We start from the raw sequence: 60,948 nt of genomic DNA, 5'->3' as shown, positions 1-60,948 counted from the left end.
TGAAGGGTGCGGCCACGATATTGATTGGATGACCGGATCAACCACGCCCTGCACGACTTGGCCCATTACCGAAGCCAAACTCGATTCGTATCGAACTTTATCAGCTAGTGAACAAAAACAATGAGAGCCTCTCTCATACATACACACATATACATATACATATACATATATAATGAATAATTCCACTTTGTGTGGGAGTGGGGGGTTGAAATGTTAAAAAGTGGTGATTATTTGCCGTGTAGTTAGTAAATGCCACCGATCTCGTGTAGCCAGTGTATCTTGTGCAGTGTCCAAGAAAAACAATGCGATTATCGTATTTGTGGGTAGCCATCAGTCACGGTTGTACGAGTTAGAGCAGACAACTGGTAGTAAATAGCTGCCGGGGTCAACTAAGCAACTATGCCCGACGACGTAAACTGCACCCAGTTTGTGTGCTGCGAGCTTTTTTCAATGATGGATTGATGATAACTTGCAGACGAGTGCGGAAAAACCCACCCGTAGAAAGTGATCGAAAGTATGCAGCAATATTATATTGTTATGGTCCACAATAATTATTGCTTATCTGAGTATAATCTTTAATGCTGAGTTATTCTAAGTATAATCTTTAATGCTGCTCGTCAGACCTATATATTCGTGACTCCAAGTCGATCGTTTCCTATCAGAGTTTGCCAATTTATCTGATTTCATTATTGAAGCGGTTTCTACATAAAATTGGAAAAACCATCCTACCTACTATGTCACCACTATTTTAATATGATTTCAAAAAATGTATTACACAGATGTCTCGCTAATTTTCTCGCTAAGTATTTGTATTATGCTTATATGTCTGGTCACAGTGTTACGCGTTAGAGTGTTCTGTAATGTCACTGTGGCTATTATGTAAATAAATAATTAAACCATATGAATTGATTTTGATTTAAGGATTTCAAAAAACTACTGCAATATTGGCATCTTAAAATATATTATACATGGCCACATAGATACATACACACATACAGAGATATTGAAGAATTGTTACACTATACCAAATGTGACCAAATCAATTTAGTAATAACACAAGCATTGTGATAAGAATTACCGTAATACTAATCCTAACATAATGTTTTTTCTTATTTATATTTACCATGGTGCTATTATGACCAAATTTGTACATACATATGTATGTAGTTTATATAAATTTATAGGATAGGAAGCGGTCGACCAGGAGACACATATCCAAGGTCTGGCTAGCAGCACCAATCCAGAAATTGGACCCGTGACCTCTCAGTTGATATAGCACTATACGCTAACCACTAAGCTACATATGTTGCTGGCTTGAGACATGGTCCCCATTTGTTCATTACGAAGTAAGCATGATTTTTTACAGTGATTTTTAGGCTGTATTTTAGAGTGAATATTAGGCTGTAAAACTATTTTCTTTTTATTCTTATAATATTTTAGCCATGTGCATACGAAATTGTCATTTTATATTGTGATTTTTTAAATAGAGCAGAACTATTCTTCGACGAAAGGTTCTTTCAGACTATGAAGGAGGTGGCCTCAAGCTGAGGGTTTTTTAGACTAACTTCATTGAACTTTAAAACGGTTTAATATACCGCAAGCACCCCCTTCCTCTCTCAAAAAAACTGATATAGCAGCATAAACTAGTGGTTAGCGTATACTACTTTGAACAAAGTGGTCACGAGTTCAAATCCCACTGGTTTCTGCTGGCCAGACCTTGGATTTGTGACTCCAGGTCGATCGTTTTCTATCAGAGTTATCTAAGCCAATTTATCTAATCTTAATTCAAACGGTTCCAACAAATTGACAACCTTACCCATTTTCGCTAATCTTGAGTTTTCAGCAATCTCGAATTTCGCTGAATTGCATAAAATGCTGCAAATTTATAAATCTAACTATAAACGTCTCTGTGGATGTTAATTGTTATATATTTACTTTGTATAATACTAATGATACGTGTTTCAAATGTACAATGTTTCTGGCCAGAAAAGCGCATTGAGTTTACCCGTTAGGCTTTCCTGGTAAAATAAAATAAAATAAATACATATGTGTAAAATAAAATAAAATAAATACATATATGTATGTATATAAGGTCTGGCCAGCAACACTGAATCTGGGCTCGAACCCAGGACCCCATAGTTTTTTTGCACTATACCGCTGAGCATTTTATGTTTCTGGTAATAAAGATTCGATACAATTTATTTTATAAGAAAATATAATTTTTCAAGTCCAAAACAAATTGAAAAAATGTAGATGCCAAATTGATTTCAAATATATTTTTATGATACACAAATGCCTATTTGTTTGACTTACATTTTGATCATGAAACTATAAATTTTTCTTTCTAATTTATATACCGATGAATGTACGTATCAATTTATATCTAAAAGTCAATTTAAAACTGAAGAATTTAGGTTTTCTTCGGGCCGTGTAAGTGATAAAAAAACCATTCCAAATTGAGGCTCGCTAAACAGAATTAGAATAAAGAAGTTATAAAAAAGAAAACATACAGCTCGAAAGTGTTAAGTTGACCAGTTGTGTGTGCGAAACATGCGATCGTAACCGTACTGGGTGCACTTTACGATGACGCATCGTGACCAATCCGTATCTGATCCTGCTTCGGTCCGCAAAGAGTTTGATACGATCTTCGCTTTGCGAGCGCGTTCTATCCGTTTCCTTTACGGTATCATCACCCCATTTTGCCCAAAAATGGCAATAATTGACCTCTGCACGCCGGTAGATACGTGGCGCGAGTAGAAGCCGTTACCGGTCGAAATTCCCTCTTATCTCCTCGAAAAATAAATGAACCGTTTCTTGAATGCGAGCCAAACGTGTACATGTAGACTTTTTGAAATTGTTTTTCCTTCCGTTATACTATGTAGGTACCTGCTTTCGAAATTTTCACCCATTGAGTTGAGCGATTGAGAGGAACGTCAAAGGAGGTCCGAATCGAATTTCAGACGCGCTTTCGACTAAATTAAGGCAAACACTATTTGTTTTGAGGGGGGTCTTTTAAGCATTGTGCAGTGTTTTACTTCTGGGAAAAATCGCGTGTCTCTCGCAGGTTCGAAGCTCGCGATGTGCGCAGATAAACGCGGTTAGCATGTCGTATTTTCGCCAAAGCAACAAACAATCTGCACAGCACAAGACCGAAAACGGTAATTGCCGTGTGCCAAATACATAATTGCAAGTTTCTGGGCTCGAAATTAAGTGGAGGCCATTAGGAATGTCTCGGCCGTTGCACAGAAACCCCCCCACGTCAAAAAGCTTGCAACCCATAAATTTTTAACCTTTGCACAATTTATATCTAAGTATTTATACTAACCGCGCCACAGAGTCGCTTAATAAAGGCTAAAGTATCCACAAGATGCGAAAATCCGAGATTCGTTTCGATTGTGTTGAAAAAGTGTTATGATGTTGTTTTGTATCCATTCCTATATGTATGTATGTACTGCCCATGGTTCCCATTATAATCGAGCAAATCGGTCGGACGATAAATTGGGTTCGATTGTAAAGTAATGCCACTTTGCGATTGTTATAAGTCTTCTAAAGGTCGCTCGATAACTCGATCTGCGAAATCGTTATTACAATAAATATAAAAGTTTTGCACAAAACGAGAGATTGTCTATTGTAAGTGAAAATAGCACCTGAACGGGGCGAGTAATAAACAAGTGAGGAATTGCGTCACAATGAAGGCACGTTTCACGGTTATTACCCGTTCGATTTCAAACAAAACGGAAATCGATCGACAAACTTCTCAAATATGTACGATCAAAGGGTACTTTAAAATTTACTTTCAATAGGAATCGATTTACGGGTCAAATAAAGAGTTAACTAGTATCTATCTGATCTGTCTTCGATAACTGAAACGTTGTACTATATACACGTGAACGGTTACTTCATTAAAAATATGATTAACACTTTTTAAGAAAAAGTTCTGATACTAGTCCGATCAATAATTTATTTAAAATAATTCCAATAAAATAATAAAAAAATCAATTCTCACTTTAGAAATTTTAGAAAAATGTAAACGTAATGTGCCACGAATTCAATCTAAATATACATATGTACATATATATATATATGCAATCAGATAAAAAATAGACTTCAAAACATAAAATACATAGTACAAAAAACAAGGTAGTACATGAAAATAATATAATATATTATGATTTTGACATTTCATCGAAAAATTACGGTTGCCTACTAGGAAATGTTATGTAAAAAATATTACGCTTATGAAAAGTATAAAAAAAATTGTTTTCGGGAAATTTCAGTCTGAGGAGTACTAGGAAATATTTTAAAATATAAAAATACCAATAAATATTTAAAATATTATATACGTGGCTTTAAATGATGATTATATAGTCATCATTCACAGCCATATATATTTTTCTGATTTCATTCTCCCATCTCCCTTGCGACCTTCCTTGCACGTTTTTACAATCTCTCGGGTACCGTTCGAGCACTTCTTTCGTCCATCTATCGTCCATTCTTCCAATCAGGTGACCCGCCCATTGTAATTTCAATCTCTTTACCCTCACTATTAATTACATCAACAGTATTTGTCATTTCAATTCCAACCCACGTATTCCGTTTTCTATCTCTCCTCATTATGCTAATAAGCATGCAGCGTTCTATATTTATTTGAGTGCACTGGACATATTTTATTTTCTAAAATTTGGTACATATTGGATATTCATATAAAATGATTTAAATTACAAAAGAGTCGAAAACAAAAAAGATCCGTTTTTTTTAATTATAAAACTGTTTTGCTTTTGTTTTTTTTTTATTTAAATATTGCGTAACATAAAATAAGGACAAGATATTGAATTTCCTTTGCATTTTTAATAAGAATGTCTAACTTATTAAAATATGAAATTGTGAGGAAAATTCCAATGAAAATAATATACCTACTTCAGAATGAAAAGATACTGGGAAAACTATTCAATTTGTACGTATGTACATAGATGATAGATACGACTGTCTCGCTCTGTCACATCTTCGGCGTTGTCGGTGGAAAATGTTAAGCCTCCGCTTGAGGAGGGTAAATGACGAGAGGCAGATGCGACCTTTCGCAGAGGCCCTGTAGCCCTCGGGGTAAGGGCCAGGTGAGCCTTAACAATGGGTCCTCAATCCCTCCCCCATAGACAGCTGCTCACACTACGCCCACCGGTAAATTAATCAAAAATCACAAATCATATGCGCTCATCCACCGAACGAAATGTTACGTGAAACGAATATCACAGATTGATTCGACAGCTTTAGTGTATGTATGTATGTACATATATCTACATACATATATTTTTCAAAAAGAAATGATTATTTTATACGTTTAAAAGTAAAAAAAGTATGCGGTACAATATCAGTGACGTTTCAATTTTAATAAGGCTTGATTTATAGATGCGCGCGTTCTTACGGAAAATTTTACAGGCACGTTCTAAATTTTTTCACCCGTGCAAAATGAACCTCGCAATATGATTATACGACGTACACCCAACAAATATGTTTAATTTTTTTCTTTAAACAATTCAGGGATATGGAAATATGGTTAAATTTTTAAACAATCGATTTTTAGCTCATTGAAACAATATGTTCTTAAGCGAAATTATTCTTGATTCCATTTGGAATCAAGAATAGTTTCGTTTCTTAGTGGAGATCATGATGTCAAAGCAAACGTACAAGGAACGGTGATAAGGATGTCATAAACGAATCCTTGTAAAATAGCAACTCTGGTATTTACGTTTCTAAAAAAAATCCAAAATCCTAAAGCACCAAACGAATCCACTGTATTACTGAAATATTTACCGCTGATATGAATACCATACGAATGTGAAATATCGATATTTTCTCTTTACATAATTCAATAATGCCGGAATGCCAAATGAACTTAATTTGTTTATTGAGTATACATAACATAAAGAACATTCATGAAAGGGTCGGTATTTATTTGGTCAGTAACTTCGTTTCATCATCAAGTTATATTATCGGTCACTGACTGCTTGACTATTTGTCAAAAAAAACTTAAAACAATAATCGATCTACTGACCCTTAATTTTTGATTAATTATCAATATTTTGGCAATATAACACTATTGTCACAAAATTTTCCGATCGTTTATATAAAAGAGCTAAACACTTAAATTGTTGCCTTCATAAAATTGCAACAAATTTTTTGGTCGGTTACTAAATGCTAAAACGGTCAGTAACTAAATCACAAATTGTTCAGTAAGTATTCATTAAATGTATTAAATGTTAAATAAAAATAACAAACGGCCAGTAAAATAATAAACGGTCACTAAAAAACAATATACGGTCAGTAAAAATCAATACTTTACCCTATGAAAAACCACATACATACATACATATGTACCTATACATATATATGCTGAATTGTCTGATTCTATAATACATGTATTATTATCTTGGAATCATCCAAAACACCACTGTTCTACTTGATCACGACTAATTTTGATTTTAATTTCCGTACATATTATTTTATTAAAACTATCAAATAATATTTTATTTAATACTGTCACAAATTATTATCATCTTCGTATTTCGCTTGAAGCCCTTTTCTAATAGTTCATATATTTTTTTACCGGAATTAAATTATCGACCATTCAATTTCAATATTAATACTAATACATATGTATGTAAATTACTTACACAGCATATAATCTATTAACTGACCACAAACATACTGATCAATGGATACAAACCATTTATAATACCAACTGACTATTTTCATGTATTACTGACAACTTAATTAATTTACTGACCGAAAAGGGAAATTCTTATAATACCTGACCATTAAAAAATACGAGTCATGAGATATTTTCATTGGGAAAAACCAAATGCATTAATGCAATATCGACATACATATACTAAATACACGAATTCAGCAAGCGAATTCACTTTGACTTACTTGGCTGATTCGGAAAAGCCGAGAAAATTTTCTAAGGAAAATTTTGAAAAGTCGTCGATTCTCCAACCAATTAAAGCTGATTAGCCGAAATGAGATGAAATCCACACACACGACCGAATACTGGCTCAAGCGTGTCCTCGTATCAAGTGTGTCAAGTGTGTCCTCCATTAGGGGTGCTCAAACGCGGTGTCGCGGATTGGGGGGGAGGGGGGGGGGGCACTCTAATCTGAGATTGGCCCGGTTGAGTACCCCTGTCCCGTAGTGGTAATTAGGTTGCGGCGGTGCAGCGTCAGCCTTCCGGTGAGTTATGGGTCGGCGTCAGGGGCCGTCAAGCGGCGCCCGCCCCCTCCTGCGAGCCTTAATTCGCCCCCGCGGCCCCCGCCTTCACAAGCCCTGATCGATATGTACCGGCCGGCTCGTTATCCTCTAATAGCGCCGGGACATCTCGTTACACGCTACCACGCCTCAACTCTGCAGCATTATATTGTTATTCACACAAAAAGCATAACCGCACTTTCCCACGGGATAACGCGCCGTGCGCTCCGGGAATCGTTTATGGAGCGAAGGGAAAAATAATTTCCCTACAAAATTTTAATGGGCTTCAGGTCCTTTAAAAATGTTTGGAAGTGTTGTCCTAACTGAATTATCTATCTATTATTATTTATTATATACGGCGCACCGACATCTCAACGCAAACCAACTTAGCGTCGACCTTTCGGCGCAGACAACTCAGCGGATGACAATTCAGCGCATGGACTATTCAGCGCAAAATCAATTTTTTCAATAACTTTCAAATGCGTTTTCAGAAATAATTACTGTATTGAAATTGTCGGTCATATCTACATGATAAATTCATAAATGCGAATAAATTTAAAGGGTTTCTAAACCGGGCACAAAGGGTATCAAATAAATTTATTCGCATTTATAAAATTATCATGAAGATATGACCGACAATTTCAATACTGTAATTATTTTTGAAAACACATTTGAAACTTATTGAAAAAATTGATTTTGCGCTGAATAGTCCATGCGCTGAATTGTCATCCGATGAGTTGTCGTTGCGCTGAGTTGTCTGCGCCGAAAGGTCGGCGCTAAGTTGGTTTGCGCTGATTTGTCGTGCCACCATTATATACATAAAAATGTGTACGTTCGTAATTACATATAACAATTACGTTTTTCCGTGCAAAAGAAAATATGTACCTATAATAATAATGAAAAGATGATCTACATACATACATATATAAATTTCCAGTAATTTAAATTTGCATTAAAATAATAAAATATTTTATGCAGTGCCATCTATGAAACGGCGATTAAACTAAAAATAAATTACTATAATAAATAACAGGGACCCGAACCGAAAACCGATTCAACCACTATTTGTACTGGAACGAAAACCGAAACCGTACCGATATTCTTTTCAGTTCGTTTTTTCGGTTCGGTAAAATTAATATATATACTTTGGGAATGATTAATGGACAAACATACAGTAATGTCAATTAAAAATGTGTTTTTGAAACTTTTAAAAAATATAATATCGATATCAAATAAATCTACTGTGTTACAAGTGTTACAATTACAACAGATAATGGAGCTGATATTATCAAATTTGTCAAATTGCTAATGTTTTAATACAAGAGAACTGCAAACCGAAAACCGAAACGAAAAAAATAACGCTTCGGGTCCCTGCTTTTTAATACCCAATTTATAATGTGTTCATTGATATCTATGATATATAATGACAACTCGCGAGCTCCACATATAGTCGTATTTAAATCGGAATCGTTAATAGAATCTTTGATTGCTAATTGTTAAGTATGTGCGACACATTTTATTCCGATAAAATGAGGGAAAGAACAGTTCTCAATGGAAGGTAGCCTATTTGCTTCATAATGTTTTTTAATAATTAATATTCCGGTTTTCTTCTTCTATTTTGGTTTATAACAAGTTGATAATTTGATCATATTACCTACATTATCTGTTGTAAAAAAGTAGATTTTTTCTTGATATCGATATTTTTTTATAATTTTAAACATATTTTTAATATACATTCCTGTATGTTTGTCCATTAATTATATAACTTCCAAAGTATATATATTAATTTTACCGAGCCGAAAAAAATATCGGTTTGATTTCGGTTTTCGTTTAGGCAAAAATAACGGTTATCTCGATTTTCAGTACGGTTCGGGTTCGGGTTTCTTGATAAATAATAAGTAAACAATTGAAAATATATATATTGAGTCATCTATAGAAAAATTTAAAAACTTATATGCTTATTTTTATGTAGAGACATCTGCATTCATAAAAGTTAATCATTTTTGTCAAATTTTGAAAATACTCTTCGTGTTATTTCAGTTGATTTCAAGTCACAAACCTTTGCTGGATGCTGAAAAAAAATAAAAGATTGTTATTTCATCGGTGAAATCATCATCGATAATCTATATTGATTTTTTTGCACTCACCTTTCTATGCAAAATCGATTGTCAATTTGCACGACTTAAATGTTCCGTCTCAGTGGCAGATCTTCTTTAGAAACTGTAGCACAAACACTCGAACCGATTTTGTACGAAAACACGATTGACGAGTAATGTATTGATACATGTTCAAAAACTAAAAATTTATTTTCCGAGTCGCCACTGTTACACAAGATAATGAAATAGTAAAATAATATAAGAAACTAGTGTTGGACCCGTTGATTTCAACGGGTGGTTTCGAAAAGGAATTGAAACTCGAATAAAAATAAAGTTAAAGATATTGAATCGACTGGTTTCGGAAAGAAATTGATGCACGAATTACGAAGTGATTACGAATTACGAACTACGTTTTGTGCATCGCCGACCTCCTGACGCCTTTGCCCCCGATGCCTCCGTCGCTCCGGGGCCTTCGGCCCCAGCGCCGCCGACGCCTCCGGCGCCCCCGACGCCTTCGGCACCCCGGGGGCTTCGCCCCCAGCGCCGCCGACGCCTCCGGCGCCCCCAGCACCCCCGATGCCTTCGGCACCCCGGGGGCTTCGCCCCCAGCGCCGCCGACGCCTCCGGCGCCCCCAGCCCCCCCGATGCCTTCGGCACCCCGGGGGCTTCGCCCCCAGCGTCCCCGATGCCTTCGGCATCCCGTCGCCCCCAGCCCCCCCGATGCCTTCGGCACCCCGGGGGCTTCGCCCCCAGCGTCCCCGATGCCTTCGGCATCCCGTGGGCTTCGCCCCCAGCGCCGCCGACGCCTCCGGCGCCCCCAGCGCCCCGATGCCTTTGGCACCCCGGGGGCTTCGCCCCCAGCGCCGCCAGCGCCCCCGGCAATGAAAAAACTGAAAAAATGAAAAAAATGAAAAAAATGAAAAACTGAAAAAATGAAAAAAATGAAAAAACTGAAAAAATGAAAAAAATGAAAAAAATGAAAAAAATGAAAAAACTGAAAAAATGAAAAAAATGAAAAAACTGAAAAAATGAAAAAAATGAAAAAACTGAAAAAATGAAAAAAATGAAAAAAATGAAAAAACTGAAAAAATGAAAAAAATGAAAAAAATGAAAAAACTGAAAAAATGAAAAAAATGAAAAAAATGAAAAAACTGAAAAAATGAAAAAAATGAAAAAACTGAAAAAATGAAAAAAATGAAAAAAATGAAAAAACTGAAAAAATGAAAAAAATGAAATAACTGAAAAAATGAAAAAAATGAAAAAAATGAAAAAACTGAAAAAATGAAAAAAATGAAAAAACTGAAAAAATGAAAAAAATTAAAAAACTGAAAAATATGAAAAAAAAAAAAATTTGTTCCCCATACTGGTTGATGGTTGATCGTCCGTCACATACAAATATACAAATATACAAATATACAAATATACAAATATACAAATATACAAATATACAAATATATTTAGCGACAGTCCGTTTTTATATATAGTATTTCGTATCCGAATCATTATTCATTTGTTAATTTATTATTTTGAAATTAAAATTGTAATATATGGACAACATTACAGCCGTTGGCCATATCAAAACAATTAGAGAGCAGGTACTTGAATTTTAAAATGAAAAAAAAAAGAATTATGACATTACTAAGTATGTATATAATGTCTTTCAAATATTTTCGGACTTATATGAAGTAGCCAGTAGCGGCTCGCGAGAATTCCCAGTGGGGGGGGGGGGGGGGATGATGATGAATCGGGCTGCAGTAGCTCATTGATCATACTGGTGATCAAATGCAAACAAAAATAGCATATATATGTACTAAACTAGTAGGCCCGCAGCCCACATACCATATTTATTTATTAGAATACATGGGGAAGGCGGCAAAGCCAATAATGAACGACAAAAATACCAGCCCATATAGACGAGCCGCCACTGGAAGTAACCATTCATACTGGTTTTGCCAGTTCAAAAATAATTGTTTTGGACAATGGTCTGGTAAAACAGCTTACATTGGCGTGCCGTGGAAATATCAATGTTTTTATCGCACAGGCTTATTTACATGTGCTCGAGCAGGATTCAAAGGGATTTGGTGTGATATCTCCTAGTTCCCTTGTATCCTACTTGCGCACATGTAAACACATTCAAATGAACGACACGGCACGTCTTCATGGCTTCCAGTCAAGAAAGAGCGTTCATTGTTAATTCATACGATCTTAAGTTCATTGTTAATTCGTACGATCTTATTATTTCTACAAGTTTTTCCTACATTTCTTTAAATATGGGATTAGCTGTTATTAATCACTGTCAAGCTTATTAATAGCAATACAAGGACAAAATATCACTGAAAACACTCGAGGGAGTGATTTTTGGGACTGCGTACCTCAGGAATGGCTAGGCATGCTTGGGTTTTTTTCAAGCATTTTTTTCATCTAATAAAAAGAAATACGTGCCACGTGCCTCTCTGTGTGATTTCGCTCCAAGGCTGTGCAATAAGAACAGAGAGATTTTCACAGCATGCTACCGAGTTTAAGATACATAAACCAGTCTTAAATCAATTTTATCGATATATTTTAGTTTGATTTTACCGTAACTTATCAAAAATAATTTTTTTCGCAAAATTAATTTGATAATATATGGTATAAATGAAAGAAATGCCTACATTTATTTTGTATTCTGTCGACACCATAGGTGCACGTGTAATTTTTTAGCACCGTATGGGAAAGGTTAAGAGAATAACGATTAGTATATTCCGCAATATTTTTGTTCTTACGAAAACGACTATTACTTACGTTGACTGGTCTGATTTAAATGTCTTGGTTTTAAATTTGAAAAAAATGGTCAACTTATATATATGTATATAACCATAGATGTATAATACATAGATACGCCCTCACGTTTTATGCCAGTCTCCCTGTTGGCGCATGCAACATACATGGCGCATGCACACTTTCTCTCAGTAACTAGTTAGCTTCTAAGTCGGAAGGTCGATATTGCATAGATATTGCGGAGATCTTGTTGTCACTAACTGAGGGGTGCGGGGGGTTTGACTAGCGGGGAAGTGGTGAAAAAACCGACGACCGCTGCGTTGTAGGAAAATAAACCTTTTTTTTTCCCAACTTCCCTGGTAGTTAAACCCCCCGCACCCCTCAGTTAGTGACGACAAGATCCCCGACCAAAAGCAGGCGTCAGGGCCAGTGCCGGCCTTACACCCAATGGCGCCCTCGGGCAATTTTTTCTAAGCACTCTTAGAAAACAATTTCGCCTTAAGCGCTCTAATCTAAAATTTTGTATGGCTTTTGGCGCTCTAATTTTAAATTTTAGAGCGCTTTTGGCGCATCGTGTGGCGCCCTAATTTATTTGGCGCCCTCGGGCACCACCCGACCCAGCCCCCCCCTAAAACCAGCACTGGTCAGGGCCCATCTATGTATTATATATCTATGTATATAACGCATACATTTCACACTCGAACAAATTTAATTTAGTTTTGAAGTTTTGTGGTTTTATCCATTTTTATTCTGACAAATTTTCAGTAAGAAACATTCAAATATGCATTTAGAGATGAGATTTTAAATGTACATTGTACATATAATGGCTATGAATTTGCGGTTTATGATCAAAATTGTCACAATTTACATGTCGGCAAGGCAGTCATCTATACTGTCAGTGATGTAAACATGCCGGTTCATTCGGCAAGTCATTTTTTTTGCGTTAAGCATTAATTACAGTGAAACCAACGTTGATTTATGAAAAAATGTGAGATAAATGGAAAGCAGTTACTTTAGTGTAACATGAGAACTAACAATAATTCATAACCTCTCCTAACACCATTCAATATTCGAATATAAATTTCGATATAAAATAATGGGCAAAGATTCGAAGCATCACAAAAGGAAGCGTAGCCGATCGCGAAGTGGCAATGATGACGATAAAAACCGACGAAAGCGTAAAAGTCCATCACCAAAGTCTCACCACAAGCATAAGAAAAGTCACAATAATCCGCCGAGTGGACAGCCATCAAGCTCCAGCAAAGAGCTTAAAAAGGATAAACCTAATGTTTCTTCAGAGCAGTTGGTCGACTTTAGTTTCACTGATTATAAAGGTGATTTCAATCGGCTTATATTTGCTGATAATGACGACGACAAGCTTGTTTTGGATGTGAATGATTTTTGGCAGTTCCTCAACAAGTACGAGTCGGTTTTGAAGAAGAATAAAAAACCCGTATTGCAACCTTCGGTTAAAGACGAGGATAAATTAAACGGTGCAGGTTTACCAATCGTGCACAATAAATTATACTGCGTCAACATTTCATTGAAATCAACTGTGGATGATTTGTATTCGAGAATTCCACCGTATGATGAAGATTATGATTACAAGAAAAGACGTCTCACTAGAGATATTATTAGTCAATTCGTTGATGTATTATTGCTGTATATGGATTTTAAAAATAAGGAAAAATTCAATGTATTGAAGAAGTTAAGAAAAGCACAATCGGAGTTACCGGTTGCTGAATATAAGTAGGCATAGTTATTATTTTTATAGACATACCTTGATCAATTTGTTAATTAATGTATTATTTATAGGGATAAGATTATCGAAACTGTGAAGAATGAGAGGGTTGTTATTATTGCCGGTGATACGGGATGCGGTAAATCAACTCAAGTTCCGCAGTATTTAAGCGAAGCTGGTTTCAACAGTATTGGTAACTAGGATAATTTTTGTATCAATAATATAAAATAATTTTTAGTGCACATTAAATTTAACATATAAACTTTCAGCTTGTACTCAACCGAGGCGAATAGCTTGTATTTCACTTGCCAAACGAGTGTCTTATGAGAATATGTGTAAATATGGAACAGATGTCGGTTATCAGATCAGATTCGAAAAGAATAGAAATCAGGGAACTAAAATTTGTTTCATAACAGAAGGACTACTCTTAAGACAGGTACAGATATACAATATATGTATATTTATTGAAATAAGTCTACGAGCAATTGTTTATTTTCTTATGATTGTATGCATTTGTGTAGGTTGCTTCAGAATCTTCACTTTCAAACTATGATGTAATAATTTTGGATGAAATTCACGAACGGCATCTTCACGGAGACTTTCTACTCGGTATTCTCAAATGTTTGATACAAACCAGACATGATTTGAAGTTGGTCTTGATGTCAGCTACTATCAATATTAAATTATTTGAAGACTATTTTTCAAATGAAAGTGCTGTAGTTATCGAGGTAGTATTTACAACTGATTGGAATTAAATAAATAGACATTGATTTAAAAATAAACGAATTCAATTTTATAGGTTCCAGGTAGACTTTATCCTATAGAGCTATTTTATAGACCGATGGCTGAAGGTAGAACGTCAAAACATGAACGATTGGATGCACAGCCGTATCTTCAAATAATGCAAATTATAGACACGAAATATCCAAGTTAGCAAATATTTCATATGTTTAATATACATATAAATCGTGGGTTCATCTATAAATTGTACTAAAAGCTTAACAAACACAATCAATTGTGTACATTAACGTGGAAGTGATATTTAATCATTTTATAGCAATTGTTGTTTTTGAATTTACTTTTATATTTTGCAACCGAAACTGCACTAAGGTACTTATTGTACACAGATGTTGCGTTACAAATTTCAAACCCTTGTTCAATACAAGTGGTCAAAAGACAGTTTGGACTGCAGCATCTGGAAGCAATGGATACCAAATCTACATAATTCTTATCATATTGGAGTGGTAAAATCCTGTCAGTGTGTCACAACCTTCATTTAACTACCGTGACGAGATTTAGTTGACGAGACAATTAGTGTGTCTATGTAACAGCAATGAAATTTTAATTTCCAATAACTGCCATTTTCTCACAATATCTGTAATTTAGTTGTAATCTGATTACTATATTTGAGTTTTGTTTTATTTAGACCGACTATACTATATTTTAGGTTGACTCTAGTTTGACCTATACATTCAAAATATGTATAGGTATATGTCGGCAAAATATGTATGTTGTAATGAATTTTTTTCCTTCATATTCATTGCTTGTAATATGTATAAAACTTATAATATCATTATTAATATTAATTAAGACATTATTCTGTCAGTTGTGTCAAGTCGTTGATTCACTAGGATAATGTAATACATACCTAGTGGAATTTATATTATCGTAGTTAGTGTGTTTATCTATTTTAAAAGTAAATTATATATGTTATAATACTATTTTCCAGAGACTGAAAAGGGAGATCTTTTAATATTCTTATCGGGATTGCAAGAAATAACGTCAGTCGTTGATGCTGCAAATCAATATGCTGAAAAAAGTCAGGGATGGATCGTTTTACCTTTACACAGTAGTCTGTCTATAGCTGATCAGGATAAAGTACATCCATTTTTAATTCATGGGTATTTCTTTGACGGTTTATATTATATTTAATCAAAATTTATTATTATTTTTTTAGGTTTTTGATTATCCTCCTGATGGTGTTAGAAAATGTATTGTGTCAACTAATATTGCTGAAACTTCAGTCACCATAGATGGAATTAGATTTGTTGTTGATTCTGGAAAGGTATCATATCTACTAAGTTGACTATTTTCCCATATTCATATTTTACAAAATAAAGGCAAAAGTCTATTTATAAAAATTTTATTGATTTTGAATAGTTGTAGATATTGTAATTTGAAGATTAGGCGATTGATGCTCGTCGACCATTAGTTAATTAGCTCTAGAAAAGGCCCCGGTGGTTTCACATAACAGTCAAAAAGGTCTCGTTATTCATGAACCAATGATCTTTCTATGCTGAATATATATTATATTATATTATATATGTACTATCGTCTGCGAACGGAAGATGACTCGGTTTAATAGCTCGCGATCCAGCTGACTTACTTAACAGACTAATACAGCTGGACAGGGAAAGTAGGATTAAAAATTAAAGTAGATAAGACTGAACTAATGTTCAATAGTTATTGCATGCCTAATAGCATTTCATTAGATGATAAAATAGTAGAAGTAGTAAATCATTATTTATATTTAGGTCAAATAATTGACATGTCACAAAATCCAATGCACTCAAAGAAGTAGGAAACGTTGTATGCTTGGCGTAATGAGGAAATACAGGAAACAGAATATGTGGGTGAGAAGTATGACAAGGGTAGTGGTAGTGGATAGAGTTAAGAAATTGAAATAGCAATAGGTGGGTCACGTGGCTAGAAGAATGGACGAAAGGTGGACAAAAGAAGTGCTAGAAGGGAGTGCCGAGAGAATGCAAAAGGGTAAAAGGAAGACCGCAGGGAAGATTGGTAGACGAAATTAGGAAAATGTGTGTAGTGAGATGGATGAGAGTTGCGAGAAACCTTCATCCAGCAGTGATGGCGAATGGCTGTAGATGATGATGATGATATGTACATAATGTACGTAACTATGTACATACATTGTATGCATTTGTTGTATTTAATTTTTAAGGTTAAAGAGATGAGTTATGATCCATCGTCAAAAATGCAGCGACTCAAAGAGTTTTGGATACCGAAATCCAGTGCCGAACAACGGAAAGGTCGAGCTGGAAGAACAGGTATAATTTTTTACAATTAATGAATACCTATTAATAGATAATTTGATAATAAATGATATAAATATGTATTTAAATGGAAAACAAATATAGCCAAAATAAAGCTAGTAAAAAAAATTTAAGATTTGTAATATGTAGTATTTTGAATTCTTCAATGTAAAATGAGGAATTGAGAAACCTATTAGAAATATCAAAAACAAAAGATTCTATATACATATTTATAAATAATTTAAGAATATTATCATTTTCACTCGACAAATTAATAATTAAATATGTTAAAGGTTATATTAGTATACTACCAATTTTCTCTCATATATTTTTACTTCACTAATTATATAATGAATGATAAAATGTTTATATTATTATTATATATCTTTGCAGGGCCTGGAGTATGTTATCGTATATATTCAGAAAAGGAATATGCTTCGTTGGAATCCTTCGGAACACCGGAACTTCTGCGAGTACCTCTGGATAGTTTACTTCTGTTGATGATATCTTTGGGACTTAACGATGTTAGGAAATTTCCATTTCTTGACGCACCTCAACCGGAGAGTGTTGAAAATTCATTGTTGGAGTTGAAACAACATGTAAAAACTTATTTCATCATACGTACTAAAACAAATTTGATAATATTCAAAATGTTTATTGTTAAATACATACATATAGCATTCATTATAGTTACAAACCTTATTATTATACTTATACAGATATATATTTTCTAATTTAGTATGCAGTGACATCTAATGAACGTATGACACCACTGGGAAAAGCACTTTCAAAGTTACCAGTCGAAATAGTCCTCGGAAAAATGTTGGTGTTGGGTTCTGTACTGCTTCAATCGGAAACAGCTTTATCTTTAGCTGCTGCTTTGTCGGTGCAGTCTCCATATACAAATAGAGCTCATAGAGACATCGATTGCGAGGTTTGTTTATTCGATTGATTTGTTGGATATGCATATACATAATAGCTTAAATAATAGAGTTACGTTATATTAATTACATTGTAGACAGCACGAAAGCCGTTACAGTCCGATCATGGAGATCCATTGACGCTTCTGAACACGTATGCTGCATGGTTGGAAGTCAAACAAGAGTCTTCTCTTTCAAAATCGTATGATAAAAATAAAGACAAGCCAAGGAGTGGAGGATCTCGGCAGTGGTGTAAGAAACGGGGGCTCGAAGAACAGAGGTTTTACGAAGTAACCAAATTGAGGACTCAGTTTAAAGATCTTTTACAAGTATACATATATACGTATAATTTTTATTGAAATTTCAAATGTAAAATTTTATATTGACGTGTCTGTAATTTCGTAGGATTGTGGATTATTGGAAGCTGCTCAGCCGGAATCAATGTCGTCGGCTGATCGTGCTTTAAGACACGGGCAATTGAAACAACTGAAAGATATGAGACGGTATGTTATAGCATTTTTAGTTTGAACTGATGAATCATATTATTAATGTTGCATTAGGGATGGGTTCAGGATCCAATAAAAGATCAAAGCTGTTTGACAGCATTTTTTCATGTGATTTAGAATTTGAATAGGCATAGACTTCGTCTCAAATATTCCAAATGTTGCAATATTTTAGCTGCTTTATTTTGTTATGGCGGCATTAAATGTTCCATTTTTATTTTTATAATTTATGTTTTATTTTGTTCAATTACTGGTTTACCAGATTTTATTCCACTCATCACATATTTTATTTATTCATATCTAATTCCCCACTCATATCAATTTATTTATTTATTTTAGGAAAACTCACAAATAACAAAGATATCATGTTTCAGTATGTCAAGAATCCATTTACAAATTTTCACCTATAATTGTTTTTACCATGGGATTTCTTTTCATCTTTGTCTCAACATCATAATATATAGTTGTCTCCAGACTTGAATTGCGTACTTCCTCCCTCAGTTTATTGACTTACTCCTTGTTCTTAAAACATACTTATTTTTGAACCCGTTATTCTTATTTTTACATGCTTTTGTAGTTGATCGAACTTAACCCTTTGGCTGCTACGAGGTTTTTCAATGTCCAAGCGAAAAATGCTAACATTTGTAATTATTTTGAAAAAAAATAAATATAATATTTTTTTTTACATACTTACTTCGCCGAACACTCGTAATTTTTATAATACTTTATATACATTTTTAAGAAGCAGTCGTGGACTCGTGCTCTCTCTTTCTGTCTTGCTTTTACATGCGTGCGTGCGAAAGAGATACCTACATATATACACTAAATAAGTTTTGACGATTGTTTTCCGAGGCTTTATTCTTTTCAATAATCTATTTTTAGATATCGATGTATCCTTACAACATGCGATATATTCGAAACAGGTAGCGGTCTCTCTCTCTTTCTTTCTTGGTTTTAATTGTGTACGTGTGAGCGAGACACACAAGGATGCGAAGTTTCTAATAATCAAATAATTTTTCAACATGTATCATAAACATTTTGTATGCATTTCAGTTGCATTTGATTGATTGCATGAATTCGTGACGTCTCGTGACCTATATAATTGAAAGCGGATTTCTATTGTTTTTTGCCATTTATTTTAACTCTGCAAAATGATATCGGACAGTGAAAGTGATGAAAGCGAAATAATAGCTCCTCGCCGAGGAACTCGACAAATCAGCAGCTCTACTGATTCTGAAAATGAATTTATCGATAATAATCAATTCCCAAGTAATAACTCCTTATATGACATTGACAACGAACCCGAAATTTACTTTGATGATGAACCCGAAATTGAAGAGCTTTTATTTAAAAAATTGATAAATATTTATAAAGCTTGATTGAAAAATAAATATAAATACGTATATAAAAAAAATGTTTCGTGCCACTGATGCGCTGGTGGCTCAAAGAAAGTATTGAAATACGACAATTAATGACGTCAACAACGATCGTCGTAGCAATCTTCGCCGATTTCAAAACAACGATTTATCGTTGTTGTAGCAGTCAAAGGGTTAATAAGTTTTCTACATTTCACTTTTGTCTTTATTTAGGTTCTTCCTTATTCTTTGTTATTAGTAATGCAACCTCATTACTTTTTACATTTGCTTAGTACCTTATTTTTAATTCATTTAAAATATCATTAAATTGTTCTATCACACACTTCTTCTTATCACTAATTGTTTTAACGAGTCTATTATCACTTTTTTTAATTATAACTTCTCTAATTTTATCTTGTAATACTATCTTTTGATATTTCTTATTTTATTATTATCACAATTATATTATTATTCACATTTGCATACGTCCACACATGACTATAGCCCAACCCAAAGTACGTATAAATACTGTCATAAATAGACATTTTATTGAAAGATTTTTACAATTTGTAACAACTCTATATTTATTGTTACCGATTTGTAATCTGTGTACATATACAATACCTACAAACATGTATGTCATATATGCTACAAGTTCAATGAACTCGTGCAATTTTGTGCATTAAAAAGATGATGCAAGCACTTATTTACATAATAATATTTTTCACAGTAAGCATCGAAATCAATCAGCTGAAGATAGTCGCAAAAGAAAAAGATTGAAAATGCAAATGTGGGAATTAGAAGATGAGTTTAATGAAGGAAATACGGATCCTAATACTATAGATATCAAAGACGTTGAGTTTCGTCTCGATAATGATATGCGTAAAGTGCAGGTAATTTTTTGATTCATTATCTATGATTAATTATATATATATATATATATATATATATATATATATATATATATATATATATATTGTATATTAACTACATATATTGTATATTTAATGGTGAAAAATAATAATGTGAAAATTTTACAATGCAGGATTTAATATCTGGTAGTAGTGCTACAAGTCATCGCGACATGTCTACCCTTAAATTAATTCTGTGCAGAGCTTTGTACCCTCAAGTGGCTGTAGCTGATGAATTTAACCATTGTAAGGTTGTTATCAATTTTGTATATACTGAAAGTATTTATTTATATTCGCTATACCGTAAAATATTCCTTGTTTGTAAACTATGATGAGTATTTTTCTCTGTTGGTTTTATTAACTTTTAATAATTCAATAAAATATAAATGTTTTTGTATTATATTTTAGAGTGTATCTGAACAACTATTTCATACATCAAGTAAAGCTTTCGTGTCTTTACATCCAATGAGTGTGTTTGGAAATCATCCTCAAGTTTTGCAGCTAGAAGAAAACAATATAGAAAGCAGTGTTCCAGGATTTAAATCAAAACTACCCATTAGTTCCAAACATCAGATAATTTGTTATTTGTAAGTGCTCACATGTATTATACGGTAATTGGATTCTTACGCACATTGCGATCGCCCAAAAGACAATTTTTGCCATGAAAATCGCGAATACGAAATATTTGGCACTCGAGTTCTCGTTATTATGATGGACTTTTCGGCTGCCAGATGTTCCGCTATAGAGATTTTGGGCGAGCACTTTGTGAGCAATAATCACTGAACCATATTATACATACATATGTATGTACATATGATGCATGTGCTGATGTGCATATGATGCATTTATGTAAGATTTTGAAGAAATGATAAGGTTTATGATTTCAGATCTTTATTAGAAACGACAAAACCTTACTTGATGAATTCAATGAGAATGCCTGCGGCTCAAACTTTGCTATTATTTGCACACTGTATTGATACAAACATGGCATTTTCAAGGTATAAGTAAATCTTTTTTGATACAGGTCACGTGTTTGACCTTTTTGATTACTTTTGACCTCTTTATTTATAGATTGGTGTGTGATTCGTGGTTGCAATTGGAGTTTCCAACGCCGGAAACAGGGCTTCAATTACTGTTAAAAGCTTCAAAACTGAGGAAACAATGGGACAGTTTGATTAACGATCGTTTAGGAGGTTAGTTAACATTTAAATTCTTACCTTTCCAATTCTTTTTTATAATTTATTATGTATTATTATTGTTTGTCTTTTTTATTATACAGCTGTAGAGGTGAGCGTTGAAAGTTCACTCGAAAAGAGTAAATCGAAGCCAAAAAGTACATCAAACCAACAGTTACAATATGAGCTATCGATCAATTTAGCATCGTATATGGCGACTGAAGTGAGTTATACCATCAAACGTCTATTACCGGCAGATTTGAAGCTGCTCTACAATAGTCTAGAAGATGATGTGATTTATCCCGACGTGAACCCGAATCCGTTTGACGAGGATTTTAAATGTACAGTTCACGATAAGAAGGGAGGAGTTTGGTTGACAGATCATATTGTGTTTGGAAGGTATGCTTTCTCTTTTGACTACTTTAAATATTATTGATAAAAGAGTGTGTAATTGTAATTATTTTTTGCAGTCTTGTTGAAAACGATTGGAGCGACGAAATCTATCAACAAATCAGTCAAACGCCATGGATATGTAATCAGTGCGACATGACTATGTGTTTGCCACCTTTAGAGAAAATGCAACACAAATTTTTCACTTGTTTAAAGAGTCCTAAAAATGCTCAAAGTAATGCAGATGATAATGTTGAGGATAAAGTGAAATCTAGCAATCCAAACGCCAAAGAATACAATTGTGCTAAATGTAAGAAGAAATTGTTCTTGACGCCGGTTGAAGTCTTAAAGCATAAAAAGAATTGTTCAGTGTGAATTATTTGTAATGTAAAATGTGTCATTAAAAAGTAATAAATAATACAAAAAAAAAACAATATTTTCTTTGTTCTGTTGTTCACATTATTTTAATAAATTATTATCAAACAAATAAACACAAACTTACAATTTTATAATAAAGTTCATTCAGGGATGTCTTATACCATAAATAGAAATAGGGATTCACAGAATATAGTTTTTAAGTGAAAGCTCATGTTCCCACATTTAACGATAAGATTTACGTAATAAGGTCACATTCAATGACAATAATATTACAATAATCAAGTCAAAGTACAAAACGAAATTGACTAATTCTTACTTTTAATTATTGTAATACCGTCACAAATTATAATAAATGTTCTGTCAAATTGTACCACGTATTGATATTAAGTTTGAAAAAATTGAGGAAGACTACCATCCAATTTGTTGAAAAGGATTTTTTTTTAATTTGGGACAAATAAACAGAATCACCGTGATACAATTTGAAGATATATTTTATTTTTAATTTCACAATCATCAATTTATTATATATATATGTATAATATCAATTATTACACTGTGTTCACATACAACCTACGAGGGTAAGGACAAGGAAGGGGTTCTCAATAACTTCATGCATGTCGAAAATAATTATTTACATATGTAACTATAATCTTATTAAAGATTTTGATGCATTTGAAAAAGCATCAGTCTTTAAATTCATCAAAGGCAAGTATACGTACACAAAACAAATATACTTATAAATAATCAGAATTAGAAAGTATTTGTAATACCAAAAAGTTCACAAAAGTATAATTTTTGGAAGTATGTATGTATGTTAGGAATGTTGTCAATTAATATAAGAAATTTATAAAAAAAAAAATGGAAGTTAATAAGCTTTATACATACATACATGTACGATAGTGATAAATGGTTACATTTTATTGTAAAATATATAAAATAAATCTCCAATATATATATATGTATATATATAATGTAACGTAATTGGCTAAGTGTTTTTTTCATATAATAAATAGGTAAAAATATGTATAGGTAAAAATACATTTTGTAAATCTTAAATTACATAACGTTACTAAAGTGACAAGTTTCTTGTATTTAGATCTTAATAAAGGCCAGAAGGATAAATATCATGTAAGTATAAAATATATTATTCATTACAAGTGACAAACTCAAAATTCACTGATTGTCGACATATAAGGGTTCACATTGTGCATTAAAATCATCATTCACACAAATGAAAAACGAAAAACAATGCTAATAGTATTGCTCTCAGGTTGACAGTGATATATAATATATTTATAGACATTTAACAGCAATTTTAAAAAGTTGAGACTTTTATTACAATGCGCTCACATACATACATAAATTATTTAAAAATTTAGACAGATACAAATAATAAGGTATTACCAAAACACAAACACATGTTCAAATTTATATCTGTTCAATTTGAGCGCACTGTATTGTTTTACACATTGAATATGATTACAAACAGCTTAGATACATTTAATTAAGGGAATTTAAAGACAACGGGAGCACATTGCTAATATTGGTTTGAATTGTTACAATATCCCATTAAACAGCAACACATTTATTACACAGAAACTGAACCTGAACACATCTATAATATACAACATATCTTATATTTAAACACCAGTTCATATTGAATAATTTATGGACATATCATACATTGAAAATCTGTGAATAAAATGGGTTAAACTGATTTACGTAAAGATCAATTACATATTGATTTTTTCTCCAATTCCTAGGCGTTACGTAGAGCATAGTACGGTGTGCAGTTTCCTTTGTAGAGAGTAATCACACTTAATATGATTATAAATGTCATCGATTATCGTCATTAAAATACAGTGAAAATTGGTAATATATTTTAAGAATTTGTATTATAACAAAATATATCTTGTCAAAACATATCGCATTATTGAATATATAATATGTAATTTACAATAATTGTAGTTATAAAAATATTTGTGCAAATTCATATAAATAAATATGAAAAACGAGATTTTTCAATTGATCAATTTGTATACTTACTATTGCAAATTAATAAAAAAATATCACAGAAATTACAAACTAAAATTATTAAGATTTTATTACAAAATTCAGTTGTGCTTTATAATAAGTTGCGTGTACTATGTATTTGTAATACTATTTTTTTTAATTGGAATTTGTGCAAAAAATCTATTCTCATTTTGAATTCCATATATGTAAATATAATATGTAATTGATATGAAAGTTTTTTTTTAAATAGCTTCATCTTCAATAAGGACGTTTCATTTAATAGACTGCCAATGATTACGATATGGTTAGTAAAATAAAGAGTCTTAATTAATGATACAATATAATATGTATGTATAGGAGGGGATATTTTTAGCCCTCTTATAACATAAAAAAAATATCTAGACGAGATTCAAGTATAGTTTATATTAAAATCCAGGGCTGTGGAGTCAGAATCAAAGTTGGAGCTGTGGATTTTTGGCTGGAGTCAGAGCCGTTAAAAATTTGAGCAACTCCGACTTCGATTTCGCTTTAATATAAATACAAAATATTGAAAAAAAGATGAATTCAAATTTAAAATATAACATTTACATCAGCTCAATATATTATATGTATGTGCGGTATTAAATTTCAGATTTATTTAATATTAAATTCGGAGTCTGTCACATTTGGAACCTTCTTTTCTTTTAACGACTCCATAGCCCTACCAAATTCATCTTTCAGGTGTGTTTTTTTTAATACAGAAGATCTTTCAATGAGATAAAGAGATTTTATTTACACAACATACGTATAAAAGCATGTATTTTCAATAAAATTTTATTTTATAAAAAAATAAACAATAAATAAAATTCGATTATTAAAATTCTTTAAAAAGTTATTTTAAAATCAATAAAAAATTTGACGGTATTTATTTTACAAAAATGAAATGAGTTAATTGAAAATGAGTCTTAGAAATACTTAAACCAATAATAACAAATAGATATTAAAACAAAAACATAACAATTCATATGTAATGATATTCCTATATAACATTATATCCTGCAATGCGTCAAATATAATTTTCAACATTCACATATTGAATGCGATAATTATTTCCATACATCCAAAGTCGCGAAACTTTTCAAAGTTTTATGACGAAATTTAACACAAGAAAAAAATTCTACTAAGATTTACGTACATAAATTGGTCTTGAAATTATTTATTCTTTATGTATAAATTTTGATGACGGTTCAAAATATAGATGTACATTTATAAAATGTTGTAAATTGTAAGCATTCTTATTTGGGAAAAAAATTTCCATGTCACGCGTTACCAGCCCACCGTCGGGGAAAAATTCCAGTGAACAACATTTTACATGCCGAATGTGATTGGATTTCAAACGGTTCAGTTAAATATACGAGATAAGCGTATAATGCGATGGAATACATTAAAAGGCAATAGTATTGTATGCCCGCATGTTATTTTGAATTTACTTTTTGCTCGGAGTGGCGGGTCTAGCAGCAGCCGGTCCAGTATGAGTGCAATTGCAAATCGCTTCAAACAGTCTGACAATGAAACCTCGGGCTCTGGTTCCAATACGTCGTTTCATACCTGAAACCGTTAATAAAATTAATGCCATATATTAAAAAAGGAAAAATAAATAAATGAACAATCCTCCAGGGAAATTTACACTAATACTGAAATTTCATTAGTTGATTACCATATCGAAAAGTATAATACACAAGAGAGAGTATTTATTTTTATAAGTGAGATTAATTATGTAATACGGTATGGTTAGTCTACTGTTTCTCAATGAATCAAAGATATATAATATGCAAGGTTGACAAGTTACTCGATTGACAGAATACAGATATTACAAGTCGGTCTCCGTAATGGGCCCGAATGTGAAACGCCTGAAAACGCAAATATCGGAAGGCAAAGATCGAAAATCGAAAGATCTTAAGTCGAAAGATAAAAAAAAGGATGCATGGTAAACGGTACATACATACTCACTTGATCCTATATTGTATCCTGCGCGAGCAGGATACAATAGGAACAGGCTTTTCCTCCCGTATTAATGTGTGCGCGCAGAATATGGGAGGAAAAGCCTGTTCCTCTTGTTCCTGTTGTATCCTGTTCGCGCAAATTAAGTGAGTATGTACGTGAGTATGTACCGTTTACCATGCACCCTTTTTTTTTGATCTTTCAACTTTTTCGATTTTCGATCTTTGCCTTCCGATATTTGCGTTTCAGGCGTTTCACATTCGGGCCCGTGACGGAGACCCATTACAAGTGTATGAGTTGTGGTTGCAAGAATATATAAATATACACACTAAGCATACAAATTACATACACATAGTACATTGGAGTGAAATGCATACATTATAGATAATGAAGACATACGTTATAGGTTCACCTACTGATTAAAAATAAATTCCAACATTGGTACGAAGAAGGTATTCAATCAAAGTATTTTACAAATTTGATAATGTACTTGCTTATATTATGTATTTAATGTGCATTTTTTTATAATGTTTTTTTCAATCGATTAACTTCATCAAAACAGGTTGTATGTGTATGATTTAGGCAGTGTAGAACGAGTTTCGCCCGAGTCAAGGATGTGCCTGTTAGTTATTTAAATGAGGAAATGTAAATGAACATCACTTGTGAGAATTCAATAAAGAAATGTTCAAAAACTTGAAGTTGAGAAACAAGTTTGAAATATCTCACCTTGTTCAGCCTCTGCCTCCTGCAATAAAAGTAAACGGCGTGTTTCAGTAAACAGAATCAAGATAAAAATACAACTTTATCTATTAAACGTATGCGAGAGTCGATTTAAACCATGTTTCATATAAGATAAATTTATAAATATGATATATTTACCGCCTTAGCTCTGTCTTGTTCTTTCGCTTTGGCTTCTGCGTCGATTTTAGCCTTTTCCAAAAGTTCGTCCACAAACTCGTTGGCCTCTTTCATTTTTTCCGGATCATTTTTAAATTGTGCTACTTTATCTTCCAGGGTGACTTGTTCGGGCGATGTCAAATCCAAATTCATTTCAGATTTCATCTCGATGCCTTCTTTTGCTGACTGAGCTGTTAATATTAAATTTTTCCTCTCAATTCACTTCAACACAACCGCAAAAAACCTGAAATAATTATTAACATCACGTTAGGTGGCCGTATTGAATATTAAATACACACTATCTAGCATTAATATATGTATGTACATATATACATTAAGATTCTAATGGAGTTGAGTTCGCGTAGAAAATTAACTTTTTGTATGTACAAAACTGGTTGTAGTGACCTTCTTTCCCATGATGTGAAAATTCCTTAAAATTATTGATAAATTCAATATGTTGGTTGACCGGTTAGAATTACTCAGTTAAACCAAACCTTACAACAGGCCTTATTCAACTTGTAATAAATTCAACCTCACAGACGGCTTTAGGACTAACGGCATACATAGACTCTTATTCAGGGAAGATTTAAAATATAAGATAATATTAATACAAATCGGAATAAACTAAATTTAAGTATATGTGTTTCGAAACATTTGAGACTTTACAACAAATCACAACATAATTTTTCAGATGTTGAGGTTGAGTTTATGTTTAGCACCGAGAGATTACTGGGTTCGATCCTGTGCTAATCTTTAATGCTGCTGGTTATACTAGGATATTTGTGACTCCAAGTAAATCGTTTCTCATCAGAGTTTGCCAATTTATCTGATTTTCATTGTTGAAACGGTTCCTCAAATTGGCAAAAATCATCCTACCCGCATTAACAAATATCTGAATTTGATTTATGTACAACATGTAAAAAATTATGTACAAGTCTGATAAGATGTCTCAATGGATTAATTAAATAATTGTTAATTTCGTGTGCTTCAATCTCCCAAAATACAGTGATTTATGTAATGAAAATGCTGCAATGTTTGTAACTAATTGTCTAGGAAGGCCCATTGGGGTCTGTTTGTCAGGCCTTCCTGGTATATATCTATGTAAAGTAAAATAAATAAATAAATAAGTGAGAGTAAATTGTAAGTAGCTGATTACTTATGGTTATTAATTAAAATACAGATAAAATTGGAATGTATAATAATTTTTTTGTGTGCGTATTACACAGCAAATTAATTATTCAATATGCATGTTTTCACAAAGCAGTGATTTTCAATATACGATCATACTCAAAATATTTATCATTGTTAAGTTTTATTTAAGTATGACAATTCTACATATAACGTATGGATTAAACTAGATTTACCTTTTGATAATGTTCTATTCAAAATTGATTGAATATTAAATTAAATTTATAAAAAATATTCCACCTGCAAATTTACTTAATTTTCAACATATTCAAATGAATTAAAATCAAACTAACTAAAATATTTCGACAAAAATTTTCCATTTTTCCAAGCGGAAAATGCTCGTTAGGCGAAATTTCGCGGGTAAATTGACTGTGAAGTGGCGCGCAATTGAATCACGTGCGCTTCCGGCGACATTTCCTTGCAACACGCAATTTTGTAAAATTGCATAATTGGAGAGCTGCGTAAAGTATGAAAAATCGATGCAAATCGGGGTTCGGTCGAGTGCACCGGAACCGATTAACCGATTAACCGATTGCAACCGGAACCGACCGACAAACGCCAATATTGATTGGCGCAAAACGACACGTCCGGAAAACGCGATGCGTTTCCGACGAGCCACCCGATAAATTAGCTCAATTAATATTTTATTGGCAATTTACCTGATTCTGCGATGCGCCGTGTGGTTCATCGATAATTGTGCATTTCATAAACGATTCTACAATTATGAATTGAGCTTTTCGACCGTGTCAAATTCGATATTCAAATGATTATTATTGAAATGAGTTGAATATACCGTGGAGGTGTACACGACACCTCTCGCGCGTCCGGAAAGCGACTGATCGCTGGACTGCAATTCTATTGGTCGTTGCTGAATCGCGGCCGTAACAGCTCGGGTGCCGGCCAAAATCAATAGCTTCACTCTGGACTGCCTTTGGATGCTATTAATTTATTTTCACATTCCCATCTATAACATAAATTCTGTTTTGTATCAACAGTTTTAAGCAATTTAATTTAATATATGTATATATAGAGTCGTATACCTCATCACTGAGGATTGTGACGATGATGTCTGATTAAAGGTCTCTTCATACCTATCCAGCACGACCCGAATCCTGCAAGTATCCTGCAAGTACGGACAGTATTCTTTAGTACATTCTATATGGACGCGCATGAATGCGTAAATGCGCATGTTCGAATGGAGTATGAATACGTCCATATAATGTACCAAAGAATACTATCCGCACTTGCAGGACATCTGCAAGATACGGGTCGTGTTGGATAGGTATGAACAGACCTTAACTTGTTGCTTCCATTCGTTTCTGGATTCGGCCAGATGAAGATTTGTTACTATAGAAGAGCCCATCGCAATACATATTTGGTCAAATTTGATTTAATTTGAAAAATTGATTTGATTTAATTTAATATACATACTATAGAAAACTTTAATTTAACATACAGATAAAAAATGTCAGTATTTCATAATAAGACGCATTTCAAAAAGTTTTTTTTTAATGACAAATCAATGTAAAAAATGACGATTATAATAATTTTCTTTTGACTGTAATCAAGGTCAATTTTGAAAAACTAATCAAATTATTTTGTATTCAATTAGATTCTAATAAGAAAAGTGAAAAAAAGACGTTTTATAAAAACAAATCAATTAAAAACATAAATATCATTATATTTTATACACAATATATATATGGATAAGTTTATATTATCATAAATCTGAGTTTATTAATTTGTTTAACCGTTTCCAGTTTTCTCGACATGGTCGTATATTACATTCAAACGATCAAACAAATGTCAAATGCAATTTGACGTTTGTGTACGGTTAACTGCTGAAACATTGGAAAAACGTCTGATATCACGTTTCTTTTTAATATTCAATTTCAATATTAATGTCAGAAAGGTCATACATGTGTGATTTATCAAATTCTTAGCAGACTAATACACAATTGGGTATTATCATGTGTATTGTTTCATTTGACGATTGAACATACTGGAAATTTAAGACTGCACCACCATTCACCACATGAATAATCATGTGGTGAATGATATATAAAATGAGTCTCTCTAAAGTGACTAAATATTCATTTGAACGCAATACCATTATTATGGATTATAAATTGTGTAATTTTATAATGACATTTACACCAATTTTTCGGTATTGGAACAGCATTAGAATGAAAAAAATATATTTGTTTAGTTTCATTGACCTTCAAGATGATCTTTATATTAAGCATTTTCATAGGTTTTGTATTAAAAAAATGGACGGTGTCTATGATATTCTGCAATGTTTAAAATTTTGTGCTGAAATTGGTTGACATTACAATGAAATTAAAAATTTTGAAAGGAAACTGACTTAAATTTAACGCGTATGTATTATGAACTTATGCAGTTTTAGTAAGAAGATGCTATGGTATGAACAATTTTGTATGTACTGTTATTATAATAATTTAATGGACATTAATAATATAACATCTATTTACAGAGATAAGTTAAATCAATTCTGAATTCACATTGAATTGTATGTTGAAAAATATTTATGCTGATCTGGAAGGTGTGTATATTTATAACTATGTCTGCATATTAATATTAAATATAATATAATCAGTATTTTGTTGCATTAAATTTTGAATTATTGACCATAAATATTTAGTCTGAATGTGATGTATAAAGATTTGTTTAGTGACAGCATGTTTTTCTTATATTTAAGATGTTTAAATTACAGTATGTTTCAAAAAATAATATGCTCTCACTGAACAACTTCTACTTGTATTCAGTTATAATAAATTTTTAAGAATATTTTACAAATTTCAGTGGTCAAGAAAGTCAAGAAAGAAAATTTTCACATCCATGGAGAGTAATCAATCTAAGAAATTATACATAGTTTGTCAATGTCAATGGGTATTTATATGCTATCCGAGAGTGCTGATCCTTTTTTCTGGCATTCTATTGTATAATATTCTATTAAGTACCTTTGAAAATTAGGATTTCTCGAGACTGCGCCACTATTGAGTGCATTTGGGTACATTCTTCCGGGAACCATTTGGTATACTATCTCATGGCACCCATAGCTTTAAGGTGCAAATTACAAAAAGTTTCGTTTTTTACTTTTTTTCCAACTTTCACCCGCCTAAGTAGCGGTAGGTAATTTGACTTTTTTTTCATAAAAAATGTACCAATTATTCAGAAATATTTTTTTATTATGTAAAATATTTAAGGTTGGTACATAATTAGAAATAAACTTAGATAAACATTTTTTGTAAACACATTTGTGTATTTTAATATGATAATACCACAAGGCTTCTATTATATTTTAACAATATGAGAATAGTTCGTCTTCTTTATAATACGTTAGCAGTTTAGTACGTAGCATATTAGACTATGGATCCTTAAATTGGATTCCTAGGGAGGTAACATATTCTCTACAGATTGAACGAATACAAAGAAAGTTTCTTCGTTATTTGTACGTGAGAGAGTTTGGCTACTATGCCCTACTATTTCCAAGTGCATTTGTTCAGGGAGCTGTGGGTTATGGATCCTTATCTTCTCGTAGAGATTTACTGCTGGTATCTCACTTCTGTAAATTATTGAAAGGTGAGATTGACAACTCTTCGGTACTGGAAGAGATGAAACATTGGGCCTCCATATGCTTCCGCGAGTCTCGCGCCCGTCTCTTGTTCTAGGAGGTTAAGGCGAACAATGGTGATCCTGGCTGATTCACCATTGTTCGAGCTACTCATTGCTTCAACCTGATAGCGAATCACATAGACGTCTTTTCAACTAAACTTTCCGATTTTATTACATTTTCAAAAATTAAAAATTTGTTTACTTGTTTTTATTTATTTGTTTTTGCATTACAATTTTAAAATGTTAACATGTTCTTTATTTTTTTTCTTATTTTCAGTCTTTTTTCTTTTTCGTTTATATTTTTATGTTTGGCCCCAGTGTCGTTTTGGGCAAATGTAAAGACACTGGCAAAAAATCCTTTTAAAAGTAAAATATAATATATTATATTGAATTTATAATATTTCATATAATATAATATTTCAATTCTATTCCTCTTTGTAAAATATTCTCCAATTTTTCCATTGTGTGGTTGCTAAAGCCTTTTGTTTTGTACTGTGCTATTATCAATTTAATTTTTACATAACTTATGCTATTGTTCTATATAAGATTCTATACTATTGATTATAGAATTTTCTATGCTTGAATAAATTTAAATTTTACATTATATAAACTAATTATTAAATAACAATGGATTCATTAGGTGAAACGCTGTTTTTATATTCGAATAGAAATCAAACCTTTTGTCTATCATATTGGAATGTACACAATAGTACCTTCATAAGGTTTATTATTTTAATATGAAAGATATTTTTATAAAATTTACACTTAAAATGCCATGTGCATTAATTTTTTATTGAATTGGATTTATGCTGATGTCGATAACATGTACATATATTGTAAGCATATGATTATGTTATTTCGCTCAGATTCTCAGATTGTTGAAATAGAGCAAAATTATATATTATTTTTTGTTAATTATAATATAAATATATATAGATAAATTGTAAATCTCTTATTAATCTTTAGCTTAGATATATTATATACATACATATTCACAAATTATATGTATACATACATATATCCATATAATAAAATTTGTAAAGACAAATAAAAAGTTGAAAGTTCAATATTGAAATTATTTTAAATCAACACTATCTGTTTTCTTAAAACATTTAATCATAAACTTTGAAGTAATAAAACGTGATTTTATCGTTAACTATTTTATCTATTAATATTTTATTTTTATTTTGAATAAATTATTATGAGATTATACACAGTTAATAAAATTTTACGAATATACGTAAATAATATGCAAAACGTATGCATAAATATGAATCAGTAAAAATGTATTCGACTAAAAATACTTCAAGTATCATTCGAATAGACGAAATTCTTTTTCGGATGAATATTTATTTATCGCACGGGCTTGAGAGGAAAGTCTTGTTGAGTTTCCACAAAAATTACTTTCTTTTTCAAACTTTTCTCCCCTGACGTGAAAATTTATGAATTTTTCCGAAACATCTTGAAAAATATTGAGCTTGAATTCAAGTTCAATTCAAACAGATTTTTACTATCATATACATACACATATGTACCTAAAGATTTTACAACTTTGTTTCATCTGACTTTTTTAACGACCGTTTGATTTCTGGGAGCCTGACTTGAACAGAATTAACTTTGCTGCAGATCGAATGTTTTATTTAATCACACTTTTCGATGATTTTAAGACCTATTTAAAAAACACGTACATACGTATTATATGATTTTGACTATATATTTTCAATTTAAAATGTTCTACTGTACTGGAAAAATTGTTATTTCTCCGGTGATTGGCATCTGTCAAGTTCAGCACAAAAATATGTATTACGTAACAGGATGATTTATTTTAGAAAATTTTCTTGCGTTTTAGACTATAATAGCTTTCGACAAAAATAATATACAATCTACTTCGAGTGTTATATTTTATAATAAATATATTTTGATATAATTTTAACGCCGTCACGCGGAGTTTGACAGCACATACATACGTATAAGATATGAATATATGTTCAGTGAAATTATAACAGCAGTGAAATCATAATTACACTGATGTTTTAGTGAAGTTAAATCCAATTTTACAACACATTCACTGGGTATAGTTATATTCTCACTACGGAAATTACATATTCACTGGCCTCTATTAGTGAAATTATAATTTTTTACAGTTGAATGATAGTGAAACACCAATTAAAGATTATTTTATAGAATGCTTAACGATTCAATTATTAATTGATATTACGCACTATGAAAATAAAATGACGCTTTTACATTCACACCAAACTGAATGAAACACATATCGTTGAAATAGTAGAAGAATTTATTTTCATTTAACATTTTGAGTTCACTTATTATTGAGTTCATTTTGAGTACACAGACACAAATTTCTGTGTCTGTGTATCTGAGATAACGCTCGCCGCACTATAATAGTCGTTTCGATTCGACATATATATTTACGTCACAGCTAAACCACTGTCAACAAAACGTACGAATGTAATAACAAAAGAAAAAAACTTCTATATATGCTGTTCGCTAAGTTTCCGAGTATTTTCCGCCATCTATTGAAAATTTATTTAATTAATCAATTAATTTTTCTGTTCGTGTTTTATTTTGTTTATATGTAGGTAGGTTTGTAGGTAGTTTTTACACATTTTTCCTGTTCCCTTGATTCAAAAGTCTCGGCACACCACTGATGACTATGTACTGAGACTCAATTCATCGAAATTTTTAGTATCGTCCATGCTATTTTTACTTACCTCTTATTAGTACTATTATCAACATGCATAGGAGCATGCAAATGTGTACTAAAATAGACTTTAATTTTTGACTGAAATATATTGCATAACATATTATGTACGACAGCTTTGCAAAGCGACGGCTTATTCGAAAGTCGCGTGTTCCGTTTCCGAAGTTTCCTCTGCGCTTTTTTATATGTATATTCGTATATCTATAGGCATATACATATACATATTTTTTCAGCACGTCTATCCGACGTGCCGCGTTTTCCAGCCGGTGTGTTTCATTTTTCAGGCACGCTTCATTTGTCGTACGTGAAGCACGAAATAAGCTAGTTTGCCTGCGACCACGGCGAAATATAAATTACGTCATCGGCAGCGATATATGTATATATAAGGGGTGAAAATCGCCCGTTCAACATTGGGGAGGTTGAAGGAGTCGTTATGTCGATATTACATAGGCGTAAGTACGACGAGACGTCTTTGGAATGACAAACGTCAAGACGGGAGTAAACTTTTCAAATTTCCCTCACAACAATCGCTCTTTAGTTTTCCAATTTAATCGAAGGCGTCTATTTTTTATTATTATTTTTGACGTCCTGGGGTGTCGCCTACAATCGTTAGGGTGTCAATCAAGTCTGCCCTTAGTTGGTGATTGATTGAGAGCGGATTCTGAAATTGAAATTGACCTCGGTGGTGGTCTTTCTTCTTTTTTTTTTCTTTAATGTCAAAAGTATTGTTCAACCAAAGGTTTCGAGGTATTTTTTTCTGTCGAAATATTGTATATTAAGCTGTGATGTTATGGCAAATGAAATTATTTTTCTATTGTGTTATTAGTAGGTCAGTAGGTGAGTGTAGTTTGTGTTTCCTTTAAATGAACTATTAATTTATTTTAAAAATTTATATTTTCCCATGATGCCATTACGTGATACATATGATATTTAATTTGTACATATATATTTATTTATTTAATTTAATTTTATTATACATAAATTAATCAAGCACACTCGTCTAACAAATTGTTCCAAAGCGAAGAGTGTGCTAAAAAGATTAAAAAATCAAAAAGTACACGAAATACAAGTAAAAATACATAAATAGAAGAAAAGAAAAATAAATAAAGATGACATAAAATTCTTAACTGATCAAACTTACTCAGCAGTTCTAATTGCGTAGTAATACGTCATGCCCGTTGTTGCTGGAACAGTTGGGACTTTATGTCCCTAATAATTATGTGCGTGGTAGACATCATCATTTAATGGTTGTACCTGCTGCTCGCACAGTTCTTTTTCGAATGGCTCCTATTCCAAGAGCTATTCGACTTCTCAATGAAATCGTTGCTGCTGTCCCTGAATGTGATATATTCCACCTTGGGGAGCGCAGATTGTCGGATATTATCTTAACATATTTATCTGGTAACCTGCGCTCATCATTACTTTCTTAATTTGAATGTGATGAATGAGTGGAATCTTAATCTACTCTCTTCCATTTGGGCCTCGCTGTGATTTTATTTTTTATTCATATTTTGTTTTATTTTATTTTATTTTTTCTTTCTCCTTTGTACATTTTTATATACTATTTTAATTTTGCTCAGTGTAAACAAAGAATGGGATTTTTTGATTTTATTTTTAATTTTTACACTTTTGTTATTTTTTTTTCTCTCTGAATGATGTATTATTTTCCTTTTGTTACTTTTTTTTTTATTATTTTATTTTACCATGTTTTCTGCTTTTGCTTTTTTCCTTTATTTACAGTTTACTTGTTTTTATATCATGTTTTTATATCTTTTTCAAATGTAGGCCATTGTGGCGCATTAGGTTCTTCCTGTAATGCCACAATGGTCCAAAACTATTAAATAAATAAATAAATAAATAATTGGTCGCGACCTCTGTAACCTAGGAAGTGGTGCAGAAAATGACGAGAGATGTGACAAATGTCAATGGCACCATCCAGTGAATTTAAGAAACCGAGGCCACGAAGAATGGGAGAATTGCTATAAGCCACAGTTGTAGTTGTAGGAGTGTGAAAAAGGGGACGATGGCGGGTCCATATCAAACTCTCCGGAGAATGAAGGCCCAACTCAGCCAGGATAGACGGGCAGGAGATAAAACCTCTAAATATGGAAAACAAGAACTTGATGAGGGCAACACTCCTTCCGTGTTCAAGAAAAGTGTAGCCGACCATACCCATGACGAATTGCGAAGGAAATAAATATGGGTAAATCCCATATTGCTTCTTATAAAGAAGTGTCTTTGAATAAGTTCGAATTTGATAGATAGAGATTTGGTTGAAGGACTCCAGATCGTATAGAGGGGTATTCCAAGATACTTCTAACTAGAGCATTGTACAGCAGCCTCAAAACAGTGGGAGTATGGAAGTGTCGAGAATTACGAAAAACAAACCCAAGCATTCTTGAGGCAGAGCAACACACAGATTGTTAACCTTGTTAACCTTATATACTGTTGGATAAACTTAAACATGACTAATACAGAGATTACCTAAACACAATCTGCTTTAGGTCATCGACTTTAGAGAGTCTTTAATTAATATTATGTATTAGATGTATTATGAACATTTATAAGGATTGTAAATAGGTTTTTGAGCTCTTTTTCCTATTATGCTGTAGATTAACATTAGAATAATATAATACTATGATTACTAACCAAATTAAATTAAATTGTAAAATAGAAAATGATCAGTAGATCAGTAGCTATTAAAATAGATATAAGATGTATTGTGAACATAATTTCGTAATAATAAAAAGCATTTAAAAATCAAAATCAAACATGACTAATCTAATACATAGTAAACATTTTATTCAATTTATTTGAATAGTTTTATTTTATATCAATTTATTTGAATAGTTTTATTTTATATCAATTTATTTGAATACTCATTTGTTTTTTTTATTAAATTGACTGTCACGAACAAACAAACATACATATATACTGTCTTTTTCGAAATTATATGCATACCAAAATCCGGCGTCTGCACCCTCGGCGGCTGCATTTTTAAATAACAAACAAATTTTACATTTATTTGTTATTTTAGCATCTATTCGCTGATTTTACGAATTTAGCATTTATTAGCATCTATTCTGAATTTTAGCATTTATGTCAAAATGCCCAAAATACGTTTCTCTACTAATATGTTAAAAATAAAATATAAATCAAATGATTACTTAATTCTGACTAGGATTTCTACTGGTAAACAATGGCTTTTTGGGAGTTGGCACGATACGACTGCACTCAGACTGAGTCCTCTAATTTGGTCACACGGATGTTATCCGTAACGTGGCAACGTTTGAGTATTGCGTCAATTCGGTATTAATCGATGAGCTATACTGTGGCTAAATTGTTATAAGAAAATATTTAATGTTTTCAGTCGTTAGCTGGATTAATTTAAAAACATTTTGGAGATTCGAAGCGTTAGTAATGTTTTCTGAATAGAGTGTAATTAATTGAAAAGTTCCAACAATACAACACGAACCAGCGCGCGTGCAAAACAATTTTTGATTATAATTTTTTTAATCAAGTCCTGTTTGATGAGATTTCGGCAAATATTGAAAACGTTGTCGATCGCTACGGGGGTAGGTAGACGCGGTGAAAAGTTTATAATTAAAATTATGATTTGCCCGTCAACGGATTATCCGTAAAAACGGTTTTTCGTCAAATTTCGGCGAAAGTTTTAAATCACTTCAAACTCGCGATCGCCAAACCAACTCGAGAATATTATCCAAAAATTCGGTTAACTCATCCTTCAAACTCTCACCCTCCTCCCCTGACTTCGACGAATTTGATGCATTACCACGCGCACACTTGACGAAATCTCTCCTTCGCAAAATCTGGCAATGAATTAGGAATTTGCGTATCAAAATTCACATCTGACCGAGTGTCCAAGTGCGAAACCTTCTCGACGCAATAAAAAGTTTTTAATTCGAGGTCGAAAAGTTCGACGATGAAAATTTTGTCGAGGGCGAACAAAGTGTTTGTTATCCGGTCGGAAAATTATATATTTTCGCCGGTTGAAATTTTTACAACGCTTGCTCGCTATAGAGGTGCCCACCCACATGTATATTGTAATAAAATTACATTGCGGTTAAATGTTTCCTCGATAATTTGGCGGCTAATAGTGAATATTAGGTTACGTTTGAAGTTTGGCCCTTTGTTTCTACAATATGTAGTGTATACATTTAGTTGTTATAGGACGAAATAGTGCTGTTTATCTTCAATCATTAGATTTGAATAATGTTAACTTGATATATCTACATTTGGTTGATGCTGTGGTATTAAACACAGAGTATAATTCGAATTTGCTCGATGTAATCACTAATTTCCTATAAGCATAACACAAATACATACATTTGATGAAATTCGCAATCTAAATGTAATAATATATTTTCATACACATATTCCAGATTTTTGATGTGTAATCAGTGATGGCTTTCATGCTATATATGTATGTACATATGTATACATTTGGCTGGATTTTTCTGATGGAATAATCTACAAAGGGCAATCTGTCTTTGATATTTGCTGGAAATATAAACATCAATAATGCTATACACATGTTTTCAATACATTTTTTTGAATTATTATATAAAAGTCTTCTTCTGCATTCGAAAAAATAATTTGAATAAAATACTGTAGTTAGTATGTGCATACAACATAACAGTCTTGAGTTCATTTTAAGTAATTTGAAGTAATTAAAATCGTCCGCAGTGCATAAATTTAAATCAAAAATAAGTATTGTTACGTAGTGGTGGGTTCAGGATCGAAATGAAAGCCAAAGTCGCTTCACAGCATGCATTCAACGATTGGGGAAGTCTACACGAAACCACCACTTCAGAATAATCGATATACCGTGTTATCGGTAATAATCGGTAATCGATGCTTATAAAGGACAAGTTGCCCAGCATAGCATCCCCGATCAGTTAGCGTGTCTATTGTTTAGACACGTACATAGATCTACCTGCACTCGCCCCGTAATGTGAAAACCCCAGCGTATCCTTTGTTCGGGCACTTACTGCGTCCCGTTAGCCTAATACGGGGTCTCTATTGTTTACCCATGAATGCACTTAAACAGTGGATATTCTCTCCCATATTCCCATGTTCAAAATTTTAGATTGGACTTAAAATGTATTTCATGTATAGTGATACCTTTAATAAGTGTCGTCAATTTTCGGCAAAATGAACCAGTTGTCATGGAGGTGTCGAACATTCTGAAATTAAAAACATGTATTTTAATATGAATTAATTACATTTGGTATAAGTGATTTAATTAATATTTTCAGAAGACATCAATGATATATTCAATCAACGGATTTATCATACATATTTGTGAGTACATAAAATATAATACATACATTTATTTTCATTGCCATTAAAATTTGCTGAATGTCAATTTTATTTCAATGTTTGCGGACGTTTTAATTAAACACATCCCTGATTTATATCCGAAGTGTGCGAAATATCAATTTGACATTTAAATAATCGCACGGTTTCGATTTATTTTAACGTGCAATATTCGCATCGGGGGGGAAAAAAAGACAATGAAAGAGCGATCATTGTGTGTTGATTCAGTTTAAATGTCGGTTTGCATACAAAATCGGAAATGCATATTTTACGCGTTTTGCGCGGAATCCGGAAGCGGTCCGCGTTGATTGCGTTATATTTCGTCGATTTTTGAGCCACACCGTTGATTGCCTTGCATATCTGCACCGAGCAGTCAAAAGGGGAAATTCAAATTGCCACCGTTATTTTTTTCTAGTTTGATTTATTCATGTTTAGCTCAGTGCGCCTCTTTGTGTCTGACAAGTGCTTATATTTTTATTTGAAGAAAGAGCGCTGAAAGCTTTTAAGTCTTTTAACATCAGGAATGAAATTATAATGGGGTGACTCAAGATGCAAATTGCGCATTTACAAGACGTTCTTGGCGCATAAATAGTGCATTAAAAAAAGCTCAACACAGCTGCATAGAGCGCGGTCTTAATTGAAAACGAAGTTGTAGTGCATCGCGTCTGCATTTTAGAAAATTATATCTTTAATGAAACAAACTGCATAGGATGCCATTTTAGCTGAGAGGAGTATACTATAAAAATACCGTCATTTTTTACTACCGGTATTACCGAAAAAAAATCCACTACCAGTGGCACCGGTTACAACCGATACTGATTTCTTTTGTGATTTATTTTTGAGATGAGATTCAAAACTTCAAAAAAATTGGAATGCTTGGCATTGTTAACAGCCAGCTATAAATAAATATGTATATGTACATACGTACATATATTTATTTATTTTATTCAATCAATCAAAGTTCACTCGTCATTACAGATCGCTCCAATGCGTAATCATTACATAATTCGAAACCAAACATGAAATATACGGCCAGACATTTTTATTTTACATACATATGTATGTATATACGGCCGCAAAGACCATTGAATTAATTTAAATTAATTAATCCATTGAGACATCTATGAATTTAGATTTTGTGCACAATTATTACAATTTATACACATAATAAATACAGTTGATTATTGAGACATCTATAGATTTAGATTTTGTGCATAATTTTTACAAATTATACACAATAATACATACGATTTTTTGTGACAACAGGAAAGGATTTATTTTGCCAATTTGAGGAACCATTTCAACAATGATCAGATAAAATTGGCAAACTCTGATAGAGAAACGATCGATTTGGAGTCACAAAACCCCCAAATCTAACCAGCAGTTATGGCGGATCGAACTAGTGATCGCATGGGGCTAAACATATACGCTAACACTAAGCCAAACCACTCGCTTGTAATATGTAAGTATTCGGAAGTAGTTTATGGAATGAGTGGGATATTTTAAACATACATATATACTTTGATTTTAAATTTATGACACGCGTAGTGGCTCCTTTGAATAGCAGGTCAAAAAGGATTTCGACTCATTTCTTGACTAATCACTACAAACTAGTCTACATAGCGTTTTTCTGAATTGATAAAAATTCAACTAACATAAAAACGAAATTAATATATTTCAGTACTACCGGTAGTTTACCTAATTATACAGAAATAAAATAGTCACAAAACATATGAAAATAGTTAAATATAAGGAGAAAAATGTCTTGAAAAAACAGTCAGCAGCAATACACAAACATACATATGTATATAGACCCAGCCGTGAATAACAAAACATTCCCGTGGGGCTCAAATAAAATCAAAATTCACTCATATATTACCACCCAGCTATGAAAATAATGATGAGCCTAGGCTATCAGACAAACAGGTTAAAATAATTTCTGATAGCCCACGCCCACTGAGATGAAAAATATCACATTCAGACAGGGAAGCAACGATTTCATCAATAAGTCGAATAGATCTTGAAATAGGAGCCATCCTATAAAGATTTGTGCGGGGGGGGGGGGGGGTTTACAAAGGATGATGTCTACCACGCATATAATTATTTTTTTTATTTCAATGGAACATGTACACAGATCGCTCCAAAAGCTAAGAGTGTACTAATACAGATACAATCTGATAAATAATCAAAACAAGATTTATACAAAACAAGGCTTAGTGATAGCGTATATATTTAGCATCACTGAGGTCATAGGTTCGTGTCCTCGCCACTGCTGGTTAGATTTGGGGGTTTTGTGACTCCAAATCGATCGTTTCTCTATCAGAGTTTGCCAATTTTATCTGATCATTGCTGAAACGGTTCCTGAAAATTGGTATTAAAAAATCTAATCCTGTTGTCACAAAAATCTGCCTGTGTATAATATGTATTAATTATACACAGTAATCTGAAATCCATAGATGTCACTATGATTATTATTTCTGATTAATTGTTATATTCTATATATTCTGATTGTATATGTATGTATTACTGTATTTCTGATTTCTGATTGTTTATGTATTTCATTAACGTACACCCGTCGCATTGGAGCAAATCTGTAATGGCGAGTGTGTATTGATTTGTGACAATAAAATAAAATAAATAAATAAAATACAATGCGAATTCATATAAACATTATCCACAGTCTATGGAGAAGTTTATGCAGCATTTTATTATACAAATTAGCGAGTCTCAAGACGGTGAATAACTCGAGATTTGCAAGAGAGATTGGAAAGAAGATTTTACAGGAACCGTTTCAATGATAGAAATTATCGAACTGGAGTTACAAATTAACGTCTGGCCAGCAGCTACTATTGGGAATCGAACCTTGACCACTCTGTTCAAAAGCATAATATGCTAACCACTAGTACACGCTATTGGTGTATATATTATATTGTAACGTGGGAACATGAGAGAGAGTATCTACTGTCTAAATTCAATCATGGGTGAACAATAGAGACCTCAAATTAATTTAACGGGACACAGTTAGTGCCCAAATAAACGCTACGCTGGAGTTCTCAGAGACCTGGGCGAGTGCATGCGTAAACAATATACTCTAAACAAAGACTTTTACGTGTCTAGACAATGGACACATTGATGGATAGGGGAAGCTGTGCTGTGCAACTTGTAGATCAGAATTCTGGAGTGAGCGGTGATTCCGTGTGGACCTCTTGAATGCTGTGAAGCGACTTTGGCCTTTCATTTGGACCCTGAACCCACCCCACGCAACAATACATTCTAATCATCGAAGATATAGTATAAAAACACTTTTTAAGCTACATGGTTCAACAATAAAATATTATATGTACATATGTATGTACATATAATGAAAATGACATATTTTACGATGCAAATACTGACTATTGAATAATTTATATGGTAACCAAGTCATTCAAAAATCATTTGCTTGCATACTCGATAACGATTAAGACTTTAAGTTTAAAAAAATTTAAGTAATGTTTTGAGTGGGTCAAATCAAATTTTGATGGAAAATTGTGTTGTGATCGTAAATGTTCATGTTGGCAAATATTCAAGTTTATTTATTTAATATGAGCGTATATTCCGTTTGATGATTTTATATGTTGAATGAATGTGTACGCATATTTGTACAGCAAACTAAAGTAAAATACGAACGACCGAATAAAAATTGTCTGTGGAGAAATTAATAAAGCGTTGCCGTGATTTAATGCATTTGTAGACTAGTATACATAGAGTTGTGAGCCTGCATCGCTTATTTGTAAATATTTCCGTGTAAAAAATAAAATTTTCCAACAAAAATACAATACGTATAATCAAATATAAGTTTTTTCGCTTGCACCGCGCGCGTCGCAAAGTAAAATATGTAAATTTGAACAAAAAATAAAATAGCAGTTCCGTATTTTCCGTTCTCGACTTTATATTTCGCTTAAAACTAGCGTTTTTAAGTTAATATTCAGGAGGATGCATTTGCTTTTTAGTCTATATTGTCGAGCTAAAATTTAAATATTGTAGAAGGAATTTATCGTATGAAAGTGATGGAAAATGTTTGACGACATTTTACATCATATATATGTACATATGTATGTATATATGTATATACTTTATAGTTTGCGAATACAATTTACTTTTTAATCAAAATACTATTTTACTAATCGTCTAATTTAGTGTTTTCCTACGTGGGCACCAGGAGGTAATGACCAAATCATTAATATATGTATGTACATGCATATGTTACAAATTTTAAGTTGCAAATGTTAAGTTGCAGAAATTTATTTTTGATACTGCACATTGAGAAATATCTATTGAAATATTTTTCTTCTCATAGCTAAGTCCGGAAAAAAATCATACTATAGAGGAGGATTTACTTAAAACAATTATATCACTTTTTTCCAAAAAATTTCTAAACATACATATATGACAAAGATTTCTAAGAATTTCCACTGAGCAATAATATTATAATTTTATTAATTCTTCTTCTTGTTAATGCCTTGTCCGCATCCGGACGTTGGCAACCACTTCGTCGATTATTTGAAGATATCCGCATCGGCCTTCAGAGGCTCGGAACAAATCGTCGGCGCTCATATCGGTCCACATGCTCATGTTTCGAAGCCAAGATAACTTTTTACTGCCAATCCATTTTTTTCCTTCTATTTTCCCCATGGTTATCAAACGGAGAAATTCGTATTTTGGACCCCGTATCATGTGTCCGAGGTACTGCATCTTTCTCCGTTTGATGACAGAAACAAGTTCCCAACAAGTTCAAGTACAAGAAATTAATAGAATAGATGATATAAATAAGGATATAGAAATACAATTTATTATAAAGTTGAGAACAAGAAAATTCTCAATACAGATGGATGAATTATAAGGAACAATGAGGCTGTATTGATGGCTTATGATGGCTGTTTTAATAGCTTATGACCTTTATTTATTTTTAGAATTTGGTGAGCTATATAATTATAATAGAGAGCAGAAGGGGGGGGGGGGGGGATGGGCACATGAATATTTTTCAAGCATTAAAGAGAGTGGCACAAAAATGTTGGGAAACACTAGTCTAATTGTCAATGTATGTATGTATGTACATAATAATGAATACTTTTGATAAGTTGCTATACTCCATTAATTTCCTTACAAAATTGATCGCTTTCATAACAGAGATTTTTTATTGTTTGACTTTTCATATTTTTGAACAAACAAATAACTTTGTTTTCTTTGCGAGTAATGTTTTCAAATGTTTCAAAAATATAATTCAAAGAAATCTCGATTCACAGTGTTTTTATTAGATATTCGTCTGATACGAGTTTTCTGTAATAAAAACTTCACGTATAAATTTATTATTCTAATGTAATCTAAAAACACGAAATAGTATAAACGGAAAAAAAATATAGGATATTCTCAACGTTATTTATGATTTATATATGTAATGGATATGTACATATGTATGTATGTATAATCCGTTTGATAGGCATTACATGTATGTATGTATGTATTATATGTAATACCTGTGTATGCATGTTTTGACAAATTCATGCGGCGCTATGGAATTTGACCTTATAGTATCTTTTATACGGCCGGTTTTCCTCCACTATGGGGTGTTAGCTCGGTGGGTGGGTCGGGTGGGTGGAAAACTGCGTAAGTCTCAGGCGTGGGGCGTCTCTCTACGCTTAGCGTCCGGGGCCACATTTATTCTTATCTCTTAACGGTCCCTTGATTTCCTCGGCGTCGCTTTATCGCCACTAAATTCACATATTCGTATTATAATAATGCGACCGGTGATTTACTCTGGCGTTTCGAATCGCGACAAAAAAGAAGAGATGGGAAATACCGCTTATTAATACAGTGCCTTACCACCGCCTAGGTGGTTTGCGATTTTACTTTCCTCTACCGTCCCCCCCCCATAAAAGGAGAAACTTTATTTTCTTTCTCCACAGACGAAAAGAAAAAAACTTTACTTTATATAATATATTTTTTTCGTACAATAAAGATGCTTTTACCGTACCTATGGATGTACATATGTATGTACCTACACATGTAGTGCAATGAACGTTCACCGTCGGAGCGAAAAAATTATACGTGCTATTATTATTGTAATATATTGCTTGTTTAATATTATTTAAGACGTGCTGTATCTAAAATATCGATACATATATTCATGATTGAAATATTTTATTCATTTTGTATTACATACTATTATATATGTACCATACATATGTAGACCAGAGGTGGCTTATCGTTTTGATCAAAAATATGTACCTATGTATATACTAGTGTTGTGCTCGATGAAATATCATCGCATGGGTTATGGAATATTAAGTTATTAAATAAAAAAAGATAAAAGAAATGTGTCGTTCCTGTGTTCGATCCGCGCGCGGTCGTATTTTTTTAAATACCTTTTAAATATATTTAATTTAATATTTATATCCAATTGTTTAATATTAAAAATAAGGTGAAAACTAGCAACTACTTACATACATATAAACAATATAAAACACCAATAGAAAAATTACTTAATAAAATAATTTTTGAATAGATGGCGCTAAATGTTCAGACACTTATTACCCTAGGGCCTAGAGGAAAAATTGGTAGCAAACAATATATATTGAAATTTTTTGTTGATATAATAACAGTTATGTTCGTATTATTATATGTATATTCGTACGTTTTGTTGGCAGTGTTGTAGCTGTGATGTACATATGTCGAATCAAAACGACTATTATAGTACGGCGAGCGTTATTGCACACAGGTAAACACACTGAAACACACATACATACACATACACACACACACATACACACACACACAGAATAGTATTATAAAAGCATATGATTTGTAAATATTTTCGCTTCCAGACGTTGCTGATACATTGGTGCTTGGTATGGGATTAGGATACCCCCCCTTCCTTTCTTTCATCATTTATATTAACTGTACATCTGCATTAACATTTATTTTATATTAAATATTATTCATTTGCTTTTTTTTAAATTTTTATTGTATTATTTTATATTTTAATTTGACCATTGTGACGCGAAAAGGTTGCCTATAATGCCGAAATGGTTCAAACTTTTTCAATAAAATTATTACTGAACTCAGTGGCACTCCTGTAATAGCTAAGGGTTAATATTTAAATGCAAATTTTACCTAAAATTTCGAATGTTTCGTAACGAACATTCCCTCCTACATAAATATACCTATACATAGAATAGTTTTATAAAACAGCGTAGCTCTCTGGTAAAGCCATTGCTTGATAGTTCGAGGGTTCAAATCCCGGCCGGAATCGAGTAGTTATTCGATTTATATACGCTGCTGGCAAGATCTAGATCGTTATTCAATCCATATCATCCGTCTCCTGTCTTTTTTTGTCCGTCTCCTGTTTGTCATTTTGTGTCAACTTAATTGCTGTGACGGATTCGATGAAATCGACATCCTCTCTCTCTCCGTTTCATGCAAATCCAAGTTTGCTGATTGTTAAATATGTGTATGTATTTATATTTTAGAATGTGTTTATGTAAAAGTTTGAACAATATGTATATGTACATATGTCGCTTTGGGGGCAACCTATCATGGCACTTATGGTAATAATGAAATGTTATATGTAAGAAATATAAGTGAATTTTTAATTATTATCTTTATCATTTAGAGATAAAGAAAATAATTAAAATCACCAGATGGAATTTTTATCAAATATAACTCAATATTTTATATATCGTGCCAGTTTTATGAAACTATGGCTAACTGTGTACACATCCAAACACATTATGCAATGTAGCTAAACAGATATATGTAAATAAAAAATCCTAAGCATACGTATGTATGTACATATATGCAACGATCGACAAATTTGGACTAGCCGAATTTCAGAGAGAGTATAAGCGGTGGGGGATATCGATTTTATTGGAATCGTCACAATTTTATTTTAAAGGTCAATGAAGTTAACGTATAAAACCTTCAACATGAAGCTACCACCCTCCCAACGAATACAGTCTGAAAGACCCTTTGGTCGGAGACGAGACGGTTGTCTAGCTAGATTGCACCAGATCAACCTTACATCACTGCTCTATTTTTTAAAAGCCACAATAAATATATGTATATACCTACATATATACATATACATATGTATATTCATACAATAGCCAACAATTCATCATCATCATTCACAGCCATTCGTCATCCACTGTATGAAAGCCTCTTCAACACGCTTCCATTCGTCGCTGTTTTGAGGAACTCCATCCATTTTTCTGATTTCATCCACCTAATTCCCATGTGGCATTTCTTGTACCCGTTTACATTCTCTCGGCTACTATTCGAAGACTTCTTTCGTCCATCTATCGTCCGTTATTCTACCTATGTGACCTGCCCATTACCATTTAAATTTCTTTACTCTAACCCATAGATATATAATACACATAGATGGGCCCTGACGTGTGATTTTGGTCGGAGATCTTGTCTTCACTAACTGAGGGGTGTGGGGGTTTAACTAGCGGGGAAGTTGGGAAAAAAAAGGTTTTTTTTCCCTACGACGCAGCGGTACCTACCCACCTACGGAGAGAAACTGTGCATGCGCCATGTATTTTGCATGCGCCAAAAGGGAGACCAGTATAAAGCGTGAGGGCGGATCTAGTGTATTATACATCAATGCTCTAACCATTACATTTACCACCTTTGTCATACTTATAACCAACATATTCCGTTTTCTATCTCTCCTCGTTATGCTAAGCATACAGCGTTTCATACTTCTTTGAGTGCACTAGACTTTATACAGCATTCTGGCGTTAAATATCCAAGTTTCGCATCCATTCCTCATCACTGGCAAAACGCATTGATCGAATATCTTTTTCTTTAGGTAAAGTGGCATTTTTTATTTAAAAACAGCATTCATCCGTCCAAATGCATTCCACCCTAATTTCATACGTCTCTTTATCTCTTCATCTTTACAACCAGACATGTCAATTATTTGACCTAAATATAAATAACTATTTACTACTTCTACTGGTTTATCATCTAATGGGATGCTATCAGGCATGCAATAACTATTGAGCATTAGTTTGGTATTATCTAGGTTAATTTTTAATCCTACTTTTCTACTTTCCTTGTCTAGCTGTGTTAGTCTGTTAAGTAGGTCAGTTGCAACTTACAATAAATAAATAGGGCAAACAGGAAACTATTGATTTGGATTAAACATTTCTTGCCAGCTGCGATACATATTTGAACCCACCACCTCTTTATTGTGGCTATTAGAAATTAAAAAGAGGACACAGGTTTGCTACCACTGTTATAAATGGTGGTGTATTGCATTTTTTTAATAATGGTTCAGTTAATATAAATCATCAAACTTGGAAAAAAATATGATATTTGGAATATGAAAAAACTCATGCGTAATTTATAGTCTTAAATTAAAAGTAAAATGTATTTTCACGTTATTTTACGCATATTCTTTTTTTAACGTATGACTTATCGGTCCTTTAAATCGACGTTTTGCCGTATTTATAGTCGCGAAACGAGCGAGCAACAAATCATATCCTAATTGTCGTGCGCAATACTAGCTCGTAGCGAGATTTTAGAGCAAGGGGAGGGTTTCAGAAGTTGCATCGTGGGCTCTGGCAACGAGTCGACTGCGCGATATCTCGGCCAAACTGTAACTCCATTAAAGTCCTCGGATGAGGAGAAGAAGAAGAGGAGTCCTTTCGCAGAGGGTAGGTAGTTTTCGCATTCGAAGCATGCGACATATGGCCCAGCACGAAGTCACTACGGAAACGTTGATCCAGTTTCGCTTCGGCTCGTTTCCGCACCGCAAACGAGCCAGTAAGCCGCAACAACTTCATTGAACTCGCTGATAATTTTTGTAGACTGTCACAAACTCTCTATATATGTATGCATGTATGTACATATGTGTGTATATTCTAGACTGAACTTCGATATTGTTGATTTAAATTTAACGGTTGATTTATACGATTGTATCTCTGGAGGTCGCGCCCCGAAGATGGAGCTGGTGAGGTTTAAAATTCTATTCGAAAATAGTTTTTTCAGAAATAAATTTCAATTACTATATAGTTTTATAGTATTTTGAATGGCAATTTATCATTGTTAAGTTGACTTTCAAAACAATAAGCTTTAAACTTATGCTTCAAAAACTTTTCAGTGAAATTAGATGTGCTCGTCCATAGACCAGGCCCTTATGTTTTTAGATTTATTTGTAAAGTTAAATTTGAAATATTTTAAATTTAAAAATTAATTAATTCTATATTTTTGTAGATAAAAATGTGATGATATTATTATAAATACATATGTGATTATATTGTTATGAATATGTGATTAGATTATATACAAGTTATTGAAATGAAAACGTATTTGCGTACATTTATACATATATATATTTTTATATCATAATTTAGAGTAATGTTGCTTTTAGCTCATATTTTATGATACTTAATTATTTTAATATTTTTTTTGGTTAAAATGGACTTTTACTAAGTGAGTATTTTTTTATATTGAAACAAATACTTTTAAAAGCCTTTTAATGTTTTTTTACAATACGTACAGTCGAATCTCATTATATAATAATAAACATTTATGGACTTTTTTATTTAATTTAATTTTTCTAATAATTTATTTTTTAATTAATTAATTTTATTTTTTTTGCTATACACTCTAATTTTAATATAATATACATAAATGGAAAATAAACCAGTAAAACGCTGTTAAGTAATTTTGTTTGAGATCGAGTGTATATGTAAAGGTCCGTTTATATTATCCAGCACTTCACGTCACGGCTCGGCATAGCACTGCACGGAAAAGATTACTTTTATTCATGCTATACAGAACCGTCCGTTTCCGGCACGTTTATACTTGTTTCCAACGCGAATATATTCTATATATGTAAGCTGGTACTAACTACCGTTATAGTTGAAGTGTATTTTCAGTTGTAATATACTCTGACTAGTTGGAATATATTCCGTCTGACCCACTTAAATTGATTCATATGGCGAATTACATGCCATCTGGTCAAAATATATTACAACTGATAATACAGTTCAACTATAAGTTTGGAACCAGATAAGATAGAGAGGTTAGGTTTTTGAGAAAAAGTCACTCGACTAATAAATTGAGTAGGAAAGTAATATTTTTGTTTTGAACATTCTTCGAGTTATCGTAATACGGTACTCATTACTTTTATTTGTAATACCTAGCAAATATAAACGCATTATTGAATTTTAAGGCATTCGTAAAAACATCAGAACTGTCAAAACTTAACTATTGTATTACAACGGCTTGTAGATAAGGTACTAGTTGAATTGTATTAAAATATGAATGGCCTAATACGCCAGTTGGAATATATTACAACTGAAAATATACTTCGACTGTAACATATATGTATATACATATGTTTATGTATTATGTATGTTAGTACTTTCAATTTTTTTATCCAGCACTATGTAGAAATTCCTTTGAGTCAAAAAAATTTAAAATAAAAAAGTCATATCTTTCCTTTTCCATAGATTTTGAAAGCGGTCAGAGTCTGAAATATTTTATGAACCTTCGTTTCTTACGATAAGGTTCGGATTTACTTAGCATCCGAAATCTGGGGGTCAGCATATTTATACCTCAATAAAAGCGAAATGTCGGCTCCATAAATTTTAAGTAAAATATTTTGAAGGATGAACCCCCTGCTCCGTACGCCACGGCACGGCCCTGAGATAAAATCCCGTGTACGCGCGTATGTACTTTCCTCGCGGCGAATTGCTCACGCTCGCACATTTGCATTAGGCTTAAAACCTATGCGGATTTTATTTAGCATACGTCGTAAAATTGGATGGCGTTTAAGCGACATACGATACGTACGTATGTATGTATGTACATACATATATACGTGACAGCATCCGCAAAAAGCACACCGGATTGCGGATTTGCAACACATTCAGATTTGCAGTTTTCCGAGCGTCACTGATTTCGCGAGTCTGTGGCGCATTCGACGCCAACGTCACTTCCCCATTTTCCGCATATTTCCGATTCGTATTTAACACGTGGAATTTTATGTGCACGGAGATTTATCGTATGCGAGAGAGCGCTTGTATGTATGTAGATTTTCGGTGTATTTACTTTTGAACGTAAAGTACTTTTGTTTCGGTACGTACGAGCGTGAACGCGGACGTTAACGTACGTGTAAAGTTTTTATTGCGAAAACGTGACCTAATTTTTTCTTTCGCCCATCCCATTATGAAAATATACGTGTATTTTGCGCGATTTACTTTGGTGGAGGTCTCCTCTTCGGCTTTGGAAATTCGTTGAGCTTTCAGCGTCGTTTCAAAATCCTATATAATTCTTTGTAACGCGTTCTGTATTCATACAAGTGCAAAGGATACAGGCAAACATTCATATGTATGTACATATGTACATACAGGTTGATTCACAGCTCATGGTACATAATTTAGGGGAGGTCTTTCGAAGAATGAAAGTTTTATGTACTTACGTTCTGGAATTGAATTTGTTTTGTTAGATTTAACATTTATACATATGGACATATTTATACATATGAAAATGAATAAACGTATGGACATATGAAGCTCTAATACATACGTAGCATTCTAGGATTTTCTTCCATTATATAGAGTCTTACTCATATGACTCATTCATTGAAAATAAAAAGAATCCAAAAACGGTTTCTCAGATATCTTTATATGAAATTGTATGGTTATTATCGTCGCTATATCCCAGTGCATTCCTATTAGAAGCGTTAGGCTTCAACTCATTGGAATCTCGCCGTGTTATGTTTCTGGGAAATCACTTTTTTAAGTGGGTTAGTACACATTACTCAGGTATGCATTTAAAATTCATATTCAATTTTTACGATTTTGGCCCCCCCTGCTTAAGGCTCCCATTAGCCTCCCCATTCACACGGTTATGGATATATGGATAACGCATAGTTTGTTTAGCATAGAAATGTTATTTTTTTATTAATTTTTCTTGTATTATAATAATGTTAAACAGCCATAAGAAACTTATAATTGGATAAAAAAATATACAACAAATTAATGTATTGTTCCGATTATTGGATTTTCATTATTACTTTTGATCGATTTCTTTTGGGTATGTAAAAAGTTTCGAGGTTCTTATATTTCATGAAAAGTTTCGAGGATGCTATGTATATGTTGGTACATATATATATATATATATAAATATATATATATATATATATATATATATATATATATATATATATATATATATATATATATATAAATATATATATATATATATATATATATATATATATATATAAATATATATATATATATATATATATATATATATATATATATATATATATATATATATATATATATATATATATATATATATATATATATATATATATATATATATATATATATATATATATATATATATATATATATATATATATATATATATATATATATATATATATATATATATATATATATATATATATATATATATATATATATGTGTGGTTCGGTCTTTCGTGTCATGCGGGGAAGACGTGCTTCTGCGTTCTTCCCGCTATTACTCGCTTAAACCCGGCTATTGCACGAAATTTAATCTAAAAACTTAACCATCTAATCACTTATTTTACTAATTGCATCCTAGTATAATTTAAGTGTAAAAATAAACAGCAAATCGGTCGTAAAAAGCGGTTTTATATCAGTTATTTCGAAAAATTTTGTGCTAATTTTTGTGTCAAATCTGAGCAAAAAAATATACGAACGAGATACATCTCCTTACCTGAATACAAAAAAAGGGTCCTTCAGTCGGTCCCACAGAAGAAATAAATCTTCCACATAATTACTTCCAGCCAAAAATCTTTAACGAACTTTACTTAATAGAATAATAGCAAACAGAAACGGTGTTTCCCAACTGTCTATCAGTTCTTTTTTATATTTAAATTATATTAAAGTAATTCGTGTAATTTTATATTCTTTACTAAAGTTATTATTAAAATATTAAATTGCAAACCGCACTCACATATATAAATCCGTTGTCTCCAAAGAGGCGTCTCACGATAAAGATCTATAAAAAAGTAGTATAACAATTGCTAATCTATTATTATCATAACTAACTACTTTCACTTACAAAGTAACCCTGTTAAATGGCATGTTATAATTCATAAGTGATCCAAGTGATACCTAGGATGACTATCTGTCAAAGCTGACCACAGAGAAGAGTCTATGGCGGTAAGAACTCACTCCTTGAATGGAAATCTCTCTCAGGTACCGCCTTTTTCTCAACACATCTTGGATAAATGCGAGAAATAATATCCAAACCTCCAACAAGGTAAGAGTGACGATGAATGATAGCTTAGCTAATAGAAACCTGTATTTAGCCACGTACAATGTAAGAACGTTATCGAGTGAAGGAAGTGTGCTTGCATTAGAGAATGAATTAGAAAATATCAAATGGGATATAGTAGGACTTAGTGAAGTAAGACGAAAACAGCAAAACCAAATAATCCTAAAAAGTGGTAACTGTCTCTACTGGAGAGGGCTACCAAATGGTAGAATAGGAGGAGTAGGGTTTCTTATCAATAAGAGAATAGAAAGAAATATTATAGAAATACGCGACATATCGGAACGTATATGCTATATAGTATTAAGAATCTCGAGCAGGTACACTTGTCAAATCTTCCAAGTGTACGCCCCCACATCTAGCCACCCAGACGAGGAAATAGAAGACTTCTACGAAAAAATACAGGACGCATACGATAATAGCCGTCACCACTTTAAAATAATCATGGGCGACTTTAACGCAAAAATAGGACAAAAGGCAAATACAGAAAGAGCAGTAGGCAATTTTGGTACCGGCCAAAGAAACGACAGAGGCGATCGCCTCATAGAATTCGCAGAACACAACAGGCTCTTTATCACTAATTCATTTTTCAGGAAAAACACCAACAATAAGTGGACTTGGGAGAGTCCTAAAGGAGACAGAAACGAGATCGATTTCATCCTAACAAATGCCCTGCACTCCGTTAAAGACGTTAGTGTTTTAAGTAAAGTAGATATAGGTAGCGATCACAGATTAGTCCGTGCCAAGATGGCCATTAATATAAATTGCGAACGAAGGAAATTAATAAAAGGATGCAGTAACTCTCCAGATTTCGCTCAACTAAGGTCTAGGAAAAAGGAATTCGAACTCGAACTTGGAAATCGATACGGGAAATTAAACCCAGAAGCAGACATCGAGGAATTGAACACTGTAATTAGTTCGGTTCTAACCTCAACAGGTAAGAAATTAGGTGGATTCAGGAAACAGATTAAATTAAGCAAAATTTCAGCGGAAACAAAAAACCTAATTAAGCATAAAAGGAATTTAGATAGGGATAATAAAATACAATCTAGTAAATAAGGAAATTAAAAAGAGAATAGTCAGGGATGTCAGGGATTTTAACAGCAAGCTAATAGAAAATACCATTAAGAATAACCGTAGCCTGAAAAAGTGCAAACAGGATCTTTTCTTAGGCAAAAACCAAATGATCGCAATCAGATCAGAGAGCGGAGTAATAATTAGGAATAGAGAAGAAATCATAGACAGAGTTTACACGTTCTATGCAAAACTATACGAGAACGACAACGGCCAATTCCCCGCTCTGGAATCGACACACGGCCAAAGGGTTCCTGCAGTATTGCCTAGCGAAGTAGAGGCCGCGCTAAAAACTGCAAAGAACGGTAAAACCCCAGGGGAAGATAATATTCCCATTGACTTACTAAAATGTGGCGGCCCCCCCCTAATTAATATCTTAGCTAGGCTTTTCAGCAAATGCATCCAGAACCAAGCTATACCAGAAGGATGGAATAACGCAACTATCATTTTAATACACAAAAAAGGCGACAAAAGCGATATCAAGAACTACCGACCCATTAGTCTACTTTCAGCGGTCTACAAGCTCTTCACGAAGGTTATTACAGAAAGGCTGAAAAATATCCTCGACGAGAACCAACCTATAGAGCAGGCAGGGTTTAGGGCAAATTTCAGCACAATGGACCACCTCCAAGTAGTTGGCGAACTAATCGAGCGCGCCAACGAATATCAACGGCCATTGTGCCTAGGTTTCGTCGATTATGAGAAAGCCTTCGATACAGTTAGTCATAATGCAGTACTTAACGCTCTAAAAACACAGGGAGTGCCGGAACCCTATGTGGGACTGTTAGCTGCAATATATAAGAATGCCACAGCTTCGGTTAAAATTTTTTCAGGTACAGATAGATTTAGCATAGGAAAAGGAGTAAGACAAGGAGATACAATCTCGCCCAAGTTATTCAATGCGGTGCTTGAGGGAGTTTTCAGGAAATTGGATTGGGATACAGCCGGAGTAAGCATCAATGGTCGCTTTTTGAGTCACCTTCGGTTCGCAGACGATATAGTTTTAGTAGCTCGTGATTCAGCTGACCTACTTATCAGACTAACACAGCTGGACAGGGAAAGTAGAAAAGTAGGATTAAAAATTAACGTAGATAAGACTAAACTAATGTTCAATAGTTATTGCATGCCTGATAGCATCCCCTTAGATGATAAACCAGTAGAAGTAGTAAATAATTATTTATATTTAGGTCAAATAATTGACATGTCTGGTAGTAAAAATGAAGAGATAAAGAGACGTATGAAATTAGGGTGGAGTGCATTTGGACGGATGAATGCTGTTTTTAAATCAAAAATGCCACTCTGCCTGAAGAAAAGGATCTTTGATCAATGCGTTTTGCCAGTGATGACGTATGGATGTGAAACTTGGACACTGAACGCCAAGATGCAAAATAAAATCCAATGCACTCAAAGAAGTATGGAACGCTGTATGCTTGGCATAACGAGGAAAGACAGGAAGCGGAACACGTGGGTGAGAAATATGACAAGGGTAGTGGACATAGTGGATAGAGTGAAGAGATTGAAATGGCAATGGGCGGGTCACGTAGCTAGGAGGATGGACGAAAGGTGGACAAAAGAAGTGCTTGAATGGTACCCGAGAGAAGGCAAAAGAGTAAAAGGAAGACCGCAAGGAAGATGGGTGAACGAAATTAGGAAAATGTGCGGAATGAGATGGATGAGTGTTGCGCAAAACAGAGACGAGTGGAAGCGTGTTGGAGAGGCCTTCATCCAGCAGTGGATGGCGAATGGCTGTAAATGATGATGATGATGATATATATGTGTATATATAGAAGAAGAAGTTAATAAAATGTTGAAATATTATTTAATATTGTGGTTAATTGGGTGTGTGGTCTTGTTCAAGTGTTTTCCGCTTTGGTATTTATAAATGGATCAAATTATTGGAGCGACTTAATTAAACAAGTTATGCAATAATATTTGATGGATATCAACACGTAATTTACATATATTGTTTGGATATATAATATAAAGTTAATATTACAAATCTTTTCGCATATCGTATTATCAATATACTCGTATGAGCCGTTTTATTTGAATGTGGCAAGAGTCCATTTTTCTTCATTTTGAGAAACATTTCGCAAAGCATTAAATATAATGTTTTACGTTTAAAAATATTTAAAAATACTGGTGGCCTGTAATACGTTTATTTTGCTATTCAATAGTTTATTTGCTAAGTAATAACAATTTGTGAATTAAGTCAAACAGAAATAGTGTTTTTGGAACTGAAAATTAGAATTTTTGCCACTTTCAAATATAATGACTCGGTATAGGCATCGGCTAATTTGTATAAAATTTTACAGTGCATACAATGATTCATTCCGTTTAAATTAGTTCATTATGTTAGTATAATATAAAGTAAATAGACGTATGTATATCGTTTATTCGCATTAAATATTATATTACATGTACATATATAAAGAAAATTTTCGAAGAAAAATAAATGCCAGACTCTTCTGTGGTTTTGAGAACTTTATTAAAATTATAAAACCATGAAATATTTAATAACTGTTTTTATAATAAATTAACCACCCCATTTCGCTTGTCAAAATATTTCTTTTAATATTACATTGAGCCGAGAGTCTGAAGCGGGCACGGAGGTCGTCGTCGACTTTGTGTCGAAATTAAGACAATATAAAGTCGGGAAAACTCTTCCGCTTTGGAAAATTTCGCGAATTATCCGGTTTCGGAATCTTTGGGCGAATTTTCGTCATGTTAATATCGGCGGCGAGTCATCCGTGAAATATTAAACAGCCGCATTCGCAAAGTGAAAAGAACAAGTAAACGGATACGGGCGGCGTAACTTACGCTGACGACGAAGTGCTTTCAAAAATGAAACTCGGATATAGGCAGGCAGACAAAGTTCGTCGAAAATGACGGCGTAATAATCGTTGACGTTAAAATACGACCACTTTAGACAAGTTGGCATCGATTCGTATCGGATTTCGTTTATTCGGGGAGGGTAATTTGAGCTCGAATTAGTGAAACAAAGACTAAACAAAGCTTATCGTATGTGTGTGTGCGTACGGTTTGATGTTGAACTCTTGACATTGTTTTTGGCTTATTTTAAGACAGACTATTTTTATAAGGTCAGAATAGGTGCCTTTGAATTGGATCGTTATTCAGTTATATACACGTATACATACATACTAGTGCTTCCAATCCCGGAAGGTTACTTCAGCACCGGGATTGCGGTGCTGGGAATTTCCGATCCCGGGATCCCGGCGCTAGCACCGGGATTTCAAATGTATAAGAAAAAAAGCATGTTTTCATATTTCAAAAACGTTCAATTGCATTTTGCAAACTCTACCGATGTTTCACGCAAAAAATACTCCCATATACCTATAAGGGGAGGTACCATTTCCGGTCAACTTAAAAATTTGAAAATAAATTACGGGGTATTTATAAAAATTTCAGTAACCAATAATACTAAGTTCCAGTTCGATAGGACAAACAGTGTTCAAAAAATCCCCAAAATACACTGATACACAATAAACATACAGACACTCACACAGAAACTCATACACACACACATTTCTTCTAGATCACAAAAACGTAATCAGTGGTCGATTCTGAGTTCGAATCAGTTAAAATATGCTTCAAATATCATTGTGGTTGAGCACAATATCTGCGACACAATTCATGCCATTTCGTGGAAACGGCAAGCTGGCGTCAAAACGAGTGGCAAACAAATGGATTATGACTGTCTTTGCTCATCCCACCATCGTTCATTATATAATGTTGTTTTATGTTTTTTTTCCATATTACTTTTGTAAAAATAATATTTTTAAAGACACTGCCAGCACCGTAATCCCGGTATTCAGACTAGTTTCAGCACCGGGATTCACGGTACCAGAAAACACCGGGATCCCGGGATTGGAAGCCATAATACGTACATTCAAAGTTTTATGTGTTTTAACATTATTTTTCAACTCTTCAATCAATCTTCTTCTTCCCAACAATCTAGTGAATTCTGAAAACGTTAATATTTTTAAAAACAAACTAAATGTCTGTCTTAAGCTTAAAGGAATTTTAAAATTCTTTTTTTTTTCAATATCTTCATTTCTTTCTATATTTTTGTTATCTTTTAGTTACTGTTATTTTGAATGTTTTATTATTTTTCTCTCTCAAGTGAAACCCTTTAGGTCTAACGGCTTTGTCGCATTCCCCAAGTATTTTAAATTAATAAATAAATAAATTTGAAAAGGCATGCGAACAAAATGTAAAATAAATACGAACCTATCAAATGGTAACAAAAAAAATTATGTAGTTACTTAATTATGATTTGTTACTTTGCCTATGAAAGTATTAGATGATTGCACAAGCTTATATTTTTATCATATTCGTATTCAGTAGTCAAAAATATATTAAAAAAACTGTATTTCAATGATATGAACAAAGTTGAAATTTGTTAATCAGTGCAACAAATAATAAAATAAAGACAAAAATTTGACGGTGATAATCATGATGTCGGTCGATGAAGTATTTGCTACTTTTTTTTGCAGTTTCTCATGGTCTAACAGTTCAAATTTGATAATTGTATAGTATTATAGGGGTATATTCGAATGCACATGTAAGAAAAGCTTCATAAACCATTTTATTTTTCCAAAAAAACTCGAAGTACACATACAACTAAAAGTAGTTAGTATGTGTAAAATTTTAATAAAATATTTTTTTACATACCTCTCTCAATAATATCCATTTAATCACTGATCAATATCATATTTGAATAGATGAAAAGTGAGCTCCATTCTACAAGTCACAAATGCGCCCGGTACAAATGTGTCTCGTTGTTTGTAGCGAGTCACTAGTTTGTTCACGTGTGACGCTACTATGTAAATGAAAATTTACTACAGTGCTTAAAATTTCAGATATCTGACAATATAAAATTTTGAAAATCGTGAATCTGCAAACCTCTACACTGTGCACTGTGTATGAAAAACGTACATGAACTTACGCAATCATAAATACCATCAATAAGAAATTATATTACTATTATACGATACATCGCTATTAAATACTGACAAAGGAAATGGATTAATGGATCTTATGAACCGTCTTTCAATATTAAAGTACAACAAAACAAAACAAATGTTTCCATGCTAGAATTTAACATTCTATACAGGAATATCAGATGAGAATCTTTCCGGCGATTGCAGTGGCTGACTACCTACATATGTACTTAAAAATTAATCAGTCTTGTTTTATATTTCCACATTTTAATTTTTCGG

At 32.8% G+C, this 60,948-nt stretch overlaps 2 protein-coding genes across 2 annotated transcripts; one reads left to right on the top strand and one right to left on the bottom strand.

Annotated features, from left to right (window-relative positions):
• Positions 1-12,941: 12,941 nt before the first annotated feature.
• On the top strand, positions 12,942-22,595 carry LOC143920538 (putative ATP-dependent RNA helicase DHX34). Its single transcript, XM_077443448.1, has 19 exons — positions 12,942-13,844; positions 13,911-14,029; positions 14,106-14,272; positions 14,358-14,564; positions 14,636-14,765; positions 15,566-15,714; positions 15,794-15,901; positions 16,799-16,904; positions 17,283-17,488; positions 17,629-17,823; positions 17,908-18,138; positions 18,215-18,312; positions 20,398-20,560; positions 20,713-20,829; positions 20,987-21,165; positions 21,466-21,576; positions 21,650-21,771; positions 21,858-22,152; positions 22,224-22,595. The coding sequence occupies exons 1-19, from the start codon at positions 13,192-13,194 to the stop codon at positions 22,516-22,518; spliced, it is 3,651 nt and encodes a 1,216-aa protein (XP_077299574.1). The 5' UTR covers positions 12,942-13,191; the 3' UTR covers positions 22,519-22,595.
• A 2,672-nt stretch (positions 22,596-25,267) lies between these two features.
• Positions 25,268-29,364, bottom strand: LOC143920163 (uncharacterized). Its single transcript, XM_077442881.1, has 4 exons — positions 29,259-29,364; positions 27,394-27,655; positions 27,241-27,259; positions 25,268-26,121 (listed from the first exon to the last, which is right to left on the bottom strand). Exons 2-4 carry the CDS (start codon positions 27,574-27,576, stop codon positions 26,000-26,002), a joined length of 324 nt encoding a protein of 107 aa, XP_077299007.1. The 5' UTR covers positions 27,577-27,655; positions 29,259-29,364; the 3' UTR covers positions 25,268-25,999.
• Positions 29,365-60,948: the final 31,584 nt, after the last annotated feature.

This window comes from Arctopsyche grandis, chromosome 12 (assembly GCF_051622035.1).
Source record: "Arctopsyche grandis isolate Sample6627 chromosome 12, ASM5162203v2, whole genome shotgun sequence".
Taxonomy (NCBI): Eukaryota; Metazoa; Arthropoda; class Insecta; order Trichoptera; family Hydropsychidae; genus Arctopsyche; species Arctopsyche grandis.
This window is presented reverse-complemented; position numbering and strand designations above follow the sequence as displayed.

Coding starts and splice junctions, on each gene's coding strand:
- LOC143920538 (XM_077443448.1), top strand. CDS start 13,192: ATGGGCAAAGATTCGAAGCATCACAAAAGGAAGCGTAGCCGATCGCGA. Junction 17,489..17,628: donor TGTTGGAGTTGAAACAACAT/GTAAAAACTTAT, acceptor TTTCTAATTTAG/TATGCAGTGACATCTAATGA. Junction 21,577..21,649: donor ACAAACATGGCATTTTCAAG/GTATAAGTAAAT, acceptor CTTTATTTATAG/ATTGGTGTGTGATTCGTGGT.
- LOC143920163 (XM_077442881.1), bottom strand. CDS start 27,576: ATGAAATCTGAAATGAATTTGGATTTGACATCGCCCGAACAAGTCACC.